General features: G+C 37.5%; 6 protein-coding genes and 3 pseudogenes across 10 annotated transcripts; 5 read left to right on the top strand and 4 right to left on the bottom strand.

Moving 5' to 3' along the window:
• Positions 1-435: 435 nt before the first annotated feature.
• LOC114719061 (uncharacterized) lies at positions 436-2,811 on the top strand (annotated as a pseudogene).
• Positions 2,812-4,397: 1,586 nt separating this feature from the next.
• LOC114719060 (uncharacterized) lies at positions 4,398-8,858 on the top strand. Its single transcript, XM_028904515.1, has 5 exons — positions 4,398-5,917; positions 6,026-6,188; positions 7,362-7,525; positions 8,399-8,654; positions 8,754-8,858. The coding sequence occupies exons 1-5, from the start codon at positions 4,398-4,400 to the stop codon at positions 8,856-8,858; spliced, it is 2,208 nt and encodes a 735-aa protein (XP_028760348.1).
• Positions 8,859-10,952: 2,094 nt separating this feature from the next.
• On the bottom strand, positions 10,953-14,537 carry LOC114719058 (serine/arginine-rich splicing factor SC35). Of its 4 annotated transcripts, none has more exons than XR_003737881.1 (9): positions 14,378-14,537; positions 14,213-14,291; positions 14,045-14,124; positions 13,891-13,957; positions 13,595-13,666; positions 12,335-12,556; positions 12,072-12,252; positions 11,799-11,946; positions 10,953-11,562 (listed from the first exon to the last, which is right to left on the bottom strand). XR_003737881.1 is itself a non-coding variant. In XM_028904513.1 (8 exons), exons 1-8 carry the CDS (start codon positions 14,451-14,453, stop codon positions 11,941-11,943), a joined length of 783 nt encoding a protein of 260 aa, XP_028760346.1. In that variant the 5' UTR covers positions 14,454-14,537; the 3' UTR covers positions 11,663-11,940. The 4 variants fall into 4 exon arrangements, 2 of the variants coding, with proteins under 2 accessions (XP_028760346.1, XP_028760347.1); XR_003737882.1 differs by having other exon boundaries at positions 10,953-11,526; XM_028904513.1 differs by lacking the exon at positions 10,953-11,562 and having other exon boundaries at positions 11,663-11,946.
• A 6,975-nt stretch (positions 14,538-21,512) lies between these two features.
• LOC114719056 (sugar transport protein 5-like) lies at positions 21,513-24,275 on the top strand. Its single transcript, XM_028904511.1, has 4 exons — positions 21,513-21,690; positions 22,495-22,814; positions 22,924-23,553; positions 23,645-24,275. The coding sequence occupies exons 1-4, from the start codon at positions 21,558-21,560 to the stop codon at positions 24,080-24,082; spliced, it is 1,521 nt and encodes a 506-aa protein (XP_028760344.1). The 5' UTR covers positions 21,513-21,557; the 3' UTR covers positions 24,083-24,275.
• A 6,151-nt stretch (positions 24,276-30,426) lies between these two features.
• Positions 30,427-36,557, bottom strand: LOC114719057 (carbon catabolite repressor protein 4 homolog 1-like). Its single transcript, XM_028904512.1, has 12 exons — positions 36,135-36,557; positions 35,950-36,036; positions 35,097-35,180; positions 34,939-35,022; positions 34,142-34,222; positions 34,001-34,054; positions 33,817-33,905; positions 33,540-33,642; positions 33,317-33,458; positions 31,681-31,866; positions 30,885-30,974; positions 30,427-30,511 (listed from the first exon to the last, which is right to left on the bottom strand). The coding sequence occupies exons 1-11, from the start codon at positions 36,546-36,548 to the stop codon at positions 30,922-30,924; spliced, it is 1,377 nt and encodes a 458-aa protein (XP_028760345.1). The 5' UTR covers positions 36,549-36,557; the 3' UTR covers positions 30,427-30,511; positions 30,885-30,921.
• A 3,177-nt stretch (positions 36,558-39,734) lies between these two features.
• On the bottom strand, positions 39,735-45,678 carry LOC114719059 (synaptonemal complex protein 1-like; annotated as a pseudogene).
• Positions 45,679-46,961: 1,283 nt separating this feature from the next.
• LOC114719055 (transmembrane protein 135 homolog) lies at positions 46,962-51,237 on the top strand. 2 transcript variants are annotated; one of them, XM_028904508.1, is made up of 8 exons: positions 46,962-47,356; positions 47,487-47,627; positions 47,746-47,973; positions 48,195-48,402; positions 49,070-49,206; positions 49,762-49,842; positions 50,357-50,423; positions 50,532-51,237. In XM_028904508.1, exons 1-8 carry the CDS (start codon positions 47,034-47,036, stop codon positions 50,892-50,894), a joined length of 1,548 nt encoding a protein of 515 aa, XP_028760341.1. In that variant the 5' UTR covers positions 46,962-47,033; the 3' UTR covers positions 50,895-51,237. The 2 variants fall into 2 exon arrangements, with proteins under 2 accessions (XP_028760341.1, XP_028760342.1); XM_028904509.1 differs by lacking the exon at positions 46,962-47,356 and having other exon boundaries at positions 47,550-47,627; positions 47,741-47,973.
• Positions 51,238-51,629: 392 nt separating this feature from the next.
• Positions 51,630-52,513, bottom strand: LOC114719054 (signal peptidase complex-like protein DTM1; annotated as a pseudogene).
• Positions 52,514-59,136: 6,623 nt separating this feature from the next.
• On the top strand, positions 59,137-60,695 carry LOC114719063 (transcription factor MYB93-like). The gene is made up of 3 exons (XM_028904516.1): positions 59,137-59,285; positions 59,412-59,541; positions 59,733-60,695. The coding sequence occupies exons 1-3, from the start codon at positions 59,153-59,155 to the stop codon at positions 60,454-60,456; spliced, it is 987 nt and encodes a 328-aa protein (XP_028760349.1). The 5' UTR covers positions 59,137-59,152; the 3' UTR covers positions 60,457-60,695.
• The last annotated feature ends 2,213 nt before the right edge of the window (positions 60,696-62,908 follow it).

Below are 62,908 nucleotides of genomic sequence, written 5' to 3'. Positions count from 1 at the left end.
AGCCTTTACTCATTCAAGACTTTTAGAGATAATGACGTCTCTGCGCAAAATATTTTCAGAATTTGGGGAAAGGCGGCAGTAAAGGAGACAGGTAGCTCGAAATATAATTATTAATAATTGCATAAAATGATTTATAGTTTCAAAATTGAGCTGGCCGGAGCATCAGAGTTGAAAGGGGTAAAAGAGTAATTGAGTAGCTCTTCTAAAACCGGCATGTGGCGGTCCAGCCGGTGCACATGCTTGCCATTAACAAAGAGGGGAAAAAAGGGGCATACAGCGGGGGCGGTGTGAGATTCAAAATTGAGAGAGAGAGAGAGAGAGAGAGAGAGAGAGAGAGCATAAATGATCAACGAATTTTTAGGGGGAAAAATTAAAGGAGAGACAGGGGAGGTCTACAATATATATATATATATATATGTATGTATATATATTGTGGAGGGTGGCCTTGGCTTAAAGTTCAGACCAGGAGAGTAGCTTCTACTGCTGCTTCTATATCCTCCTTGGTCCTCTTGTACTCCACCTTCATTCATTCTGCGTCCTTCAAAGCCAAGAACTAAAAGCAACCAATCCAATCCAGAAATAAATAAACAAACTGCTGCAATTTTTGAGATCCGCAGTTCATCGTCGTCACCTCCGCCCATTCCATTTTCATCTTTCCGTCTGCAAGCCGAGATATACGCGTCCGCCCCCAGAAATAGGGACGGTTCGCCTCCTTTTGTCATCAGTATATATTTTTTAAAATTTTAAATTTAAATGCGGGTTTGTCTTTAGGTGATTACTGAGGAGTAATCACTGTTTGGGCTTATTCGTTTCCTCTGTCGTCATCTCTCATATTGGAACTCTAATCTTTGGTGAATTACTGTTGACCACCAATGGAGAGAACCACCCCGGTTAGGAAGCCTCACACTTCCACCGCAGATCTGCTTACTTGGTCCGAAACTCCACCTCCTGATTCTCCTGCTCCTGGCTCTGCCACTGTTCGTTCTCACCAGGTACTCCATATTCTATTCACTGCTCTCAATCCTGTTCCTCCTTAATTTGGTTTCTGCAACTTTGCTTCTTTCTTTTCTATTTACTATCGGTGGGAAATTTTATCAACAATCGTCTTTTCTGTTGGATGTTAGCCGTCGGATGGGATCAGTAAGGTGGTGTTTGGGGGGTCAGGTGACGGACGAAGAAGTCGAGAACTTAAACAAACGGTGAGATCTATGTGCGCTGCTTCTTATCTACTTTGAGATTAAGTTCGAATGATCAGTTAAATTGTTCGTGGACCTGATTCTACCATGTTTTCTGTCTGATCTGCAAACTAAATCTTGATTGAAAGAGCTAATATGCCTAGGATACCGGAAACAGCTTCATTTGTTCCTTTATTTTATTATTATTTATATTTGTTACAACTTCCATTTAAGGTATGGTGATGTGGGTTGCGAGTACTAAAACAAGTAGGAAATGAATGCAAAATCGATTATTGAATCACATTAACTAATAGTTTCCCCTTCTTATCAATCATGAACCAATGCGTTTTTTGCTTTGTGTGTATTTATTTTATGGCATCTGAAATTGGTTTGCCATGCAATTTTCAGAAAGCCTTGTTCAGAGTATAAAATGAAGGAGATCACTGGCAGTGGGATCTTTGCAGCCAAAGGAGATGACGACACACTAGAACCCGGCAGTGCCAACCCCACTCCGAACAAAACTGGACTGCGCATGTATCAGGTACCAATTGTTATGTAAGAACAATCAGATTTCAATATTTTGTATTGGATTTTTGCTGACTCATATTCCCATTGTTGATTTCTGGAAATTGGCAGCAAGCAATTGCTGGAATCAGTCATATCTCCTTTGGTGAGGAAGAGAGCATTTCTCCCAAAAAGCCCACTACTTTGCCTGAGGTGGCCAAGCAGCGTGAGCTGAGTGGAACCTTGGAAAGTGAATCAGACTCTAAGAAGAAGCAGCTTTCTGATGCAAAGTGCAAGGAGCTGAGTGGCCATAACATATTTGCTTCTCCACCTGAAATTAAACCCCGGCCTGTGACTCCTCGCATTATGGAATTGAAAGGAAGCATAAGCATTGGAGAACCTGCTACACTTCCTGTATGGATTACTTTATGTTGCTAATCTGAATTATATAATCGCACTTTTAAGACTAGATGACATAATTCTTCTCTGTCTGCACGATATGACACATATCAGTTGAGCATACTTGTGAACTGCAGAGTAGCGATACTGTTTTGTGCTTCAAGCGTGTGGGAATGTTGTTATGTTGTATCTGTGTGCTTAATGTTTCTTTCAGTCAAATAACAAATTGCTCGTAACCTGAATCTACAGGCTGATGGAGACGAAGACAATGAATCAATTAACAAGACGGCAAAGAAGATTTATAACCAGAAATTTAATGATCTTTCCGGAAATGACATCTTCAAGGGTGATGCGCCCCCATCATCTGCCGAGAAGCCACTCAGCGTAGCTAAACTGCGAGAAATGAGTGGCAGTAACATCTTTGCTGATGGAAAGGTAGAGTCCAGAGACTACCTAGGCGGCATTAGGAAGCCACCTGGGGGGGAGAGCAGCATTGCCTTGGTATAGCCTGTTAGGTCTAACTGTGTTATGGCTACTGTCTTTTTTGGTTATTGTTACTGGGGATGCGTTATGATATTATTTGACCTTACTTTTGGGATCTGGGACTCGACTGTTTTAGGCTTCTTGATGTCTTGGCCAAAAGGAACTATTTACTTAATGAAGTGATTTGGGCTGTGTATCTTTTTTTAACCTAATGTCCATCTGCTGCATTCATAGTTTTGAATGTGCGGTTCCTCGGATGAGCATACTCTAGCTGCTTGTGTTAATGCACCAACAATTGATTTGGTTCTGGGGGATGAAGTCCCATCACGGTTTAAAAAATACAGCAAATTCCTTTCCCAAACTGAAAAAGCTTGGGGTAAAAGGAAAAAGGGAGATAAGCTTCTTGCTACATGTAAACAGATAGAACAAAACATAGTCGGCATTATGGATGAGCACATACTGCGGGGGCTGTGATTGGAGAAATAGGTATCTGCGTAATGGCTACTTGTAAGAACAACGGCCAAGATAGGCCTCAATGTTGAAAGATTCATATGCATCTATAACTATGGTTATATCAATACCTATATGGTTAAAAATTTATAATGAGTTATGTTATTTATAAGTTGAGTAATAAATTTGTTATTCATGCCCCCCTGAGAACGCATGAGGGTCCACCTGAATTGGTATGTGCTATTAGATTGATGGCTAATACGCTTGAATCATGAAATACCTGTGGCGCAACCTGCAGAAGTGAAAGAAGAGGGGGAAGTACGGATTATGTGGAGATGCAGGGGCAGAAGTGGAATATGGGTAACGACTGGCCGCTAAGAATATTGAAACAGTGAAGATTATTTATCCAAGAGAAAAACAGGGTGAAGATTCAGAAAAAGCTTGAAAGTGGCAACATGAATAGAATAACAACGCATCCAGTGGGCAGTGGCCAGAGGAAGGGACGACCCCGCTTCTCCGCCCTGATTTATTTCATCTCCCTCCCACTGAGCAAAGCTTTGGTCGGCCAATTCTCGCTTACTCCTTTTCTCTCTCCCCCATCCTTTTGTGGCTGTGTGTGTTTGTATATATAGTACTACTTAAAATGTATTACACACATGCGTATATTTCTTCATAAAAAATAAGTTCAAACAAAAACATATTTTTCTCGATCCTAACGCATTGAATCATTCCGAGTGTCCCACGCCCAACATGCTTATGGCAGCTTCACACTCTAACCGTGGCAGCTATTTACGTAGAATTGGTCTAATCAGACATTCTCTCTCCGAACAAATTTTTTAAAAACATAAACATTTTTAAATTCATTTTTTAATATTTTCATACACAGAAATGGAATGCGTAACCAACAGAAAGATATTAAATTTCGAGTTTCTGATTATAATAATCATAACTGCACAATCCAAGCTGATTTAACAACCAATTTTTGCAAAAAACGGTTTTTGTTTACGAATTAAACTTTGAAAAAAAAAAAAAAGCTGCTCTTTTTTTCTGCTCCAAAGTGGGATCGCGCACCATAAAGCGGCTGGATCTTTCTTTGGGAGAGTGAGCGTGAACCGGACGGGCCGTACACGTACACCAGCACACCCGTCACCGTCAGCATCAAAAACCCCTTTCTGATAATTCCTCGTTCTCTCGCATTCCAAACAAAATGAGATTCAGATGCTATAAAGCTCATCAGTCATTCTTCATGCTTGCATACTCGACGAAATAGTTGCCGTGCCTCGTTGCGACGTCTCTTCTGCCTCTGAATTTTCTTTATAACGTGGGTTTTCGGACTGAATCTTGCACCCTTCTGTTTCTGAATTTTGAATCGCTTTTCTTCTAACAATGTTCAAGACATCTGAGAAAAATATGAGCAACGCAGAGAACAGCATGAAGAGAGATGGAGTGTTGGGAACGTGGTGGAATGGATTTCCAAACGCATCATATCCCAATCTTCATCATTGCCATCGGTACAATGAGCATTTGGCCATTAACTCCCCTGTATGGAGGGTCTCTCACACATCACATTCTCCTTCGTTAACTTCTTTCGCTGATGGGCTTCATATTTCTCCCCACAGTTCCTCATACTCAGCTCCATTTCAGGACAGGAAGCATCTAACACCCCACGATCATCACTCAACTAAATTGTTGTGGGACCCCGAGTCATCGGATTTCCATATTGGGAAGAGCAGCATTGATAATCAAGTGGTTGATCTGGACCTATCTCATGATTTCTATAGAATGAACATTGTGGACGGGCAGGGAAATGGTAACAAAACAAAGGCAACCGAAGCGGACTCCTACGGATTTGGATTTGACGGTTTTTCTTTCGATATAAATATTCCCCGCGTTAATGAAACAAGGAACTCCCATGAAGATTTTTGCAATCAAGTTCCCGCACCTAATTATGAGTGTATCTCATCGTCTACTTGGGGAGTTTCACCGAGTATGGTTGCTGACATGAAGTGGGCTAACCAGGCCTCGGAGAAAGGATGCACTCCTTCCCTCGCGCATGGTCAATCAAGCGCTTTGAGTTTGTGCTCTGGTTGGAACATGAACCAAACATATCAATTGGAGCAAAGCAAGAAACAGGGGAGCAGCAGCTACGAAGGAGAAGTTCAACTGCAGAAGCCATCTATCATCAACCCCTTCCTTTATGATGGTTTAACTAGCTCACAACTTTGTGGAATGGATTATGATGGAAGCAGAAGTGTCGAAAACCCCTTAAGATTCTCTCAAATTATGCACCCCAAGCTAGCTTCACTTCAGGATACAAACGAAAAAATAAGGGGAATTGCTAACTTTGAGCTGCCTGAATTTCTTTCGTCCAAAAGAGCTGGTGGCGATCCAGTGGCGTTTCGATGTGACAATAGTTTTATCATACAAGGAAAAGATATAAATTATTGCATAGACAAGGGATTCAATTCTATGAGGGGTAACAAAAAGAATTCCCTTAATGAGATTGCATTTGCAACTGCGGGGGAGAAAGCTTCTAAACGCAATTCTTATACTCCTGGAAGTCAAATTTATGGGAATAATGGCAGTCTTGTTGGTGATTTCCCACTGCCCGCACTACTGAATTTCTGTTCTTTGGCTGAACACCAAGATTACATTTACTTTCTGGCAAAGGATCAGAACGGATGTCGCTTCCTACAAAGGATGGTTGATAAGGGAAACTCTGAGGACATGCATATAGTATTTGAGGGAATCATAGATAATGTTGTTGAACTCATGATGGACCCTTTTGGTAATTATCTTGTGCAGAAGTTACTGGATGTGTGTAAAGAAGAACAAAAATTGCAGATTGTTTCCATGGTGACTAAAGAACCAGGGCAGCTCGTCAGAATATCTTTAAACACGCATGGGTATGTCTTTCCATTTTAACAATAAATTTCCTTTTTAATCCTCTTCTGTAGATAGGATATAGCACATATTATATACTTTTGACCACTAAACAAATACCATTGCGTCAGCACAAGGGTCATACAGAAGTTGATTGAGACACTCAACTCTAGGAAACAAATTTCATTAGTGAAGTCAGCCCTTCAAGCAGGTTTTCTTGATCTTATTAAGGATCTGAATGGAAATCATGTGATACAACGTTGTTTGCAATGCCTTAGCTGTCAAGATAATGAGGTAAAACGCCTCTCTTATAATATTTTCCCTTAATTTTTAATGCCAATCTTACACTTAGATATGATATCTGTTTTTTCACCTGCTTTGCTTCCACAATCGAAAGTGGATGACTATTTGGTCATTTGTACTGCGTGAACAGTATGATGCAACAAAATGGAAACGTAGGATCCAAGGAGAAAATGTGGAAAAATGAATTATCTTGTTAGCTGCATTCCTTATGGAAATCGTTTCGAATGAACTCTCAACCCAACGTTTCCCAAAAATATTGCTACTTTACTATAGTCATACCATATGATCTTGGTATTGTTAAGCTCAACCTGACACTGCCTAGCTTAGGATGTTATAATCGGAAAAAGGTTCGTTGTTTAAAACCTTTTGTAACATCTTAAATTACGTAGAGCTCCTGTATATCATGTTCCAACTGGTTCAATATGCTAGCTCAATAAAATTAGATCGTTAGGTGCGTTCTTAAGCCGTTAACTCTGTTGAGTTCTATAACCATCATCTTAGTGGTATGTTCTGTTTCAAAAAGTCAGGATTAGAGCTTTTAGGTGACTGTGGAACATGCTCAGCAACCTCCGAAATCTTCAATGCTTGCATACAGGGAGAAAATATGCAGAATTCTTAATTTAGTTTGAAATGAATATGGTTGCAGCCTCGCAGGCGCTGAATATTTCTCCGAAATTACCTTGTTAAGTGCCTCTCAAAGTAACGTTTAAATATCCATTTCCACTTCACTTTGAATGCAATCTTTGTTTCTGAAAGTTTACATGAAAGAGACAGGTCTTTCAAACAGGCTCAGTTATGATGGTATGCATGAAGGTAGGTAGGCACAGAATCTGAAGGAAATGTGTAAATGGAAAATTCAATTGAAAGGAAGTAGTTTGTTGCCAAAATTTTCTGTATGAGGAGTCATTCTTTTTTATTGAAGTTACTGACAAAGTAACATTAGTAATTCAAGCCTTCAGAGAGGCTCTGCTGTTTTTATATCAGCGTCATATTGTCCTTGCTATGCATAAATTTTCTAGAACTATACCTCTATTATTGAGTTTGTATTTTCTTGCCCGCGCACATTGTTCCACGATCTTTGTCCCCCCCCCCCCCAATCTCTTTTTTAGTTCAATTATACGATTAAGTTAATTCATTCTCGTTTACCTTCATTATGTTTCACAGTTTATTTTTTATGCTGCCGCAAAGTTTTGTGTTGACATAGCTACTCATCGACATGGATGTTGCGTATTGCAACGTTGCATTGATCATTCGATCGGCAAATATCGAGATAAGCTGGTCGCAGAAATATGCAAACATGGGCTTCTTCTTGCTCAAGATCCTTTTGGGTAATTTGCCTTGATCTTTCATCTGTTAAGAATTGCTTATTTTGTTTGGGACTTCCAGATTTGAGATAATATTGATGGGCTAAATTGACATACTTGAAATTTGCTCCTATTATAATGACTTCACAGGATTTACATTCAATAAATATTAATGACTAATTTTATGATTGCTTAGCGAATAAATATAGTCATTTTGTCTGCTACAACTGTTGTCCATGTTTTTTTTTTTTTGGTTACATGAGGGGCGGGATTGAACCCGCACATTACCAACACACGCACACACTAGGTGCCACTCCGCCTAGAGGCGGTTGGCAACTGTTGTCCATGTTTTGAATAGCCGCTATGCGTGATAAGAGGTAAGAATGGGAAGTAGATAGTTTTTTTTTTTTTGGTTATTTATTATTCATAAGTTACTTTTAATTATAGTCCTCTTGAATTGACATCATAGGACACTATACTTTATAAGGAGCAATCATTAGTCCTAACTCATAATAACGAATCAAACATCATCTTAGTTTAAATCAAAATCATTTTGTAAAATTCAATAAGATTCGAATAAAATGCTATTCAAGTGGATTAATATACATACATCTATATAATTAAAAACTAACAAGTTACGGTGTCTAAAAGCCATAAATAATGCTACTTATTTTCCAAATCCCTTACAACACACAGGACGCATGCTAGTTTTTCAAAAGAAAAAACACATAAGGAGTTTCCTTAAACTCAAAAATAGTACAAAAAATAATAGGAAAAAATGTCTTTTAAAAAGGTGTGTATAATGCCTTTATCTGGCACCAATAATGACAAAATCACTACACGTGCTCGGTCTAGTCTTAATCACTAAAACTAACACTTCCATTTGTCATTTGTCAGAAATTATGTTGTTCAGTATATAATAGAGATGGAGATCCCAACTGCCTCAGCTAAGCTGATTTGTCAGTTCAAAGGGAACTACGTAAATCTGTCAACGCAAAAATTTAGCAGTCACGTGGTTGAAAAATGCCTTAAGCATGTTGGAGAGAGCAGATCAAGGATCGTCCGAGAATTGCTGTCTTCACCTCACTTCGAGCAGTTGTTGCAAGATCCATACGCCAACTATGTCATTCAGTCTGCTCTTGCAGTGACAAAGGTTTAAAATGTGACATAGATGAAGCTCAGTTTGCATATAATTTTAGAATTGTCAAGCATGATTTCATCTCCCCTTCTTGTTGTTTGATTTCTGATGCAGGGTTCCCTTCATACGTCTTTGGTTGAAGCAGTTCGTCCTTACAAAATCTTGCGCACCAGCCCGTATTGCAAGAGGATTTTCTCGGGAAATTTACTGAAGAAGTAGTGTCTGACAGCCGGACAAAAAATGTTGTTGTTTTAAAGAAGATCGCTCCTAATTAAAACTTCTTCTGTTGTCTAACTTAGCCACCACCTACTATGTGTATGTATGCTTATTAGAATCAAGGTCTAATCGACTTGGGAAGAATTTTGCAATTAAAGCCCCTCGTATGATCAACTGTCCGAGAGTTGGAGAGTCAAGTGTAGTTACCAGATATGCTTCTGTATGGCGCTGATGCATCTTGTATTGTCTTTTGTTGTGGTGTCCAATGGTTATGGGATGTTGTGTTGAAGTTTCTTGATCTTTGTTATGTACATGATCCTGGATATCTGTTTTCGAAACTTCATTTATATAATTATAGCTAGACATTGCCTACATGTGCCTATTAAATTGCAACTTTTCAGATACATGATGCGACTGAATATGACATTTTGGATGAGATTGACAGGTTGATATCCACTTGATGATTAGATTTTGAATAAGATAATTATTTGTGTTTCTTGAGTTTGGGGCACTAGGCAGGCCGAAATCAATCATCAGGGTATATGATAACCCTTCCGTTGACCATTGCTTTCACAATGTCTTCCGTCAACAAGAGATTGACCCTATTCAACATCACCATTGCAATTGGTTTTTAATGTTCCGAATCTTTGTGCGTGAAATATAGTTAATTAGCAAGCGGTACATCAGAACTACATCCCAAAAGGACCCTGAAGTCCCATTCGATAATGTAATTGTATTGGCTTCAACGTACATGCTGCTTGATGATGTATAATAAGTATAGATTAGATCTTAACACAAATGCTTCAATTCAAATATTTAAAAACACTTAAGGGGTGGAGAAAAGAAAACACTGGCGCAACAAGGCTCGATTATCCAAACCCAACCATAAGGTACTTCATTACTCAAGCATTCGTTTCGTAAGTGTTGCAGAAATAGCACAACCTAGCAGTAAAACATCAATCCCATCTGAGACACAAACTTAAAGAACAAAGCAACGGAGAAACCATGAAACCAGCATATTGGGGGCTCAAGCATCCTTGGGTCCTATAACGATAAGAGCTTGCCATTTTTCTTGCAGTGGTTGGTGGTACCTAACTATCTATCATGACGGCCCGTTCCAGAGGGACACTTTTCCTTCTCGAACACAGTCAGTGGTGGTAACCCTGTCTGCAACAAATTTCAAATCAACCTCAACCTACGTGGCAACTACTCGTGACGGCTTTATCTATTCCTCACCTCCAAATACCATTCTGTGCGGATCAACCAATTCACAGTGGATCTTTGTAATGCTTCAGTTTTCAGATCCTGCAAAATTAGAATAGCACGCCGAGCAATTTCATCCATAAATAAAATATAGGGTACTGTTAAACTGTTTTCGAAGTTCAAAAACCAAACCATAGTTTTAAAAGTGCTTTTACAGTATATGAAGTAAATATGTAGAAGAGTTTGTCTTGTTTTGCAGGAAAGTGCTTTTTAAAAACACTTTTGAGGGTTGCTAAATACTCCCTAATTTGGATGAACAGTCATAAGCACTTATTTTACGTAAGTCAAGAAACTTTTTTACATAAACCAACTTATAAATTTACCTCGTACTTCGTATTGCTGTGTTAGGGAGTGTTTGGATAAAAACAAAACCATGGTTTCAGAAGTGCTTTTACGGATTACGAAGTAAATATGTGGAAGAGATTACCTCGTTTTGCGAAAAAGTGCTTCTGAAACCACGGTTTTGGAGCACCCAAACAGAGCCTTAATATTACTGCACTTGCAGCCAAACCTTTGGTTTAGTTTTTGTACTTCGCAACATCGCGTGAAGTGTTGAATAGCGAAAAGGTAGGTCCCTAGCGCTAAGTTCAACTTTTTGATCGTTTAAGCGAGGTTAACTTCTCCCCCCTCCCCCCTCCCTTTGTTGGTCTAGAGCCATACTTTTTGAGAAGGTAAAGTGATGTTGTTTGATAAAAAGAAAAATCGAACCTTACAGCAAGGCAAAATTCTATTACTTTTTATTCAATATTTTTATTTTAAATAAAACAATAGAACATGACATCGAGGTCCTCACAGTTTAGTTACCCTAGAAACTTGAAGAGCAACGAGACAAACTGAGTCCAAAAATTTATCTCAACTAATTAAGAAATTAGAGTAACAGTCGATACCCCGATAGGCTCTGCTGCCGCATGAAATAGGCCTACCTCTAAAATTTTGAATAAATTTGGTTATCATAGCCTATTCAACTATGCTCATTAGAATTTCTCAATTTACCAAAACCAAGAGTAAAAACAAGCAAATCCTAAAAATAAAAATAGAAAAAGGGTCAAGGAATGCATGCTGCAACGCGTCAGACTAGAAACGCAATTATAGAGTATCCGGTGTACTCTAGCCGGACCAGACTTCCACAAGGCCATCTTTAGGCAAGCATCACGCAATCAGCAAAAGAAAATGTGGGCCGAGCAGGTCCCAGTCGCGTAAGACTGACTTCAACGCTGTCGGACAGTCCAGCACAAAAGCAAGCAGCCGCGCCTGCTGAATGATCTTGAAAGAACCAATTCCAATACCAAGGATTGGTACAACACCGAAGAATGCAACCCAGATTTCACAACAACATGGCATAATGCCTCAAATGGTACGTACACCATCTCTAAGCAGCATTCAACCTTCGCGACCAAAGGCTACACAGCTATAATAAGAATTTGTTTTAAGTTTGTAACCGGAACTGCATGATTGAAAACTAAACTAATCAATATAAGGAGATTAATGGAGAACGGAAATAGAAGTGATGGAAAATTTTTTTGGAAAAAAAAAACTGACAAATATTGTAGGAACACTCCAGCCAAAAAGGGGAGAGATTAGGAATTGAACACTTTTTAAGAGCATCAGATAGAAAGAATTTCGGAATACAGTAAGGGCCACGGAATGGAAGAATGTATTAAACCCAACAAGGATATGAACCTTCCAAAAAAGTCCATGCAACAAAGTCATTAATCCAAGATGTAGACCAGAACATTCATGATTTAGCGACTTCATCCAGACGACTGATGACAGAAGTCAAAATAAGGCCACCTGTAGATCCCTGCGATAAGTGGCTACCCCATCATTCCTACAAACATAGTGTACCCAATTCAGATGGCTCGCCCAGAAATTTGTATTTTTTTAAATTGAAAAAAAGTTCTCTAGCCCAAAATAAGGGAGTATAATAAAGTTGTCAAATTGACAGGATCTTACATCAGCGTCAGATTTGTGAGATGGGCTTCGAGAATCAATAGGACGATCTCGTGGTGAAACATCTTTCTGTGCAGGTGATTGCTCATGACTATTCTGTTCATCATGCCGCTCATCTCGAGAAGACCTCCTGTGCGGAGATGGACTTCTACGAGGACTGGAGCCATGCCGAGCAGGTGATGCACTGAGGCAAATGCATATGTATATCAGGAAAAAATATGATGATGAGAAAATGTAGAGGGCAATAAAAAGCACAAGATTCAAACCTATCAACTGATCTGCTTCGAGTTCTTCTCTCATCATCATCTCTTCCTCTCCTGCGATCTTTATGCCGATCAGGACTTGCACTACGGCTCCTACTCCGGCGACGATAATCCCTATCCCTTTCACGGCTATCCCTTTCACGGTACTTGTCACGATCATATCTTTCCCTACTTCTGCTGCGACTTCTTCTCCTGTAGTCCCTGTCTCTATATTCATCCCTATGCCTGAACATTTTCCATCAGCTATAGTATAGACTGAAAGTGAACATGAAACAATGACCTCTAAACCATTATGCATGCAAACATGCACACATATGAAACACTGGCTATAATCATACTAACACCATACTAGATAGGTAGGTTATTGGAAGCAGAAAGCACCTTAAATGTATAAACTGTACTTGAGTCCAGCTCAAAAGCATAGGAAGAAAAATGAAAATTGGTACTGCTCATTAAGCAGAACCATTCACTCACACATAGCTTTATGAATATAAATTAACAAAACACAAGGCAGACAACTTCCAAGTCATAACACGTCCATTCCCTAAATTTGTTACTCTGCATGCACAATCAAAACGAACATCGACATCAAATAATATATTGCCTCAGATCTGCAGCATAATGCAATATTTGTTCCTTTCCTCACTTATTGCAATATCTGATGGGAAATATACAACTCATCCAGTTAGTTTAACAACCTAAATTACACCAGATAAGACTGGTTTTTACCAGTTCAAATGCAAACACAATCTGATTGGAGATCCAACCTAGTTTAATAGCCAATCTATCAGTCCAGAAGGCTCAGCTGGTTCAGTTAACTGAGTCAAGACTGAGTGTTGGAGGTCAACTCCAGCCCTATCTTCGCCAATAATTGATCGAACCGGTCAGGTGCCTTAAGGCGTCTCTATAGATACAAAGGATGATTGGTAATGGAACCACTACTGAGTTGGCAATTTTTATGTCGACTAAAATTTAAGTTGCATGACCTCCACTGTGTACCGAGACGCAACAAATGCAAACAACGCTCCGGTAAATAGTCTTCAGCCCAATTTTAACATGGTTTTTATGCATGCCCAATACACAAGTATATTTAATTCTCTGTCTCTTGATTTACTATGTTGTGAAACACAACCCTCTTCCATGATTAATACGAATAAGTAATAACTATAGGAACAAAGATACATAACACGAGAAACACACAACTCCTACGGAACAGAGGGAATCAAATATATAGTTTGAAGCATCTTGAAGAAGGCTCCTTACCTAGGACGAGGGCTGCGGCTTCTTGACCTCCCTCTTGGCTTGGAGGATGTTTCCACTATCCTGCCCTTTTGACTAATATATATGAAAATTTACGTCAGTTGAGCATACCAGTAGCCAACCAAAAAAAATATTTGCTAGCTATAGAGGAAACAAGTCTTCCGCAGAACTTAGACCAAGCAGAGTTTTAACTATCAAAAAGGGAACTGGCAGTCTTTTAAAGAATCGCCCATTTTAAATTGATGCTTTAGTAGCCAACCTGATGTTTTGACATTCACATTCACCGTCGAACCACTTACATTTTCTCAGCATTAGGTCCGTATTTTGCGAATTGAACCATAATTTCTCTTCCATCGACCACTCTTCCTGACAAGTAATGAAAATCAGCACAAAACAAAAAGCCCCATACTTGCTAAAGTCCTATTTATTATCGAGTTCAAGAGTGGAATTAACCATCAAGCTTATCAACTGCCTTCTGAGCCTCGTCAGCATACTTATAGCGAACAAAAGCGAAGCCTCGTGATTCACCAGTCCTACAAAATATGAGAAAACCCGAATTTATGTTCAAAGCAAGCCCACAGTCCCCAGTTAAGAACAACACAGAAAAGGAAGAGCGAACACCTTCGGTCTCTGGGGATGAAGACATCGACGACCTTGCCGTACTTGTCAAAAAGGGGGTAGAGATCGTCAGCGGTTGTACCTGGCAAAAGCAAAACGAGGCTGGAGAATTAGAATTGAGATGGGAGGAAATTTTAGAAAATTGGGGGGAATGGTGAAGGTAAATACGGAAAGTAATATTGAGGACGAGAAGGGAATAGGTGTCTCTGATGTCTGGAGGACCAGATCTTCCAAAGTGCGACATATTTGGTGTTGAAACGGCGAGACTGGAGTCGGGGAGGGGCCGCGATTTTGCCCGACTTCGCTAGGGTTTTAGAAACTGCGACTGCGCGAGGGAGCCAGCGCTGATAACATCGGGCCCACAACAAAAATGGATGCGCACAATCATTCCTTAATTCATTAATAGACCCATACATATTTCCTGGTCAACAAAAATTACCGCCCTTGTTCATTTTACCCCTTGCTTGATAATATCAAGCTCCGCTTGTAAATTTAAGAAATTAATTTGTAAATTGTCAAAGATAATTTCATACTTATTGGTAAATAAGCTTTTACTTTTTCTGTTTGAAAAAAAAAGCTTTTGCTTTTTACCTATTTGTAACTGTTCAAAATATTAATATGCGAGAATTTCGATTTGCATGGGAAAAATAATTCTGTACGGGGACTTAGCTTTCCCATCAAGAAATTTTATCATCCATCCATAACTCATTATGCAAAAAAAACAAGTTAATTATGTTACCTGGCAAAGCCTCAAAGCTTACCATATATGCACAGGGGAAGACCATGGAAGCCTGTCAAGAAAGCACACTCTTTTTTCCTCACTGAATTCTTCGAGGATGATATTGCCCCTTGAAGCATCAAAATTTTTACTTTTGGCCTTTAAGCTGGGTAAAAATTGTCAATTAAGAAGTATCTTATATTTTATCCTGATTGATTCAAATTAAAGAAAAATTAAAATATTGAGAATAAACTCAAATAAGATGCAAATCGTATGATTCTAATTTAGACCGTTAAAATAAAAATCAATACAGATATCTTTCAATCCTTGTCCTCGGTCTTCTCTCTCTGTTTTTTTTTTTTTTCCCGGGTAGTTAGTGCTCTCCAATTTTGGACTGTGGTTTTGGTCATGCTAAACACACCGTGCTAGATCTCCCGGAAAACTTCAAAATCTGAAACCATGCTCCTACCACTGAAGATTTTCAACAGCATGAATAATTGAAGAGGCCCAAACAATTTAAGGGAATCCTCCCCCAAGCCCACTGAATTACTTTTCTGCTCAAACAGTATCAGCCTCAAGCTAAAAGCCCAGTCTGAACCGTGAATGATCCAAGGTGCAAGTCTGCTCTATCATCAATTTATGCTCTTGTTTGACGAGGGTGCCTCTTTTGTTTCTTAAATAATTATTATTCATTGAAAATGAGAAGACGAGGGTATGAAAATCTGCCAGCTCAAATTCAATTTAGCAGGTAATATGGGATATCAACCACTTGCCATTAGAATACGAGGGTAGATTTGTAAATGTAACCGTATGCCTGGCGCAGGTTAAAACTACTGTTTGTTTATGGATGGTAAGAAGAAAGGGCAAGTGGATTTCGTGTTTGAGGGAATTTTTCCACTTTCAGGGGTCATTCCATTCAGGGTCCAGTCATCTATTCAAACACCATCCAACAACCTGTAACGGGCACGTATTTTTGACGAGAAGAACAAAACTTGCTCTTTCACCGATAAACAAACGTAACAGAGAAGAAAACACAATTCACCTAACATCTAACAAATAAGGAGAAATATAGGGCCGAGCTACAGCGTAGAGCGAGGTGAGTTCTGAGGAGGGAGGAGGATGAATCTTCTTAATCGCAAAATGACACTGGAGTGCTTGTTATTTTTGGATGGGCTGTCTTGAAAATTAATGACTCTGTCGTCAAGTCTTTCCACATCCTCATCATCACACTGCAACCACCCACTACATACAATACTAATCCTGCAAGCTAAGACCCCACTTTCCACACAGACGCATTATTATTTTCTTCGATTCAGGCTATATTATTCAACGATATAATTTGTTTATTGGAATGTAGTAAATTTCGGTTAGTGATGGGTCATTTTCACAATGTAATTTGACCGGGGATCGATGGTGAATCAGCGAGCAGAGGGTCCAATCATTATTTGACGTAAATACCTTTTTAATTTTTATTCTAACAGTGTCAGTTGACATGGTGTTCACTCAGGATTCTAGAACGATGAGGACATTATTGTTATCGGGATCACAGGTACGTTCTAATTTAGTAAACATTCGGCAGAAGTTTGTCTTCACTGGTACAAGAAAATAAAAAAGATGCATGAAAATGATTAGATAAGGTATATCTCCAAACACACACACCCAGTGTTTTCACACCACTGTTTTTTATGCTAAAGGCCTGCCATGGTCGAAGTTGTAATATTTTATCAATATTGCTTCGTTATGTGGCTTGAAAAACAGAACCAGTTTCAGTGCTCATCAACTTGACAAGTATTCTAAACTCATTAGATTTGGACTGTCTATATCTAATTTGAACGATCCAGATTTAAAATCTCTAATTATTTATTTTAAAATAGAAAAAACTTTTTTTTGAAAGGATAATAGTTAAGAAACTATCTCTATTTTGGATTCTACACATATTATAATAATTATTTCAAATAAATAAAAATAAAAAAGAAATTAAATCTAAATTATCCAAATGAAATATGGACAATTCAGATCTAATAAGCTTAAAGTGCTTATTAAAGTGATGAGCACCAATTCTTAAGTAACCATTGTCATCAGGTGGAGAAATTCTAGAACTTGAATACTAGGCTTCTTTAAGCTGGAGAGGCATGGTTGATGGTTAAGAAGCCCCCTATCCTTTAAGTTCACCGGTACTCTTGGAAATCCTGAGTCTTGGCTGAAAATTCAGATCTAGTACTCGTGTAAATAACCGCCAGCGTGGCTTCGACATTTTCTCCTGGGAATTAGGGTTCTCTGACATTAAAAATAAAAAGTAAAAAATCGACAGTGATTTTACTGGCCATTCGATGGATTCATAACTGAATTTGACATATGTAGAAAACAAATTTTCCACAGATTTACTGGCCATTGAATACGAATGCGCAATACATTGGCAAGTCGTATAATTCAGCGTTCTCAAACGCTTCGCGATAGCAACGTGGACTGTTTTTCAAACCAAAAACAAAATGTAGCCTCTTTAATTTGTTTTCAACATCAAGTCGCTGATTTTATGTCTGCTGGCTCATCGCATCAATCTTAATTGTCTTCGACAGAATTGACTTGCCCTCCCCTGCAAAGAATTTTAAAACTCGTTTTTTCTGACCGCATTGTTTGTCAATATTGTTCAACTCGTTTTTTTTCCGCTTTCACTAACTAAATGTCCTGTTCTACGCATTAATTAATATTCTAAAGTCTAAACCCACAGTCTCAAGGTTAGGTTGCTGATCACGTCAGGGCTAAGCACAAAGTAAACGGGCAGCTTTCGTCTGCGCCCAAGCTTGGCAAAAATTATGAATAACATACCGCCTTTAATCAGAAGTACGGATTGGATATATATCATATATGCGCACGTGATCTCATAAACCAGACGTCCGTTGAAGGGAAGGTAAAGCTTAGGCGGGTGATTAGATTCAACTACCATGCACACCTCCCCTAGCTAGGCTAGCTGCCCCAAATTAACATGCATGCCCCCTTAATTCTAATCGAAAACTGCATTCATCTCATTCCTTATAACTTCCTCGATCCTTCGTTTAGATCATTGCACGTTGTGGCTTACTTAATGACTCGCTCACAATTTCTCACAGTATTCATTGTTTTATCTGCAAGGTGCAAGACTTGGTAATTGAGCCCGAGATTTATATACATATATATATATATATATATATATTGATATGAACATTTATCATGATAAAAATGACACCCTCGCTCTGCTATTAAGCAACTTTTTTTTTTTGGTGACAAAGCAACTTAATTATATTGTTCTGGTTTTGGTAAAACCAAACACGTTGAACTTGATCTACAAAATAATAATAATAATAATAAAAGGCACTTTGAACATAAGAAGCCTCCTAATACTTATGTCTGGGAAAATTTCCCTTTAAAGTCGCGAATACACGTTATTATGGTTAGTTACTGACGGACCATATACTTAAGGGTCGCTACAATGTATAATAATGTATCATGGTCAGCAATATGGACAACAAATTCAATACATGCTCCTCATATGTGTGTACGTATATTTACTTATAACCATAAGTCGCATGGAGCGACTATATGCAGAATCTTTTGCTGAAATCACCATTTTGAAAGGGGAATATATTTGTTGCTACAGGGTTTTATTGCTTTTGACTGTAACAAATATATAATATCATAAATTCAACAAACAACAGCAAACATTTTCTCATATATGCATGCAAATTAAACGAGACTTTGTAATTATTTCATGGGATCAATTCAGTTATATTGATTTAGAAATATAAATGGTGATCGGGTTATATGCACTAGTAATGGGAAAATATAATTATGCCATCGATTCTGCGATGGAAAGGAGATAACCAACATTAATCGGATCTGCAACGTAAAGACGTATAATAACTGATTAGAGCCATGTGTGAAAGAACAATATTTGGTTAATTAGAGCATACAAACTTTTGAACTTACATTTAGTCTTGTGCTATATCTTCACTGTAACGCCCCTGTGCTTTATCATGTCATCTTATACGTATATCTGAAGGTTGAATATTTTACATCTCCCCATGCCTGAAGCCACATTTCCTAGCTATTTAAGTTAGCCCAGATGACAAGTGTTATACTCCTCCGGTCCTTAATATAGGACCCATTTAACTAATTTGATTAAATTAAGAAAGTTAGGTAAGTTAGTTAATTATAAAAATTGTGACATGTTTTTCCTAAAATACTATAATCATCTTTCTTAATACCCCTCTCTATCTTCTACTTGATTATGGTTGATGGAGTATCTATAGGGGTAATTTAGAGAAAATTGATAAATATGAGAAATGGGTCTTATATTTAGGACCAAAACCAATTCAGTGATTGGGTTTTATATTAAGGACCGGAGGAGTATGTTTTCTTTTCCTTATAAATTTATCGGAGAACTCCGAATTGAAGTTGTTGCAATTGCAAACCTATATACTATAATTACATGTCGTTTTATGTTATTAGCTAATTGTGATTAAACTGTCAGTAACTTTGAGAAAACCATTATTCTTCGGGAACGACTTTGTTTATATAGTGAGAAAAACCTCTTAAATATCTTAAGAAGACTGGACGTTATAGCATTATATATATACTGCCTTAATATAAAAGTTAATTGACTAATTTGAGTAAATTAAGAAAGTTTGTTAAATTAATCATTTATAATAAATAGATATCGTCTTCCTAAAACATCTCTGCTAATTAAGTGTATTAGCTTTAACATTTAATAAAACTTTTAATATGTGTATATACTACAAGAATTATATTGAAAAAATAATAATAAATATAAGAGACAAAATGAATTTGGGTTTCTTATTTAAAACCAAATTAAAATTCAAACTAGCTAGCTCTAATGTTAAGAAGTGGAGATAGTATATATATGGGCATGTGTGTGTATATATGATCAAACCCCCCTTTTTTTTGTATAAGTGCTTATCTCTTTTCATTTTCGGTCCTTTTTTTTATCAGCACTAATTAGATAGCTTGGCCTGATAAAGTTTTATTTTTTTTTTAATTTTTTTTTTGCCAGCGCAAAGTTTTATTCTTTATACTGACTTGGTTTCACGCCCCTGAAAATATTACTCTTCTTATATTCTTCGATCGGGACAAAATTATTTTTAATATCCATCTCATACGATATAAAATTACTTATCTTCTTCATCACAATTAATCCAAACAAACCCATAGTTGAATTTCGTGTAATCACTGATTCGCCACCTCGCCCCTTCCTTCTTAATGATAGTTTCAACTTTCAGATTTATTGATAATTTCCACTGATATAGGCAACTTTGAAACCGGCTTCTGTTTTGTCATTTATATTTACGGGAAAATGACATTCATTATGAAAGGAAAAGAGAAGTGCTTATAAGTAAGTGAATGCATGGTTATAAATGGGCGCGCACACCCACGCGCACACACATTAAAATTAAAAACAACGAGATAGCAGATATATGCATATAGTAGCTAATAATTTTGTAATTTAGAGGTATGAGAACTTCTCTACAGAGGAACAGTCGCGGGTTTAATTCTTTTGTAATATTAAGCCGTGGTACCAGTTCTTTTAATTAAAAAGATAAACATGTATAGAACAATTAATGAAAATTGAAAAAGGAACTAGTGCCGCATAATATTTTACTCTTTCTTCAGTGGTTTTTTTTTTTGACGTTATATTTGCTAGTTTGTTTATTTATAACCTTATAAATATCATTGATATTTAATTATAAATTCAAACCTTGCGTCATTTGTACGTAAGTCCCTAGGACAACAACAATCTGCAAATACCTTTCATGATGTCGCCTCGTGCTTGAATATTTTCTGTAAGCGGCCAATTGAAATGATTATAATTGGCATATAATTTCAACCAAGCAGATGTGGTGGAACGGACCTCTTTTTCATTATTTAATATTTATGTATACTAGAAAGTGACACACAATACACATACACATGTTATTACAAGGAAAAGAGAGGTAGCATGTATATAGTAATTAAATGAACTCAGGGCTAAATATCTATATATGAAAAATTTTAAAATTCAAATAAAGAGAGAAATATATATATATATATATATATATAGTAATGGAGGTTGAAAGAGATATTATATTGATCAGTAAATAGTAATTATTCTGAAGAATAATTTTTCACGTTATATTGAGTAGCTTATTTATTAAACCTTATAAATTCACTTTATTATTTTGCCCGATATAGTCATGACAAACTTTTGCAAAATAACATTTTCAGTTATCCACGTTACAAAAATATATTTTAATGGCTAAGATCAAACCCATACCTTTTCGATTAATGAATGGTATTTATCCACATTAAACCGCTGCTTTGCAAGGTAAATTGAAGAGGTGATGGATGACGAAATAATGCAAATCGTAGGGAACTGAGAATTAAAAAGAAAGTTTTATTTCGGAGAGAATAGTCAAAGGTGTAGGTGTAATATCGTAGACAGATAGACCTTAGACCATATGCAAAAAGACAAGCTCCGAGACTACGCTCGAGAGCCTATAAATAATGAGTAGTTCCCACATGGGGACGCAGAACCACAAGACGAAGGTGTCCAGCTCCAGAAGGCAGAAACAAGAAATCCACTGACTCCATACTCACAAAATGGCCGTCGGAGGTTTCGCCGTTGATGCACCTTCCAACTCTTTCGGCGGCGAGATCACTCTCTCCGTCGTCATCACTTGCATCGTTGCTGCATCCAGTGGCCTCATATTTGGATATGACATTGGAATTTCAGGTTTCTTCTCCCCCCGCCACCGCCCCTTTTCATTTCTCTTTCTAATTCATTCATTATAGACTGATTTATAGGTACTGCCTTATGTGTGCCATCCTATTTGATCGCCCTGTTTACAAATCTATATATGTGTGTGTGTGTGTGTGTGTGTATGTTAAACAAACATGATCTCCCCCCTGCAGGGAGAAGAGGTTCTGAAAAACCAAGAACGACAACTGCTTTGCTTTTCGCTAATTAACTATTAATTTATTATTTTTAAGCCAACAACTACGTTTTGACAAGTAATTATTATTAGTTCAGTTTTACAATAGCTGCTTCTTTATTTCTTTTCTGTCCCATAAACTGAAGTGAAAGTTATCTACCAAGCTTGACCACAAAGGAAGTTTGTTGTGGCAATGGGGAATTAGTGACACTCTGAGTCAAAAGTAATTATTTACGATGGATGCATGTGGCACCCGTGCCCTCTTAAGATTTGTTTATTAGTAACCGACAAAAATTATTTTATACGAAACTTTACAGGCATGTTCAATAGTTAATACTATTAATACCGGAAGATATAACTAAAATATAAAAGTTATCTGATTTTCCAATGTCATTACACCAAGTTTTGAAAATGTGCCTTATTCTAGAAAGACCTGCTATTCTTCTATCGTCACGGGACTTCACATGCACATACAAGCTAATAAGAGCTCTCGGAAGGAAGACCGGAATAGATATATTCTCGTCCCGCTCATTACAAATCTGTTAAATTTAGCTAACTTTTTGTTTCTTTGTTTTGTTTGGAATATTTGTAAAAATGAATCCCAGGTGGAGTGACTACGATGGCACCGTTTCTTGAAAAGTTCTTCCCGGCAATACAGAAGAAATCTGCTAGCACAGAAACAAGCGTGTACTGTGTGTATGACAGTCAAGTTTTAACGTTATTCACGTCGTCATTGTACTTAGCAGGATTGGTGTCCTCTTTAGCAGCTAGTCGAGTGACGGCCAAAGTAGGTCGAAGAAACACCATGATCTTAGGTGGCTGCTCCTTTCTTGCCGGTGGTGCCATTAACGGAGGTGCTGAAAATATTGCTATGCTCATCTTGGGTCGTATTCTGCTTGGTCTCGGAGTCGGTTTCACTAACCAGGCAAGTTAAAATAAAACTGGGATAAAGCACAAGTTTTCATTAACTATATAATAAATCCACGAACTAATTGTTCTGATGCCTTTGGGACGTGGTGTGTGAATAAATAAAGGCGGCGCCGGTATACCTATCAGAGATAGCTCCACCGAAATGGCGAGGTGCGTTCAACACAGGATTTCAATTCTTCATAGGTGTTGGAGTGGTTGCTGCCAACTGCATCAACTACGCCACCTCCAAACATCCATGGGGGTGGCGTCTCTCTCTTGGCCTCGCCGTGGCACCGGCGGTCATCATGACCGTTGGTGCTTTCTTAATTACTGACACTCCCAGTAGCTTAGTCCAGCGTGGCAAGACAGATCAAGCCAGAAATGCCCTGCGCAAAGTCAGAGGGCCCACTGCTGACGTGGAAGGAGAGCTGGATGAGCTGGTCAAGTGGACTGAAAAGTCAAAGGCCCTCCAGCAGGAACCCTTCACCACCATATTCGAGAGGCAATATCGACCTCACTTGGTGATGGCAATCGCTATCCCATTTTTCCAGCAAGTCACCGGCATTAATATTGTTGCCTTCTATTCACCTAACCTCTTTCAGTCTGTGGGTTTCGGAAACGGTGCTGCTCTGCTTTCAACCATTATACTGGGAGTGGTTAATATTGCATCTTTATTTGTGTCCACTTTTGTGGTCGATCGGTTTGGACGAAGATTCTTGTTCATCATCGGGGGCATTCAAATGGTTGTTTGCCAGGTATATATGCATTCCCCCCCCTCCTCTTCAAAGAGTTTAATTTGATTTCTGGAGTTGTAATCATCTGTGCCATTAATTAACTGTTGTGAAGGTTGCGGTGACTGTGGTGCTGGCACTTGCAAGAAGCACACAGCATATATCAAAGAGCAATGCGACGTTAGTACTGGTGCTATTGTGCTTGTATGCTGCTGGATTTGGGTGGTCGTGGGGGCCTCTGAGCTGGCTCATTCCCAGTGAGATCTTCCCACTGAAGATCAGAACCACCGGACAGAGCATAAGCATTGCCGTCAACTTCTTGACCACGTTCGTCTTGTCACAGACATTCTTGAGCATGTTGTGTCGATTTAAATATGGTGCTTTCTTGTTCTTTGCGGCTTGGATTGCTCTGATGACCGTCTTTATTGTGCTTTGTTTGCCGGAGACCAAAGGAATTCCTCTCGAATCCATGCATGCAATCTGGAGGAAACACTGGCTCTGGCATCGCTTTGTTGCTAAACGTGATGACCAGAATAATCTTTCACAGACCTGAACTTTTAATTACTATACTTTGAGACTAATAATATCGAAGATTTTACTCTTCCGATGCTATAGCAGTTACGAGTTGTGTATACATTATATAAATTTTATCTTTGTTCACTGTTTGTAAGTGTCTTTTTATTAAAAGCAATCTTATTTAAGGTATTTGAGGCCGGTTGTGTGAAAACCGCAACACATCCTTTTTTTCATAGACTCTTTCAAAAATTTTAGGCCGTTTGATCTTGATATTATTTTGAAGATGGTGATAATGATGTAGTGACACAAATGATTTCATCTTTACATCCCATTAAAGTATCGTATGGATGCACATTGAAAGATTTCATTTCCTTTAGTTGTTAGCAAATTATTTGTTCAAGATTCGACATAAATTATAACTATTTAAAAAAAACTCAGCGTCCTAATGGTCCCTTTTTTGAACTTTAAACATGATTGGTTGCAAATATAAAAAAACTGAATTTATGACGATGCAGTACTTCAAAGTCGGTAAGCATAAATGATATAAATCATACTAAATCATAATTAATATAGAAAATAATTATTCATAACTTTTAGTTCCTTGATTTGATATTGAATTGCATAAGAAACTCGAATCTTCTATGTGTTTATTTTTATAAAGACCAGTGATTTTTGGTTTGCACCACGTCGCCTTTGTTGCAAAGTCTCCAAGAGCAATATATGAGCACGGACCTTTGTCTTTCTTAGCAGGCTCCTTGGCCCAGTTTTAATGCTTTTCGTCCCTAGAAGTAACGTCAGGCCAGATTGACCGGCCTTACGGCTATTGTGGTGATCCATCTAATTAGCGTGTATATGTGTGTGTGTTAGGAACGGATAAAATTTCTATGCTAGTCGCATGTATTCTCCTACCAAAGGCATTGGTTAATTTTGAAGAACTCAAAAATTTGAAAATTCATATCTATCACCAACAAAAGAAGACGTGGGTTGAATTGCCTTTGGTAAGAGAATACTTGTATTTATTGGAAGAAAAAAAAAATTCTTCAAAATTTTAAAAATAATCGCACAAAGACTGGGCCACAGGCGTGGGTTGGACCAGATGTGCTGAAAAAGCAGGCCTAATTACTAATCTCGGACAACGGTCCAAGTTGACACAACATAATCAGATATATGATATGACCTCAAAAGCCGGAGAATGGTAGGGTTGTAACCACACCCCCCCAAAAAAAAAAAAGAAGCAAAGGCCATAGGACTGGAGGAAACGGAGAAGTCCTCCCACTCTGGAACAGCATCCTTCAGGGGTATAATGGTCATTTTGTTGTGATGGAAAGGGCAGTGTAATGAACATAGTGGAAATACCCTTGATGGAAAGGGCAGTGTGATGAACATAAGGGGTGTTCGCATAGAATTAAAATCATGATTTTAAATGTATTTTTACGGTATACGAAATAAATATGTGGAGGAATTTATCTCGATTTGTGAAAAAAATACTTCTAAAAAGCACTTTTTATGATGCCCAAACACCCCCTTAGACTTAGTGCTGAAAATCCCAAGCCGATAGTCGGAGGCTTGGTGTAGCAACAAAAGAAGTGATCAGGGCTTGAACCCAAGTATATATATACCTCTTCCTCCGTTCCTAATTATAAGAACTAGTTGACTAATTTGAGTAGATTAAAAGAATAAGTTAAGCTAGTTGTTTGTAATAAATAGGTGTTGTCTTTCCTAAAATATCATTATTAATTAAATGTATTGGCTAGAACTACTATTATTAGAAGGACTATCTTGAAAAAAAATACATAAATATAAGAGATAAAGTAAATCGGAGTCTCATATTTAGAATCAAAATAAAAATCAAATGAGATTTTATATTAAAAACCAGAGGTAGTGTATTGGTTATTGTAAGGCATATTTGAGCTGTGCGATGCCCATTTAATTTTTGTGACCAAAGACACCTACGACAAGTAAGCAGTACAATACTAAAACAAGGCACAAGTTTTAGCCACACTCTCTAGTCCCGATACAAAGCATTAAAAATGAAAGGTAATAATTATGATTGGACTTGAAAAAAACTATTAAAGAGTGTTATGTATAAGTAATTTTTTATTATATGGGATTAGAAAATTTTCCATAGGTGGGATTAGAGAATAACATCTCTCCCTATAGTATTTTCAAATTTCACATATACAGATTTGTTAATTCTAAATAATAAGTAATCACTCGTACTAAATAGTTTTTTAACATATTTTTTTAATCACTTTCTAATCTTTATCCCTCATGGACACTTAAGTTTCCAACTACCCACTTCTAATATGCAGCCTTTATGATGACACTGACGGAGTTCAGCCCCTTGGACAAATACGCACTGATATGGTCTCGTTAAATACTGAAACTTATGTCTTGGGCCTTATTATTATATTATTATTAATCAGAATCATTCCCAGTTTGCATTTAGTCAAACCGACCAAAGTGTTGTCCCAAAAAAAACCAACCAAAGTGACCACGAATTGAGGAAGCGTCCAAGGCACGCAAGTATTTACTCAGCAACAAAAAAGGTGGGACACTAATTGATGCTTCTCATTCCTCATGATAGTCATGCACCAGATAGAATTTGCGCATGTTGAACACCAAACTGATTAGTTTCATTCATTCTTTTGATATTCCAACCCTATCCGTCTCACGCCCTTCTCTGCTACTGCTTCATTTTTGCATGCCATAATTTAATACGCGCCTTTTCATTTAGCTCCCTAGCTAACCAACTCCTCCCTAACTCTGCTATTTATTAGTAATAATGAAATGGATCTTTGTTTCAGAGAGAATAGTACATCTTACTGTCTAAAAATGAAGTTACGAAGGATTCTGCAACTTCTTATCTTCGAGCTTTTCGTCAACTCACGCATAACACTGTTCATACATGAACAAGTATTTTTTGGGCCGCCCGATATCCAACACTTAATTTGGATCATATCACTAGGTATTTGAGTAACTGATTGATCCGGATCAAGTTTTGTACGACTACTAGTAGGAAGCAGATTCTCCCAACAAGTTTCAACGTAATTGCATCTTTAAGGCTTGAACACGAGACTACTAGTTGAGCTAGACAAACTTTTTACTAGTTTGATCAGGGGCTTGTTGGTTGTATATGAACAAGTATTAGTAATAATACGCTGAATCACATCGGAGCTGTTATATTTTAGTTTAACGGTCGTCCTAAACCCCCAACATATGCTCTTTATCAAGTTTAGCCTCGCAAAGCACTTTAAAAACCATAAAAACGACAGGGATCCGCTTCGTGTTCCCAATTTTTAATTACACTAGTTTCTTCGAAGACACTACGCTCCGCTGCTATTACATACATGTGCGTTATGGAATAACATATTAATGCCAGGACATACAGACAAGCATACTGATATATAGATACACATCTTCATCATCAAAACAAATACTAAATCGGACAGAGACCCTGGCACGATAAATTCATGAAAGGTCAATTATATTTAAGCCCTTCTGACACGCAAGATTAAGAGATAATTGTGAAGGGGTGGTGAACTGCGGTGCAGGAGAAATAAGCATGAAATCTGACAGACTGTGATAATGTGTTGAGGAGTGTGTGGAAGTGGAAGAAAGGGATCAGAGGAACATAAATGAGTGGGTTGGGGGCATTTGAAGGTGTGGAGAGGCTAAGTGGGGAAGAAAGGCAAAGCAATGGAAGGGAGATCAGAGAGTGAGGGAAGGGGTGGTTTAAAGTTTGGTCACTTATTCAAGTCTGCATTCAAAGTGATTTAATGAAGGCAGGTGGCATTCCTTCAAATCCAACCCTCCCCCCATCTCTCTTCCTATCACTTTAATGGTCTCGTGGAAGTTGGCCTCCTTCCTTAAATTTGAATCATCTCAGGTATTTCTCATAAATTACCTGATTTTAAACACTATTAGTTTTCTACGTTTATCTTTAATTGATATTAAATGCAAAGTATAACTCCATCCGCTTTGATTTATAGGACATTTTTTGGAGTAAACTGCGAATAAATTGAATCTCATTAATAAATCGTTATCTCTTTCAAAACATCTCGTATTATGAAAGATGAAGTATATTCAGAAAATGTTCGAAACAGAAGGAGAAGAACTTTATATCGAAGATTTAATAAAACCTTGATAGTTGGTGACTATTTATTTTTCAGCTTCTCTTTATTCATTTCCTTCTTCGAAGTATGTGTAATACTGATCTCCATGTATCCACCAATTATTACTATTGGTGACAGATAAATTATTTTTCTCCAAATCTAAATTCCAAAGCAACTAGTACATTTTTATATTAAATCACATGGTTTTAACAGGAAAAAACTAACTGATGAGAAAGAAAGTCTTTGAATACATCTATATATATATATATATAAGTGCGACATTTTTCAAGCCAGATTCTATTCTTTTATCTCTTTCTTTCTCCGTCAATTATAAGTAAAGAAAGCAGGTTTAGGAACGAACACATGAATAAAGATTAATTGAATGCGAAATTCCACTTGCGGTAAAGAACAGTCTGTTGTTGATGACCAGCAAAATTCATTTGGTTATGAAGTCCATTTCGGTCGCTCATCAAATTAATTTTATGATTGGTGACATTTGGCTAAAAGTAAACCTGGAGGCCTGACCGACCATGCAGCAATATATAGTAGGTGTCCTTTTCCAAGTTAAGAAGCTGGTCATAGATAGAAACTCCCCGCAACCCTTTTATATTTTGCAGGCTATTTCATCACGTCTTGCAATTCTACAAGGGAAGAAAAGTATGGTACGAATTGATTAATTGTGAGAGAAGGGGTAATTTTCATAATTAATTTTGCAGGTGATGACATGATGGCTTATTATTACACGGCGTTTTAATTCGTAACATTCAACCACATTCGCAGACATACGCACACACTTGCACGTCTCATTATGTGTTTCTGGTTTCAGGGTCGTAAATTGTTTGGCTGTTTGAAGGAGACTCATAAAAGCTAAGTTGTGATGTTTTTAGGAGGAAGTGGGGATCGTTGGGCATGAAGTGCAGCTGAAGAAATTAAGGCGAGCTAGCGAGTGGTTGTTTCAAATATTTATTTAGGAGAGAGAATAAGGAACAATAAATTATCCGGTCTTTTTTTTTGGTAACTCTTAGGACTTGGTTGATTTTAATGGCTCAAGAGGGTGTTGAGAGCTTTTAAGAGTCTAGTTGTTTAAGTGACCCAAATGGTGACGATGGAGTTATTATATCTAACATTAAAGAGCCATTGTCTTTCGCTACCTTCCCGCAGCTGTACACAGACCCCTTATATTAATGAATCTTTGCCATACCTCCCAGCCTCACACCCTCTTTCATAAAGTACCAATACTTACTCTTCACCTTTCGCCTTTCGGCTTGGATTTATAGTACGTCATGGATTCACATTAATTCATACCAAAACTAGGTGGTTATTTCTGCTAGATACTCCGGTGGGGTTATGGATTCTATAGGTTTGAAAGGACAAGTATTAGGATTTGACCCAAGTTAGTTCTTTGGTTAGGATTTCACGTCTAGGACTTTAAGTTCAGGCCTCGGTGCTGTGTATTTACTACAAGGGTGCCAGCATGGAAAACCACGTCATGCTTAGGCAGGCAAAGTCCTTTAATTTTCGTGGAACCTCCATCCTTATCCTATATAACCACTTCAAACTTTGGTGAACATTTGGTCATTGAGACGCACCTTGAGTGGAAGTGATGGTTTCTTTTCACAAAGCCTTGGCCGAGAGTCCGAGAAGTGCAGTCCCTGCAGAACTTGAAGCTTCATCAAAGAGGAGAAAGAGGGAAGAATCATCTCCTGTAGAGTTCTTCAACGCTCAAACTGAGGCAGAGAAAAGGAAATCCACATCAGATAATCAGCAGCCATACCCCAGTGTACGTGTGTATTTATATATTGTGAAACTTTTTAGAATCCATAGCTAAATAATGCATATTATTAATTTACCTCTTTGATCTTCTTAATGCAGCCAAGGATAAATATGAACACGCCAGAGGACCCAAAGAATAGCCTTGCACCCCCATCCTCTACTCAAATAAGCTTAGACCTTGAGCTGAACTTGACATTTGATCAATCACAGAGTAACAAGGCAGACAATTACAGCATAAATAAGAAGCAGAATGCAGGTCCACCTAGAAGTTTCAGAGTTCATGATATTTACGGTACTGAATCAAGTGATCATAAGAAGGATTCAGGGGATATAAGTCATTCTTCTTCGTCGAGGATGTCATCGGAGGGAGACCACAGGGAGATGGTTGCCACTGTTTGCATGCGGTGCCACATGTTAGTAATGCTACGTATGTCATCTCCGGCCTGCCCTAACTGCAAATTCATGCACCCTCCAGACCAAAATCCTCCAAAATTCTTGAAGAGAAAGTGCAGCCTCTTGTGCTAGACTCGGCCAGTTCTCAGCTTTAGCTCGACCAACATGTCCGTGGCATTAGTTATCTTCAATTTCTCTAAGTACAAGAAGTTCCACATCAGTGAAGTGATGCTTATTCCATTTCTACAGTAAATCTGACTGTTCGAGTGAGGGTGAATGGATGACTGATAAGAAACTAACGTAGTGTATCTTATGTATATATAGCGTTTCTCAATCATCCAAAAAATTACCCAGTCAAGTTATATGCCGACAGATAATAGCAGAAATTTAGTTGACTCTTTCGGATGATGGATGATAATTGATTCCCCTTCACTCATAACAGCGTATTTCATAAGGTGACAGAAATTTTGTGTTGTGGTTTTCTTTACTAGTAACCATGAATGAACAACCAGTTTCCTTAAAAATGGCCACTTTGCAGTTTGAGGTTTGAACCATTACAGTGTAACAGATCCTTTCGATGAAGTGAGTTTAATTCTTAATTCCACCCCAGCAAATCACCTACTATGGTATTTCTGTAGTTCGAAGCTCCTGCAACAATAATAATCAGTGAAATCTCGAAAGAAGATTCTATAAACTCAACCGTTTTTTACAGAAGCATAAATAAACACCATATATTGCAAACCAAAGTTCCCTAGGATTCTCATAACTGAAGAATAATTCAAAGTGAGGCTATGAATTTCACCTATTGACTAAGATGGTCACTGAGCCTCAAAGGTGAATACAGAATATAATGAGAGCAGATGAAAATCTGTGACATGGGTCACGTATTTTGTACATTTCCATCGCCCTTTAAGGCAAATTGAATGCTAGTGAAGCCTCAAGGCCCGAGCTCATTTACATTCTCTGCTTTCTAACCATCTAACTCGTTTTGGATGCTAGAAATACCAAGTCATCAATATTTGGAACGCTTCATCTAAAATTTCAACACAAGAAATTGCACTTAATCACTCTAACAATGATAATTCCATTATATTGATATTTATGTCATCAGTAATTATTTTATATTTTCATTACACTTAACTTCACAGTGAATTCTTGCCAGAAAATGCACAGCAATGAATTGGATTTAGTTTTATTAGGTAACCAGAAGATATCAACCCCATTTCACGGGGCTATAAATCAGACGATTGAAAAAATAGCGAAGGATATATATATATTGATAAGAACAAAAGATGTCGAACTATAATGATCCATATTATTTTGACAACACGACGCTAATAACTTTTCTATCTACTTTCAACCGCTTCAAGGCAATAGCTCTGCAGAGCCTTCTTGCTCGCTTCTAGTTGCAGGACTGTTTTTGGGTAGGATTCTGAAACTCGACATGAGAGCGATATGATCTGATGACCAAAGGGGTGAGGGAAGGCCGTTAGCGACATCTTCGTGATCCAGAAGATCCAGCACAGCTTCAACCTCCAAACTGTTCACTATCAAGAAGCATTTTATGCAGTTAATGATGGATTTTTTTTAATAGGTCAGCAATGATAAAATGGTTTCAGCATGGAACATAATCCAGAACTCAGCTCCATTAAAGTGAACATGCACAACCAAGTGTGAGAATATCCATGGTGCAAATTTTAATGTATAAGAGTCATGGTAATCCGTAGATTCATTTCTTAATACACCTTATTAAAGTGCTTTAGAGGTGCCAAATACAATTAAGCACATATTTACGTAGTGACCAAACGATGCTTTGAATTAATTTGCAGGTCCCACTTAGGGAACTCAATGAAAAGTGGTCCGAGAAAATCGAAAGCTGACATTTATTAGTGGAAAGTATATTACATACCAATACATGACTTGAGATCTCTTGGAAAAAAGATGAAAAATAAGAATCGCATGCCAAACAATTCACCATAATATGAGAGACTTGTGGAACAGAGTCCACCCCAAATGAAAGAAATCGATTCTATCCGCTGACAACACTCATTTTCTACTGGACCAAAGACGTCCTGCCCAAAGTAGGGCATGATCTTTTTTATATCTATCCAAATAATATCTAATATAACAGCATACACAGTTACTCCTTGCCCATTCCTCCTCATAGATCAAACACCAACACACATTTTCAAGTATGGGGGGGGGGGGAAGGATTCAAAAGCTACCACTATCTACATAGCCATATAATCGTTCACTGACAGAGCATTATCTATTCTTCCTATTCACTTCATCGAGGGTAACTCATTCCCTTTAAACAAGATCATCCCCCATAAAAAAGATCACTACTAATTTTCCACCTCCGTGTTCCTTTAAACCTCTTGTTCCTTGAACAGCTCTCAATGTGATATCTAAAAGTCAATCCCAGCCATACATGCAGCTCATGAGTAGCATCACATTACGCTAGAAGAATTTCATCCGTACAGCTTCCTATAAATTTAGACGGAGAAATTGGTTAGTTAATCCTTCTGGTTTCTCTCTCTTTCGCCTAATAGGACCTGTTTACTTGACAGGTTGATTTGGAAGTCCATGGTGATGCTTAAAGAAAGAAAAACAGAAAAATCAGGGTTGTCGAGTGTTCAAATTGTCATGTTATTCCAAAAATGTGCTTATAGATTTAGAGATGGCCAAAACAAAAGGAAGACACACCGCACTTGTGAAATAAAGGAAATAAAAGAGGTAACTAGAAGTAAATAAATGCATTTAATAGCCTAAACAAAGTTGCATAACTAGGGGGAACGAAAAAAGTAAAATTAACTGTTGATGTTACCAAACGGGTCCTAAAGTTGTTAGCAGTTTACAACTTGCTTCTTCCATAGTGGCTTATTGTATCTGAAGAATATTAAAGGGGTAAAATTGGAAAAATAGGCCGGTTAACACTGATAATTTCAACAGAGCGTTTAGCATACCCGTATAAAAAATATATAGCATACCTGTATAAAAAATATAATCTAAGGTTTTTGAGAATCGTTTTGAGCGGAAGGTTAATACAGGCTCCCTGGTTTTTTGGTTAAACTTCCCTAACTGTCTTTCGTCCATTGCAGCCGCCAAACCAAAACTTGCATATGCACTTGCCTGTAAAGGATTAAACTCAACTTCGGAAAGAAGAGTCCAGAGATACATTGGAACCATGGGGAGTGAAAACACGAGACTTACGAGTAAAAATCGATGAACAAGCTTAAGATGCTGATATACACCATACGGATCGACACTTTCACTGCTTTCTACTTTGCCATTAACCATGAAAGTGTAGGGATCACTGTAACGCCAATTGTAATGACAACTATTAATACCATTAAGAAAAAGCCAGCAAGATAGGCTTTTGGGAAAAAATGCTTAGGTTCTTCTGGATTCTAGTGTTACTTCCATTCACATAATTTAAACAGGAAAAAAAAAAGTTGTTTAGTCGCAAGTTGTTTCGCTGGACACTAACCTTTGGGGAACAGAGTTGAAATCTCCACATATTAATAGAGGTATTTCTGATTGCAGCATTTTCTCTAGCTCATTGACTAGGGTTACAACCTTTGCCCGAAGAAATAAAAGATGATACAGTAGTTATGATAATTCATAAAATTATTCAATAAAGGTTTTTGAGGATGAATCTCCATGATGAGCACCTGAAATAACTTCACATCAGGGAGTTTTGGATCTGAACATATATGTGCATTTACCTAGGGATGCATAACAAAATGAAGTGTCAGCAGTCAGACCATTAATATTAGTGAAATGAAAAACAGGTAATATAATATATCCAGTACCACACAAATTCTAGATTGGGCTGCATATTTAGTGCAGCTATTTTCCAAGGTTCCCAAAATCACAACAAGTGCTACATTGTCCTGCAATACCAAAATTTCTACAATGTTACAGCGTATCATGAGAAACAAGGGACTGGATATAGCACAAACAGATTATTTGGAACAGAAAAAATAATTTGAAAGAGAATTACATTTCTTCTTTCTTTGGTTGAATTATGTTGATGAAAAAGGAGAGAGAGAATACGGAAACCACAAAGATATAGGTTCGGGTTGTACTATATCTATAACGAACAAACGGCTATGCAATAGGGGGGAAAAAAGCAATGTGAGGCTAAAGATTTTACAGTTTAGTCCCATTACACTTAACTAACAACCCCCTGAAAGCTAACATTTTATCACGTAAAAAACTAGACTCTTAGTAAGTGTCCTCAAATTCCATCGGCCCCTTCTCTCACTGAAAGACATATCTATTTGTGGATAGCTTTCTAACAACAAATCTTCTTCTGGAAGCTATATGAAATTGACTAAGGTCTCCATTATTTTCGGTTAAAAAAAAAATCGGACTGGAAATATAAAATACTGATAAAAAAGTCCATAGGAAAAAAGGAAATCATAGAGTTTTATGAGTTTTTCTTGAGTACTTCTAGAATGAACTTGAAAATTAATAGCATTATTCTGCCAAATCCAAAACCAAGGGACCCTTTCGGATGATAAGTCAGATTCAATACCAAGAATAATAAGGAAAAGCCAAAGAGATAAAATAGAGAGCAAAAAGGGAGCCCGTGAGGAACTTCTACCTTCATGAGGTGTTTACTAGCTTCACTCCTTAGATCAGGTTCCAGTGCTTCAACTACAGGTGATGTTTTCTTAATAAATTCAACCTGAAGAAAGAAGAAGAAGAAGAAAAAATAATCAAATTAAGTTTTAAAGAAATGAACAATCCAGCGCTTCTTACCTCATGTTTCTCAACTTCTTTAAAGAGATGCCTCCGGTAAAAAGTTGCGCACCCATCAGTCACAAGTTGATTCCCAGTGTAAACCTGCAATGCATTTAATACAACATTGATAACTTTAAATGCAGTTGGAAGCGGCACTAAGTCTTCTAAGTTTGCGATCTTCACAATGACAAAAGTATGCATTTCCACTTTAAAAATCATCCATTAGACATCCTTATCCCTGTTGTTCTCCCTCTCCAACGAGTTGAATATGCAAATCCAATCCATTCATTCTGAAATAAAAATATTCGCAGTACAATACAATACATCATGTAACATGACAGGGCTAAAAACAAACCCAGAAAGAGGTAGTTTTCCACTACAAAAATCAGAAAGCAAACTTCTCTGTTTTATTAGATATCCTTAGATTAAGCCAAAAAACGAATAAAAAATGATCTCAACAAACCTACAGTCACTCCTGACATGTAAGCTCATCTTCATGTCAGTTGGTTCACAAGAAGTACAAATAATGACCATACACACAACCATTTATTTTTACCAAGCCTTTCTTCCTTATTCCAACTCTTGATAAATCTGTACGCCATGAACCAAATCTCATAATTCATTTGTAAGAATTATAATAGCTATTGTACATTACACGTACTTTTAACAGTTTTTGAGACATCAGTAGAAATTGATGCATGTAGCGACAACTTAGATTGTTGAAAAAGATTTGTTTCTTTGATAGATTAAAATTCCAAATGACATGAATGCACCAGATTCTATGATCTGTTAAAATTTCAGCATCATTTCCACCCTATCTGATCATTTAACAATTGTGTGTGCAAAACACACACAAGTGAGGGTGACCTACCTCGTTGTTTTTTTTCTTGTATATAGCCATGTATCCTTCTTCTGTCAACTTAGATTTAAAGAAATTTTCAAAATGATCACTCTGTACCTGCATAACGGACAGGACTGGATTACAGCAAAATTTACATTGAAGCCAAAATACAGGTTAAAGCAACAAAGCACAGGTAGCAAGACAAAAGTGCCAACCTCTTGAAGACAAATGATATCTGCATTATATTTAATGATTTCACGGAGCAAATTGTGACGGCGGTATTCCCATACAAGAGCCCATGTGGGGCAGTTGTGATACTTTTGGTAAGTGTAAATGTCAGACAGTATGTTATAGGAAAGAATGCTAAAAGTAAAATCGTTTAAGGATGTGGAACACAAACTTGAAGATTCATCCAGAAGTGGAATTGGAACCATAGAGCGAGGCTGAGCCACAGGAAATTCGATTACAGGGTTAGTCATTGTTTCATTTAGTTCGGACAAAGCAGTATTTGTCAAAAGGTCAACAGCTACACAATCCAGCTTCAAAATGGATCCAACATCATCCACTTCAGGCACATAACTTTTTGAACAACTAACCAAAAACCAATCTTTTCCTCCTCCATCCACCATTGCTGCCTCATCAGTCAAACATTCACTACCAAACTCTAGCCAAGAGCCACAACTTCTAAGCTTTCTCATCGTTTGTGCTTCACCAGTTAAGGTCCTCCTTTCAGTTTCAAAATGATGGCGCTGCTGATGTGCTTGCCATGAATTCAGCAAGCATTTTGTGGAGCAATGGTAACTCTCTTTCCTCGGGATGTTCAATTTAACACAAGACACGCATTGAATGGTAGCCAACATATCATCATGTATGGAGCAAATCTTTGCTTCTTTATACCTAGAAATACGGAGGTTTAATATTTTCAGGTTAAGCAAGATCAAGAGCATGATAGATAATCAGGTTAGGCTGGTAAATATAATTCAGGAGTCCATGTTAATAAAATTATTTGATGCCTTGGTAAATTATCATTGTATATGAAATATTAACTTCAAGCTTTAACACAACCACAACAGAGTCTCGAGGGCATGTGCATAAGCACGTTGCCTTTACAGGGCCTATTGACAGGAGACTGCAATGAAATAGACAAATTACCAACAAACCCTAATAGAAGAGAAAATTGAATTGACATTGACGAGATTATATCCTTCAAACATAATTCGTGAGACCTTTTCTCTACCTAATTAATTTGCAGGACTCACTCCTTAAAAATAAAGCCGATATCTTAGAAACATATCACACAAGTTCAAAGAATCGACTAATCAACATGAGATTATAATTTGTTCGGTGTTGTTTTCTTGTTTTCAGCGGCTGGAGGTCTTCCGAACTGTCGATATATTTTTTTTTTGTAGCCTGATTCCGAACTGTCGATACTAAACAATACAATTCAATGCTCTTATTTATAAACAGGATCTTTCACTTTTGTGTGATTTGTAACCGATAGTTGAAATACTTGCATTCGATGGAACCATACCTTATGCAACTTTGGAACATACTAAATCCAATGTACATGCCAAATTCCAGTTTGGTAACCATGCGTGTTTTTCGCCCGGGGGGTGTTTGGAATTAGGCAGTGACGCACTGGTCTAAATTCTACCGAGTTTATTCGTTTCAGTATCAACTAAAACTTCAAAGAAATAAAAGAAAGAAAAACTACCATTTAAAATTGACAGAACAGGAGTGAAATGGAACTGGAAGTGGCCCTTCCAATATGACCGACACGGACGGATTAATTTCGCAGCCCACAACTGGCATAGTTGAACGAAGAGTAACGTTGACTTTGCAACCGTAGCTCTTGGTTTCTGTAAAATCCATTTGAACTCCAGGACTGCAGGTACACCACAACTTGGAGAAAGAGAATTGACCAAATTTCGAAGTAGGAAAAATTGGAATCGAGCGAACAAAGAGAGGAATCTCCCTCGAAAATGAAATTTTTGGGGGTTGTTGGCGATCAGCCGAATATTATTCCCTCACTTCGCCCCAGTTTCCGTAGCCTGTCTGAGCCGACCGGCGTCCAACAGGCGAATATTTTTAAAACGAATGACCGTTGACGCCAAAACGCCATCGTTAAACACAAAAGTGATGATATTGATGCGCACGTTCTCAGCCAGCGCGGGAATGCAAGCGGGTTCTCAGAGAAAGGTTGCCACGTGGCAGCTCGTGGCGGCTGCAGATTATTGGGTCGAAAGCAAAGAGAGTGGGAAGGGGCAGACTGTAGAAATAGTCAACTGAGTCAAGGAACGCTTTGAGGATCGTTTTAAGAAGTTAATAGTACCTCCGTACTTAAAATAAAATCTCATTTAGCTTTTATTTTATTATAAATATAAGATTTTAATTTATTTTTTTTAAAAATAATCCTTCTAACAATAATAGTTCTAACTAATACACTTAATTAACAAAGATAATTTAAGAAAGACAATATCTATTTATCACAAATAATTAATTTAATTTATTTCATTAATCTTTTTAAATTAGTTAACCAGCTTTTATAACGGTAGTATGAAAAGATTACAATCATGCATCCCGACTTAAAATCACAAATCATAACTTCTATGAATCAACCACATCCCAAACTCATTTTGGATGCTAGAGCCCCCACGTCAGCTGGAACTTCTTTTTCTAGGGAACAGCTACAACTATTGAATGCGTCGGTTGATGAATGCAACTTTCCATGTCAGTAGAGTTAGATGCACTGAAGTTACACAATCTTTTATGCGACTTCAACGACACTATCAATTCAATGGTCAACCCTGTCATCAGTGTCACTCCTCACAAACAAAAATAGGCTTGAAGGATAAAAGGGTACGGGGTGAATTAAGCATGTGGATGAAGATCTGTTTGAATCTTAAAATAAAACTAAATTTGAATAGTACATACATCTAAATCCAGATGAGAAAGGAGATCGACTTCTTGAAACACACTTCATGTGACTAGGGGTCACTGTACATTCAGCTATATCCAGAGGAGGCAAAGCTCAGAGATTGATATAGTATACGAGCCATGTCAAATCCAGGGACATTCGTTTCATGACCTTAAGAAACAAATTACGTAATAATACTTCCCCAGTTCCCACGCAATAGGCCAATCAAAATATGGATTAAATGCACCTGACAACCGAAGAACCAAACCCATCGTAGTTGGCAATCAGCAAAATTACAATAGTGTCATGCAAACCAATCGTGCTTGGTTGGGATGATCTGCTCTGTACTGCAGAGAATGAGGGCTAATATTTGGTTGGGTGCTACTGCCGAAAGCCTGGAACAATAGCGTCGAGATAAAAGAACAAAAATATATTAACATGGAAAATGTGAAATCATTAAATGATTGATCAGGTAATTAGCTCTGACTATCCAATGAACCTTTGAATTATATATAATGTGACACTAACAAACAAATGCTCATATAAAATTGACATTTAAGAACTTTGTAGTGTTTTTCTCGTGGTTCTGAGTGAGAGCTGCAGACTAGTCAGCTCACTATACATCTAATAGTTTTAATTTATAAGTTCAAGATCATCGTGGGCATTGCGTTTTTATTATATAAGATTTCAAGTTTGAAAGTATTTTATCCTTAGATTCAATTGACCTTGTCGTTATCAAGCATTGGGATTTGACTTGAGAAGTTTGTTGTTTCTTTCTTATAGTAAGATTTTGTTTATATTCATCCAATAAAGTTTCTTTGTGCCAACCACTCAATAGAGTAAATTCAGAGAATTATTAAAACCAGAATTTACATCGTGTTATTGAATATAAATACCTCTAATCAAATGCATATGGGTCGTCCGCATAGGGATTTAGAGAACCTTCTGAAAACAAATCACCAATATTTGAAGGAGGAGTATGTCCTCCTCCCTTTGTGGTCTGCTCAGAGAATGAAAATAAAATATTATGTAATAGCTCAGATATTCTCAACCAAATAGCACAAAATAATTGGACATACATGTTAAAATTATTGTTCTTCTCAGAAAATGATAAAAAAAATTATCCCACAAAAAATAATTTACAAGGAAATAAATCCAAAGTAGAGTAGTACTTAAAATAGTCACAAAACTGATGACCATCAATGCTCCTAACCAGCGCCATTTCTGGTGGCCAGTAAAGTGAATATGAAGATGAAAATGTTGGTGCAAGGCAGAGAAAGAATTAATTTGATGCTGAATTTACAACCCAAAGTCATGAGAGCTTTGCAACTAGATGTTTTGAAATAATCATGATATGCATAAACAATGTCCAAATAAAAGGAAATTCAAGTTGACGATTTGATTACCTTCACAAAACTCCCAGGCATATTTGCTTTTGGTGTTTGTATCTTGTGCTTTCTCGGATCCTATTAAAGAGAAGAACAAAACATCGTTAAGCTTGTAAAAAGTCTGTACTCTACTCCAAAACCTAGCCATTTCATATAACATTATAGTTCATGTACATCGTCGTAGGTTTGATAGCAATTTTAGAGAATTAGATACATGCCTCAAACATGACAGTACTTCTTGTTTTTCTTCGCTTTGTAACGGTTCTTCCATTGGAAGTCTCAACTTCATATTCATGGTGAGTTACCTGTACATCAAGTGTATATTATAAGCCACTAACCTCCGACCATCATAAATTGATTAATAGCACCGCAATACTTCTCATGCCCTAGCTCATTGCAGCAAGGGCATCTGTAGATTGTGATGATGAAAACCAGAGACTTTTGCGGCAGTCACTGGTTCATTATTTAGTGTGAAATCAGTACAATAGATAGGATAATTCATGTCTACAGATATGAGAATCTCTTCCTAACTCTACGTCATCTAGCATCTAGAAAATAGATATCAAAACAAAATATTCTCAATGACAATTAACTAATATACTTTAGAAACCCTAATAGCCACATAATGGGGTATGACCCTCTCCCTTCAACAGTATCCGTTTTTATTTGAAGTTTATAGGGAAGTAATCCACCTTTCTATGATGCTTAGGAATGCTCATCGTACTTCCTGCCTTTGCATTCTCCACTTTCTGCAACAATTTTGACACCGGTGTTTGTGTTACTTCAAGGAAAGGAGGGTCCTGTCAAAAGTACAGAAATACAAAACAAAGTAGGTGATGAGTCAACATAATATTTACATGTCATAAGTTAAGAAATAAGTAAACTCCTTTTTTCTTCTGACTCCATTCTTACTAATGCTTGCTGACTATGTTGGCCACCACGAGAGCTCCTCCTCTTAATTGAGGAAGCAGGGTAAACCTATCACAATATAACTAAGTGTTATCCTACTTACACAAATGACGAGGATTTCAAGTTAGCTTTATGTACATATCGTAGTCCAATTTAATCAATTAATATAAATTCTATAAGCACAAAAGCAGTAAACATTGCATGATTAAGTTGCATTGCAAGCTGGTTTTGATAATCTGAGCTACAAGATCATATTTTGTTATCCTTCCACATCATGTTAGATTGATATAATATAATAGCTTGGGACTAAAACGGAAGCAATATTAAGTCTTACAAGATACATAAGCAATCTGAAAGACAAAATATTTTTTATCTCGTGAAAAATCTACACAACATAGACGAGATAGGAAGACAGATGCACATAAGTTCTGGTAAGACAAGCCAACCTGTTTTGAATTCACTTCTTGGTCCTCTTTTGGTTTGTCACTCATCACTTTCCACTGCAATTGCAATAAAGCCCTTTGCCTATCTTCCTGCCATATATTTTGGACAAATTTAGACATAGTGCAAAAAAGAAAAAGAATTATTTTAATTGCTCAGGTAATGCATACTTTTGATTTTTGGATATGCAACTCTTCTTGCAGCTTCTGACACTCATCTTCAAGTTCACACCTCAACGATTTCATCTGAGCTTCATGCTCATTCCTCAGGAACAATGTTTTCTATAGAAAAGAAACTTCATGTCAGGTGAAATAAATGTCATCCAGAAGTCATAGCGTAGTCCTGTACATATAGTAATATATTAACGAACCTCTCTCAGTTCATTTTCAGCTTGCAGTTGGACATGCTTAAGTTTCTCATTGTGTTCAGCTAGAAGATCTAGTTGTTTCTTGTTGTGCTCCTGCTGTATTTGACTAACCTGCATGTGGAGCAGGAAACTATTTCATCAGGATGCTCCATTTTTCAACTTAATTTTGAATACACTTGCCAAGGAAGATTACTGATGCGATGATAATCTTACAAGAGGTGAATAGCCGCCAAAGAATTAGTGTGATGCCAAAATAATGCGAGCATAAATAAGTAAACTACCATGTTCTGAATGAATCATCGCAGGAGATTAATGGCTTGCACAGATTTAGAATATAAGTGGCTGATTAATTACTTATCCCAAAGAAAATGAATTTGTAAAAGCAGCACGGATTATGAAATTGTAACGGTGCCTGAAACAGTTGAAGAAAAATCAGACCATATACAATCCCATTGAATGCAAGGCCCGATGCCATACTACCACTTTGATGATAATAATGGTCGACAGCTAAAATTACTCTCCATTCTTTTTACATTATTTTATGCATACCAGTGCAGCATGTTCCTCCTGAATGCGCACCAACTGTTGCCTTGATTCTTCTTTGCAATCCGCAAGTTTTTTGTCGCATCTTCCCTCTATTTCTGCAATCGCCTTATCAGCCTGAAGATTCAAATGATGAAGAACGTTTCGAGTGGATAAATGTGGCATCATCATAAATATGTTGCATCTAACCTTTTCTTTTTCCATGTTGACAATTTCCATCTTCTCCAACTCATACCTCCTCTTAATGTCATTAATAGCCTGCTAAGTGCTGTGATTGTTAGAAAACAGCTGAAGCGCAATTCATAATATATAAAGGATTTATGGAAGGTAACTGATTATCAATCACACCTGATCATTTCTCTGAGAAATTTCTTTCAAATGCCTTGATAATTCTGACTGCTTGCTCTCTACCATTAGATCATATTGCTTCTTAGCTTCTATAAGTTTACTTTCAATAGCAGCCAATGATGACTGATTCTGCAGTGACCAACAGAAAGTCAGAAACTAAAGTCCAGAAAAACCTGTAGGAACAAAAGAAATGGGTACTAGATGTTTGTTCCAAGACCTCAGAGATCTGATCTTCCAGCTTCTTTTCTTGCTCCTTGTACTGCAAAATGAGCTGTTCTTTGTCCTCTAAGACATTATTAACTTGGCCTACTTGTTTCTCCAGAAAATCTGCATGCTGCTCAAGTTTTACAACTTCCTTTTTCAAACTGTCTATTTCCTCTGATTTCCTCAATATTTCTTCCTGCAAACTCTCTGAATTTTCTTTGCTTTCATTTTCCAATGCTGAAAGCTTCAGCAATAAACCTTGCTGCATGGTATTAGATTCTTGGATAAGGAACGTGACATGGTATGATAAAAGACAATAATTAAGGAAGATTTTTTTCTTGCCACTAATTAAGGAAGATTAAGCAGACATGCCATCTGGGTCTCTAATGATCTAGACTATCTGAGAAAAATTCAACTCTCTCCTCTAATTTGGAAATCGATAGCTCAGCTTCTTCCTTCTTTAAGATTAAAGTTTGAGCTTCTGACTCCAGACACTGGATTCTTTCAGCATCTAATCGGCAGATATCTGCATGCCGGGTTGCCGTTGCTTCCAGAACTTCCCGAAGTTCAGTCACTTTATTGTTTAATTCATGATTTATCAACTGAATTGCATCTTTTTCTGATCTCAAGCTCAAGAATTTATTATGAAGCTCATCATATTGAGCTTGAGCATGCTTAGATAAGGCATCTCGTTCCTGCAGGACCAAATGGAAGCAAGAATCATAGAGACAACTTAGTTCATTAAACTTGCTCAAAACGTTCAAGCTTTCTTTGTCTAATCCAACCACATTTCCAGCCAGGGCTTGAACCAGTTCATCTAGGTTTTTGAATTCCTGAAGTGACAAGTCGAGTTTTTCAGTAATCTCAGCATTACACAATTGAAGATCGCCCGTTTCTTTTTTCAGTTTTTCCTCAGCGGTTATGTGATGAGTAATTTCATCTTCTTTGACTTCTAACTGAAGTTGCACCTCTCCCAACTTTGAATTCAAACTCTCTGAAGCCATTTTGCTAGCTGCTAAAGTTTCATCTAAATTCTTGATCATATTATCTGCATGCAAATTCATGTTTCACACAAAAATCATAATGAGTTGCAAGTTACTCCATCCATTTACCACATCAGAGGGTAGATGTCAAAACTGATACATGACATATAATATTAAAAATATATGAACCTTCCAATCTTAATACACGACATGAACAAACAAAATAACGTTACTTGATAACTACATTGCAGAAACCTTGGTAGTGTTCTTCAGAACTAAAGATGTGAAGATAAAGGCAAAAAATGCACTCTATAACCTACATAATCTCAAACTACTGAATCATATCATTCTCTCGAACATGCCTTGGAATAGGCCACTCAAGACAAGTCAGCAGAATTATTACCAATTGTCATTTGCCAACTTAATTTGTCAAGTTTACAATATCGAAAAGCTAAATCACCTTTCTCCTTTAAGAGATTTGCAGACCTAGTCTGATCATCTCTATGAACCTTGTCCTTTTCTACTGACTCGAATTTGAGCTCTTCTATCTCCTTGTTACCTATAATAAAGATCCAAAACAAATACATATAATATTGATGTTCAGTTCAATACTCAGAGCTCTCCAGTAAACTTAATGCGGTAATAACAACCCTACACTTACGTAGATATAACAAATTAATCATCTTTATTTCAAAGTAACTGATTAAAAATTAAAAAATAAAACAAAATGTCAACAACGAGGAACTTACGAGTTCTAATTGTTTCCTCCGCAGAATCTAGCTTCAGAGATAGATCATCCATATGCTTATTTAAACTATCAAGAGCTTCTGAACTTGCAGAAAGTTTAACTTCCAATATCTCCTTATCTTTCTCAGCTATAACAGCATTACAGAAAGAATAGACTGGTCACTGATTCAAAGTCCATGATTGATAACTATGGCTTTAAAATAAAGCCATCAAATGCAAGTAAAATGGAAAAAGCGAGAAAAAGTCTTACCAGCCTGAACTAGACCTGAGAGCTGCTGCATTGTCTCGGTAAGTTGATCACACAGTGTCTTCGTTGACGAGAACTTAGACTCCAATCCTTTCCACAGTTTTTCATCTTCTTTCTGCTTGACCTTGAGTTTGGCATTTTCGTTAAAAGCATGCCGAAGTTTTTCTTCTAAAGCATGAACATGCTCCAATGACTTCTTTAGTTTAGTATTCTGCACAGCAGCAGTGAGAAGGAACATTTCTCTGAGTAGTGAAAGGAAGCCACAAAAACCAGAAATCGTGACGTGCGTGCGTTTTGCGCAATGGATTACGCACAAAGAATATTATATTATACCGCAATTTCCAGATCAGTCTTCACTGAAGCTTGCTCTTTCACCAGTTTCTCTGCTCAAGAGGAAATAGTTGAAACAAGACCAAATTGAAATCGAAACTCGAGATAAAATCTTCATCCACAAGAAAGACCGAGAAAATCAGGATTCAGGATAATATAGCTAAATTTCGATCAAGACCTGCAGTGAGCTTCAGATTCGCAAAACTTCCCAATGAGATGGAATCCGTGGAAGGACGCGAAGAGAACGACGAAGCCTTGGCAGTTCCCGATGCAGGACCATACAGCGATTTGAATTTGTCGAGACTCTTCGAGCTCGTTAGTCCTAGCTTCTGCATTTTTAATATCGGTACCAAACCCGAAACGAAACCTTAGCCTCACTCTTCCCCGACCGTTCCTGTCTCGCTCAGCAAATGCCCGGGTCCGAGAGTTCTTGATTTAGAAATGGACGCCAAAGAATATATGGGGCAGCATTTATAAGCTATGCCTTAGGCTCAAAGTAATGCGTGTCTCTGTAGTTAGCAGTTACAGAAACATGCATGAAGTCAGTCGGACGATTTCTGTCCGCTGCATGACGGTGTATGAAAGTAGCGGGGGTGCAACAGGCTGACGAGTGACTTTTGGCAAGGTTTGAGGATAAATCCGAGCCGTCTACGCTGAGAGAGCCACTTGGATTTTGCCACGTCACCTCTTCCCCCGCCATGAACGTTGTGCCTGTTGCTCAGTAACTGAACCCGCCTTATTCCATTATAAACGCGGCCAACGACGTCAAGCATATCGGGTGGCAGAATATTGCTGCCGTTGTAGCGTCTACGTAACGAATTGTGGTTTGGTGCTTTTTTCAATGAGAAATATGGCGTTAGCGTTTTAGCCTTTTACTTTAAATATAATTATAAATAAATGATTAGAACCGAATTTGGAAAGATGGTTATGAAAAAAATAAGGAATCACACTCCGTACACAATTCAGCGTAACCTCATAATTGACCAGGGTGTTTCGTTTTATACTGAAGCTTCCATTCCAGCTAGCGGAAAAGCTCCACAGTCATCACTCATCGCCCATAACTCTTGTCATGCTTGGACATGACCCCACTTGGAACTTGCAGCCAAATCCTAGCACCCGGTTTCCCTCCTCATCTTCTTGTTGCGCTTATCCACCTATCCTCTCTTTCTTTTAATAGCCATCAGACCGTGTCTCCGCTATTTTTCCACTCTTGCTCTCTTCACCATCTCATCCATGGTGGGTATTCACTTGGACAATCAAGCTCCAATGGAAGTGGCAAAGCAGGAATCAGTTTGCCAGGTGGTTGACTCAATCAACAAGACCATTCCCTAAGACTCTTTTCCTAGACGATGTCTGTCTCTTTGCCCCTCACAGCATCCTTTGCTGCTATTCCTCTGAATCGGTTCTTTCAGGCGGTGGTAGGAAATGGCATGAGACGCTAGGTTGAATTTTGGGTATTTGTCAAACTACACTATGCAGTTCGCACCTTAGGCACACACAGCGTTCTGAGCCACGTGTCAATTGTATGTGTGGGACACTATTATATTTTATATTTCTTTTTGTTTGTGTTTTTTAATTATTTTAAATCTCGTATTCTTTTCGCACTTGCTCTGAGAAAACTTCCCACCACGCCATTTTGCTTCCGGGGGGCAAATTCAACTTTACTCAGTGCTTTGCGTGAACCGCCGATATGCCGCCGTCTGGTGATGGGTTCTCCGAAGCTGACGGCTGCTGCTCATGCTGTTCCAGTGAGAGTAATTGTTTACGCTATAACGACAGTGGCTCCAGCGATGTGTGTTCGCGTTCTAGAAGATCCGATCTTTCTCCGTCGTCATTGAGCTCTTCGTCCTTGTTAAGTTTCGATTCGATTCCCTTGAAGGATTGGGATAAGCTGCGGAGAATTATTCTTGCTTCGGCCAAGGGCTTCACGATAGGAGCTGGTCTTAAGGGTGGTCTTGCTCTGTTCTCCATCTTAGGTCGATTGCGACGAAGAGGGACACTAAACTCCCCGAGGTAAAATGTCATCGCATTCGAGATATACACCTGAATAATAGTTTCTATTATTCGGTTACCTACTATGTTCGCCTTTCTCTCACTTGATGTCCGAAACAACGGGTGTTATGTTTCTCCATTTTTGGTACAGGAAGGAGGCGGCGGTAGCAAACAGAGAAGCAATCGTTCTGGCTTTACAGGAAACACTGAGATACGGCTTTTTTCTTGGAAGCTTTGCAGGAACATTTGCGTCTGTGGATGAGATTATAGTTGCTCTGGGAGGTCACCGTAGGCATGTTCTGTTCATTCTGTGTGATCAATCTTTGTCCAATTATCGATATTTAAACTTAAAAGTTTTGTTTTGAAATTGTGTATTTCTTATTCGTACTTTTCCCATCACTCTAGTTCAGGACAGCAAGATGGAGGGCTCTATTGGCAGGGGCGATTGCTGGCCCATCCATGCTTCTGACTGGCTTAGAGTCGCAACATACAAGCTTGGCTATTTACATACTTATGCGTGCTGCTGTCTTGGCATCACGATGTGGGATTAAGAGCGAACGGTTTGGGGGAGTATGTAAACCTCTCACATGGAAGCACGGTGACATATTTCTTATGTGTCTCTCCTCTTCACAGATATTGTACGTTGTCGTCCTAAACATGGTTATGCGTACTTAATGAATCAACCTTTTCCATTGTGTCCTCCTTTAATAAATGTTCCTGTCTTTTTGAATTTGTGGCAATGCCCTGTAGTTTTTAGGTAGTGTATATATTTCACTTCCCTCCTCCCTCTTTTTTTTTTTTCTATTTATATTGATTAATGTATGTTCGGTTAAGGGCAGTGGTTAACATGTTGTTTTAGGTCTTCTTACATATTAAAGCAAGAGAGTTTGCCTGCTTCATATAAGTCCTTTCTCAATAAGCATGGTGGAAAAGGTCCTGTTATCCTACAAGGTGTGAAAGAGTTAGCAAGTGGCCTGCCTTTTACTAATTTGGAAGCAATAGAGAAACACTACAGGGCAATGGGTGTTGAGATGCAACTTGATCCAGATATGAAAATCCCCTGCTCGGTATGAAAAAGTTTTATGATTTTTGTCCTCCTTCTTTCATTATGTTTCAGTGTGGTAATATTTCCTATTGAAATATATAAAGTAAAAGAAATACAGCTGTCGTTCTATTACAGTTATAAATCTTGGAAGTTGGATATGCATTTTTTTTTAAGACTTTTGATATGTAGATGTCAATCAGTGCAACAATGTCAACGTTTCTCCTTGTCCTGCAAATCTAGTTAATCCTTGATGTCATAACTTTGGCATCAACTCTTATTCTTGATTCGATCCATTTGAAATTTCACTCTTGTGATAATTGCTGATTCATTTGTTTAATCTGAGAATTCATGTATGATGCATTTAGTAATGGTGTCTATAAGTTCGTATACTCGTGGACTCTATTTGGTAAAGTTGTATACATTTTTGTCTTTTGTTTTATTTTCTCTTTTATTTCCTTTTTATGTTCAAAATTAATGGTCTACAATTTGTCGTGCAGTTTTTCTTTTGATACTTTTTAGTACGGCTTTGAGACTCGGGAATGATTTTTGTTGAACAACAATCATATGCTCAACAATTTCTGTTTAAATCAATTAAGTTGGATTTATACATCATGTAACTGCTTACATCATGGTGAAAAACAGGTGATTTATATCAACTTGATAAGTTGTCATTTTCAAACATCTTGCAGATTGTTCATGGGAATCAGTCGTGTGGTGAGCATGTTCTTTCTTTTCTCCTTCAAGCCTACAAAAGAGCATTACCAGTTTATCTGCCAGTTTATCTGATCCCTGCACTATTAGTTCACAGACAAGGACTTTTAAAAAGGTGATATAATTAGTATACATACTTAGTAAGCAATCTAATATTGACGTTTTCTTTTGTGAAGATTTCATGAAACATATTTTCCTTTCTATCTGATAGTACCTTCTGTGAGGGGCAAGTACAATGTTGATGGCACATTGGCTCTGATTATAATGAAGAGGCTCCGATGGAAAACAGATTTTCCCATTTGATATTTGTCCAAGCACTCTCAAAATTACTATTTTCTTATTTTTCCACTCAAAATTTTTCATTCATCTCATGCATTAGCGTGGACTAAAAAGCATGTTCAGGCCTTCCCGTACTTTGTTTGCATTGAAAATAACAAAAGGAGTGGATTAATGATTTATTCCCCGAACAATTACTTTCATCTCAAATTTGCCCTTGAAAAATATAATATCTTCATTATTTTTCCCAATTGAATACTCCTCCTTTCTTTTCCCCAAAGAAAGATCCCTTGGCTTATGCTTCAAGCTGAGCTTAATAATGACATATACGCAATATTTGAGACTATATTCTTTTTGGTTAATTATTGCTTATTGTCAACATATTTATATGCAGCCCTAACACAATATTAGCCAAAGTTCTGTTTGGCACTGCAAGATCAAGTTTGTTCCTGTCTATGTATTGCTCTACTGCCTGGTTAGCATCTAATTATCTATCACCCTCTCTCCTGTTGTGTTATCTCAGATGTATCATACAGTTCTAAAACAGTATGTTTCTGATATGTCAAATGTGAATCAATATGCTAGAACATTTTAACTTCTGCAAGTTCGCATGAAATGTTTAATTAATGGAAGAAATAATCGATGTTGTATTGTACTCTTTCACATCTTTGGTATACACAAGGGTGAAGCAGACTCATACGTAGTTAGAATTTCTTGTACCTCTCACTTTAGATTTGATCCACAAGATGTCGTATTGATTGCTAGACCTCGGTTTCATGTGTAAGACTGTAAGATGCAACGAAAGTAGTACATTAAGGAAATTACATCGGATGATTTCATGTACTTGCTTTTTGATAGCTCTGTCCCCCCAACCCCCCGCCCCGGGGGGGGGGGGGAACTTATTCTCCTTCCTCATTGTTGCTTCTCTCTGGCATGGATTTTGTTGAAATTCTCACATGCATGAGACCGATGCTGCCACTGTATGTCAGGATGTGGACGTGCTTGCTCTTCAGGATATTCAAAAGGTGCAACATTCCAATGGTGGTCATCGGAACGGTATTCAAGTTGAAATCCCTTTTTCTTTCAAAACTCGAAAGAATTCGGAACTATAGGAATTGCAGTTTTTCCCAAATATAAAGAGGTTGCGGTTGCGTTCTTGTGCAGTTCCCAGCTGGGCTTGCATTAGCCATTGAGAAGAAAAGCAGGCGAATAGAGATAGCGTTGTACTGCCTAGCACGGGCCATCGAGAGCTTCTTCTCATGCATGGCTGATGCAGGATACGTGCCGCATTCGAGAAAGATTAAGAGAGCTGACGTAGTGGTGTTCAGCTTGTCAACAGCCATCATAATGCACTGCTACGCACAGGAGAGGGAAGTGTTTAGGTCCAAATATTTAAACGTCCTTGATTGGGTGTTTGGTGTGCCTCCTCCTCCAGGGGAAAGCCCCCGCTGCTCAGACAACGGAAAAGCCAGCGGCAGCCCATTGGGGTATCCTGAATTCGAAAGCACCCTGGAAAGCCAACACTAACACAATTGACGTTACCTTCTCCATTTTTCCCCTTTGGATTCTTTCTTTTTGGGGGCTCGGCGCTGATCGCGATTCATGAATGAATAATAAAAGGATGCTTTTATGTAGCGTTGTGATGTCGCTTAAGGATTTAGTGCTGTGACACAGAGCCTTCGAGAAATTTGTATGATTGATTTCGTGGAGGACCGTGTCAACCAACCTCAACTATTACTCATTACTCCCTTCCCGGGGCTCCTGATGGGGAGCGCATCTGTAATTTAACGTATTTTTCTTGTGATTACATCGGAAATTCAACATTTCTTGTCGCTTCCATTCTATTTGATTTGCGTTGCCTTTGCAAGTATACTAGAATAAACCGGAGTTAATATTATTATTAGTTTTTGTAATTTGATTAAATTTTAGTTTTAATTCTGTAGCTTTGAATTGTTGGCTCTGATCAATATATAGTTTTATAAAATTTTAGTTTGAGTTTAACAAATAGTTTTTATATTTTTAATGAATTTTGATTTCGATCTTTATATTTAAATTCCGATCAAGTCAAAACTAATGATTTAAAATTAGAGGTTAAAATTAAAATTTGATCAAACTGGAAGAATCGGTAATAATATTAACTTAATAAATTATGTGCTTATTGGATGTAGAAATCCAACATGACAATCATATGAACGAAAATAAATTATTTTTTATCCTTTAATTTAATTCAATTAAGCAAAAATAACGGAAGGGCGAGATTTGGGGGAAAAAATGATCCAAACAGGTTAATTACCCATTGCCAGAACATGCAGCTTACACATTTACTATCACTTACCAATAAACATTCAACTTTACTTGGCCCATAAAGAAAGAAAGAAAGAATCATTCCAGTACAGGGCAAACAGACAATGTAATGTTCCGGTCATCAAGATTAAAGATACATATGCCTCGCAACGGGACGCAAGCATCGTATGCACTCTGGCATTGACTTTGGCTGGAGGGATAAATTGGAAGGAAACGCTATTTACTCATTTACTAACCATTACTAATGATAAGATTTAAAGGGAAGAAAAAGGAATGTAACCATGATTTTTCCGCTATATTTTCTACTCTGTAAGAAAATAAATAGAGCATTCTTCCGCAGCTGCAGACAGAATTAATATAATTTCTTTCGAATTGAACTGATCAACACAATGTAAGAAAAAGGGGCAACAAAACTGACTACTCGGATACATACTCCCACCATTTGTGCAAAGCATATCCGTAAATTGCACCGTAACCAATCAGCCGCAGGGGAGAACTGGTAAACCTGCACATATAGAAGGAGCTTGATGGAGCATCCTTTGGAAAGGAATAAAAGCGAGACGCAGAGAGGAGAGAGCGAAATAAAAAGAGAAGGTACCTGACGAAAGCAGATCCGTGAGAAAGAAGAGAAGCCCTCTCGTCGGCAGTAATAGGGTAGGGCCAGCGGGAGAAATCGCGATCGAAGTAATCCCAGTCAGGCAAGAGAAGGGCGGCAATGCCCACGGCTCCAACAACATAAGTAACGATCATCTTCTTTGGAGAGTGAGTGAATATGCCAACCAGCAGTATATAACCGCCGCCAGCCAAAGAAGAGAGGTTCTGAGGGCGGCGTCGTTTGCCATGATGAGAAGATGGATTAGGAGGAGGAGGGGTGGAGAAAGCCTAGGGTGAGGTGAGAGGTGAAGAAGAGGACAGCCATGGGGAGAGTACTGTGAATTGGTTACGAGCATGAGCTATAAATGCAGTTTCAACGGTCCGTCTAATTTCTTTGTTATTGTGATTAATGCCGTTTGCTGCCGCCATCCACACTCTTCTGCATTGTTAGTTATTTATTACACTAACTCACCAATCCCCCACGCCTGAGCTGGTGCTTAACTGCCTCCTGCTTCTGTGGGTCCACCTCTGGTCGGGTCGGACCCTTGACAAAGTCTTGCGACTCAAGGCCTAGTCGTTTCATCCAGATCAACCTGCAGGCTCCAGCTCCGCTCCCCCTCCGCTCCCTCGTCGGCCTTTCTTTGCTGAGTTCAACCGTTTAAATGTTACTACTGGGCTGGGTCTGAGCTTAACAGGAGTTAAACAAAAATTAGATTTCATATTAAACTTAAGGGTATGTTTGGCTCAATGAGAGGGAGGGGAGGGGAGGGATTTTAATGGAAGGAAGGGGAAGGGAGGAGAGTGGAAGGATTTTAATTTATCTTGTTTGGATTTATAAAAAAGAGGGGAGGGTAGGGGAAAATATTTTTAATATGGACAATTTTGTTCTTATTTTATTTAAGATATGGGCATAATGGTCACAACATGATAAAATATGGACATAATGATACAACATGGCAAAATATGGACATAATGGTCACAACATGACAAAGTATTACCCTTTCCCTCCAAATCCTCCCAATTTTGAGGGGAGGTTGAGGAGGGAGGGGAGGGAAAATTTTAAAAAATTTTCCCTCCCCTCTTAAAATTTGTGTGTTGCCAAACAAGGAAAAATGATTAAAATCCCTCCCCTTCCCTCCCCTCCCTCCAAATCCCTCATACCAACACACCCTAAGATTCTAATTTATTTTACCTCTCAAATTTATGATTCATTCTTTAAAGTATCCCATTGATTACGCATATCAAAGGAGTTTCTATCTAATGGTACTTTATGAAACTTGGTTTATATTCATATAAATAACTAAATTAACTAATTTTTTAATGTATTTAAATTAGTTAAATAGTTTTTATATTAAGAATAAGAAGTAGTATGTTTTAAACTCATAGGTAAACCCTCACCACCTGCACGTGCATTGTGTATAGTAGCTGTTGGCCAAAAGATCATCTTGAAATATCACTCGCGTTTTGCTACCCCTCTGTGGTCAATATTTGCTGATGATTTCTGGGCCTGTGGGTTCTGGGCCACCTCAAGGTGGGAGAGTTGAAGTTGGACCATATTTCAAATATGTGGAGTGGAAGGAGAACATTGCCTTGTATATGAACAGGTTCAGGCTATTTTACAGGGATTGCGTGGTCGTTCATGGATATCACCCCATCAATCATAATAGGCCCGTTTGGGTTTTAATAAGAAACCGTATACATGAATATATCAAGATAAAGGTCCAACTAGTTATCTTTACAGGCCCTATTTTGAAAAGCGCGTCATCATCTCGCAAAGATCTGCGTCTGCTTTTGAAATTTGATCGAGTCCTCCCATTCTTTTTTTCCTAACTGGAAAAATGCAGAGAATTGTATAAGGCAACATTTTATGCAATTTTGGGATTATCCAATAAATATAAGAGAGTTGGGTAGAAGTCAATATTGGTAAGACCTATTAGGGTAAAAGAGGATGGAAAAGTAGAGTGGACAGAGTTGGTGTGGTTGGTCAAGATTAGGTTATCAACGAAAGCGTTGAACAAGTAATGAATCGTATGTAAATGAAGGAACTCCTGCAGCAGCAAACGCAAGCTCATCTCGCATTTCATCAACGCTGTGTTTGGCTCGATGGAAGGAAGGGGAGGGGAGGGATTTTAATCAAGGGAAGGGGAGGGGAGGGAAGGGGGGTAGCTACAAAGGGGAGGGGAGGGAGGAGGAAGGGGGGAGGGGGAGGAAGGTAAGGATCTCCTGTTTGGATTGAGGGGATGGGGAGGGGAGGGAGCAATTTTAATAATACCTATATTTTTCTAATAAAAAATTGACTATTTTAACATTATAAAATTTAAATGAATTTTCTCACTTTTTTATTTTGTTAAGATATAACTATATATATAATACAATTCACCAATTTTGATTTACAAGACATAGTCACACACTTATAGAATATCAAGATAAAAAGTCACGAGTGATAGATTTCAATCAGAAAAAGACCTTGAAGGTGAAAGAAAATACCAACAACCTCTTGGAATTAGAAGAAGAGAAAAAAAAGTTTACAAATGCTCACTAATTTTGGAGACAATTATCTTAATACCTCTTGTTAAATGCTAAAAAAAACTCTCTTATGTAGAAATGTTTACGACTAATTAGAGGTTAACAAATCAAAAGGGTATATAAGGAATTAAAATATTATCTCTCATCTCCCCTTCAAAAAACCCCAATTTTGGAGGGGAGGCTAGAAGGGAAGGGGAGGGGAGAAGAATCCCTCCCCTCTTTAAAAAACATCTTAACCAAACGAGGGAAGGGGAGGGGCTCCCCTCCCCTCCTAAAAAATTACACCAGCCAAACAAGGGGAGGGGAGCAACTCCCCTCCCCTCCCCTCCCCTCCAAAAATCCCGTACCAAACATAGCGTAAGGGTCTGTTTGGTATGAGAGAAAATGAGAAGAGAGGGGGGAATTTAATAAACTCGATTTAAAAAATTAAAAAAGTTTTTAATTAATTTTTATTATTCTTTCGTATTACTTCCTCTTTTTATTAAAATTTTAAAACCATCTCCTCTCCTCCCCTCCCCTTTGTTCTATTTCCATTATACCAAACAGTACCTAATAATCACAAGTTTAGAAGGCTGCCTCCGGAAAACTACGATATCGATCGTTGTTTTATTACAGCCACGCATGCACACACATATGTGAACACACACACATATATAACATATATATATATATATATATAATATCAGCTGTGCAGTGTATATATAAGTTCATCACGTTTGTCTGTCTCCCAACAATATGCAACACCTGCTCCCCTCCTTTATCTCTGCAACCTCTATTTTTTAACAGATGATATTTATCTTGCAGGATACGTCTCCTTTAATTAATTTTTTTCTCAAGAAAAATCTAGTTTGAACGCCGCCTAGAATTCTTCTGGTATATCAGGCAAATCAATAATTTATCCATACTTGGATAAAATGTTTTTCTTGTGATGGGATTCGTATATAATGGAAACAAAGATCTCCCCGGCTCATATCTAATGATTTATAATTCCAGATGTTTGTGATAATTGAATCATGAAAAATCTTTAAAGCTCTCTCTGCCATAATTCCAATTTCAATTCCCTTAACTGGAATTGATTCGGAAATTTACAAATTACGTTTCAGTCATGCAGTGAATTATAATGTGAAAGTAAGTATTAGAGAATAATTCGTATGAGTATAGTTGCTGTGACATAATAATAATAATAATAATAATAATAATAATAATAATAATAATAATAATAATAATAATAATAATGTCAGTAGTAGTAATAATTAATAATGGCCATAAGCATCAAACTAAATTATTTTGCCTTTAATTATTCCACCAAAAAAAGACAATACCGTTAATTATGGTTATAAGCTTCAAATAAGAAGAATTTTTTTTGCCTTTCTTCTATATATATTGTATGCTTTTCGTTTTTGTCCCGTATTTTTGTATTTTTCGTGATTTTTTTTTAATGTTTAAGAGTTACTAGTTTCTAGCCTTTTCTCTGAAAAATGGCATTGCATTACTACTGCATCATTCAAAAGACATCTAGCAGTACTTATTATTGCCTCACCGGTTCACTCTGATGAGCTTCGGTTTATTACGTGTATATATCGAGAGATATATATATATATATATCCTTTATTTTCATTAAAAGAAAATGATTTTCATGTATATATAGCTTATATGGGCCGTTTATTTCTCTTTTATTAAAATTTAGGGGATCCAATTCTAGTTCAGGCTACAAATATCCACCATAGCGCATTTGTAAGCCACCCTGAAGTCCTCCGTTCTTTTTTAATGTATTTGTTGGAAACCCATTTGAGCAAGCAAATCAGTTGTTTAGCTTACACTGAAATCAAAGATAAATAATACTCCTCCGGTCTTTAATATAAGACCCATTTAGCTAATTTGATTAGATTAAGGAAGTTAGGTAAATTAGTTTATTATAAGAAATGTAACACGTTTTTTCTAAAATATTATAATTATCTTTCTTAATACCTCCCAGCTCCCTCTTCTACTTGATTATGGTTGAAAGAGTATCCATAGGAGTAATTTAGAAAAAATTGATAAATATAAAAAGTGTATCTTATATTTAGGACCAAAACCAACTCAACAATTGAGTCCTATATTAAGGACCGGAGGAGTATTATATTGAAACTACAAAGTTGTTCTTACATCACTGCCTCCTTTTAGCGGTACACATGGAGTCAAGGACATGGTCCCCGACAAGGCCTTTGCCAAATCAAAGGACCAAATTAAACTACATATTGTGTATATGAACAGTTAACTAACAAATTATATGTAATTCTAAGAATGACGATAGAGGCAACAAAAGATTTACTACATATGAACAAGCAACAAGAAAGATTTGACGCAGTTGCAAAATGATCTCTCTAATTAACTTATTTCCCCTGTTCAACATGTAAGCCTGATCCAAACGATTAAACAATCAAATCAAACTTTAGGTTTGAAAATGCGTAGCTTATCCGTGAAGCAAGATAGGATGGGTTCCAAATGTAAACATAAATATGTTTCCGCTAGCTAGTTTAATTGAAACTTGGCTATTGTCATTAATTGAATAAATTAACTCGGGTCTCACTTGATCTTTTGCTAGCGAGAATATCCAACAATTTATAAAACACTTGGCTTGTAACAAGCAACAACCTTTTTGGTTTAATTTTATATATGCTGCTTTTGAATTTGATTTAAAAAGAAAGAGGATCCATATTCCATACCATGGCAGAGAAGACATGGAAGAGAACAAGGAACTTGAGGACAAGACACCAACAAATGCCATTGAAAAGGTTCAATGTTTTCTCAACCGTGCATGCGAAGAATGTCTTAAAGGTCATAACGAAAAAGAAAATATTGTATGTGAGCGTTTGCTGCACCAAATTCTCCTTCACGTCTCCAACTGCACCACCCTCCGAGTCAAAAACTGTCACATCCCTCTGTGTCTTTTTCAGAGACAATGTGAAATCAACCAATATCGATCTACTATGCAGTAGCTACTACCTCGGCTTTCCTCTGACTTTTTAACCTCCACCCTTCTCTCTCTGCACTTTATTCATCTACAACGACTTCCCTTAGATCTTTTAGTTTACCTGTTTGGATATTCAGTTATATATTTACTCCTCGAGTAACCAGCACATGCGGATACAAACAATACGCACGCATGTATATATATCACATCCCCCTATATATGTATCTTCGTCTGTATATATACATATATAGGTAGGTTGATAGATTAGTGGAGCAATTCAAACAAAAAATATAGCTAGGTATATGACTGGCAAGGAATATTTGTTTGTACATTAATTAAATGCATTGGCATAATCAAATACTTAAAATATATTAATTATAGTATATATTATTGTGAATTGAGTATTTAATTTTAAAATTAAAGTGAATGTCTGAATTACGTGCATTAATTTATTTTTTGTAAGATGCTTCGTGTGAATGCATGTTGACCTACGATACCCTTGTATACGAATAATTTCGTGGTATTCTCCTAAATATGAATAATTGCCAAAATATGTAATAAGGCCGCAGGAAATCCAAGAAGAGAGGACGTAATGAGTCATTCGAGGCCATGCAAATTATGACGAATGGGACAAAACAGCCTCGTTGCGTGCATGGAAGAAGTTCTGCCGACAAGCGCTCATTCGCCACGTGTTACGTAATCTGATGTGAAAGCTTCGTCCTGTTACTGATACTTTATTGCTAGATTAATAAAAAATTCATCTTGCAATTACCAATTTGTTCAGTTTATTTTGCATGGCTAGATCATCACATGATTCGCATCAGAAATCACGAAAATTGAACGATCAGACTGCTGGCGAGTCTATCGTGCTTTATATATGCAAATCATTTTGTACCATTTTTTATGCTAGCATTAGGTGCGTTTTCAACTATTAACTTGGATCTTCTTCTTTTTTTTTATCGTGGTAATCATATATGTGTATTAATGTAGGAAACAAAAAATTGGAATTATAGTGGAAAGAGTCGTTAGTTGAGTCGGGTTTTTCGTTTGTATGTTTAGTGAACGGGGGATTACATATGTGATCTAAATTAAAGTTTGTGTTGTCCAAAAAAAAATAGTGCATATTTCTCAAAATATTTGTGATTTCATTTATTCTATCAAAGAAATTGTATGAATGCTTCCATGGGTATACTTGTCAATTGCTGTGGAGGCGTGAAACTGCGCAGTACTTTATTAATCATATGGAAGTTTCCTAATATCTTTAATAAATAAAATAACTTTGAAAGGCAGGTCATTGACGTACGGCAAGAAGCAAGCAGGAAGGTAATTGGATATAAATAGTTCGCCCCAGCCCCTTGTTTAATTTGGTGGTAAATAGTTAGAGAGAGATAATCTAGCTATATACAGAATGGGAAGATCCCCTTGCTGCGATGAGAATGGCCTCAAGAAAGGACCATGGACTCCGGAGGAAGATGAGAAGCTTGTTCAGTACATTCAGAAACATGGCCATGGAAGTTGGAGAGCTCTTCCCAAGCTAGCAGGTCTGTCTCACTTAGTTATATATGTGTGTGTGTGTGTGTGTACGTATTGATCCAAATTAAACTAAATCTCTCTGCATCTCTCTTTTTAGCGCTCCCTCATTTCCTCCTCTGAACAAAAATTTGCAGGTCTGAATAGATGTGGAAAAAGCTGTAGGCTAAGGTGGACCAATTATTTACGGCCTGACATCAAGAGAGGCAATTTTTCTGAAGAAGAAGAGCAAACCATACTGCATCTCCATTCCATCCTTGGAAACAAGTACTTCCAAGTTTTCCCTTCCTTCTTATTTTACCTTTAATTTGATCTACATTATGACCCAAGACTTTCCTTTTATCTGTTCGTGCATTCCAATGTTGCTTCAGTATCTATCTGTGAATTTTTTTTATGCTCAAATTTGAATTGTTATGACATATATATGCTCTTATATACGTTTGCTTCCTCTGATATAGATGGTCGGCAATTGCATCCCATCTTCCGGGCAGGACTGATAACGAGATCAAGAATTTCTGGAACACACATCTAAAGAAGAAGTTAATTCAGATGGGTTTTGATCCAATGACCCACCAGCCACGAACAGATCTTGTTTCCACCTTGCCGTATCTGCTAGCTCTGGTCAACATGACAGACATTATGGATCACCACCACCTTCCTGCTTGGGATGATCAGGCTGTGAAACTTCAAGCAGAGGCAGTTCAGTTGGCAAAGCTTCAATATTTAAACTCCTTACTCCAACCCACGACTTCCTTGAACACCACCAACTCCTGCGACCAAAATGGCTTCACCACAAGCATGGATACTATCAATTTGTTAAATTCAATGGCTGATTTGAAAGAGAACCCAGGTATGAACTACCCACAGTTGAATAATCCAGGCTCATTAGCTTCTCAACCACTCCACCATCACCCCACCATGTTATCTCACATGCCAGACCCACCACAAGTCCCTTTCCGCTCCCAATCATGTTTGAATAGTGATCAGGGTCAAGGTACAAACTTTACAATGATTAGTCAAGGGGATCATACGACACCTGATTTTGAATCTTCATCAATATTGCCATCTATGCCCCCTCTGGTTGGAGATGCCACCAGCAGCTCTTCTAGCTATGGAGGAATTTCCTCGTCTTATTGGTCTGAACTATTTTTCGAGGACCCTATTACGCATGAGCTATCTTAGTATTTCGTTTCTGGATCTGAGATATGCATTATGCTGTGTGTTAACTAGTACGTACGTACGTATGCCTTCATTGTTTGCTTATCGCAATACTTGCATATATAGACTTTAAAGTCTCTCTCTTTATGTACATACATATATATATTCATCTATATATATGTGAGCATACTAATGCATGTATATGTGAGCATATTAATGCATGTTTTTGTACATACAGCTTTCGGACAATTCATCGAGTTAGTTTAAAAGTCATTATCATTTTAATAGTGCGTCTTCCAGTTGAAATTTGGCTTTCCCTGCTTCTTACTTTTTCTCCCGTCTTTGTTAATTTCATCGCGTAGCCTAGACTCCTGACATTTCATTGCAGATCATTTCTAGGATCGGGATAAAACTGCCTAGGATGAGCAGGGAATATAATTACATGAAGGTTAAAAATATTGCAGAGGGGATCTGTATAATGGTTAACAAACTATCCAGGAATAATAGTTTCACAAACAGAGAATTACAATTTAATAATGTAAAGAGCGAGGCATCCTTCACTTTCATTTAATTTTCTAGTCATTGTGAACTTTCAGCAAGCCGAAGTGGATTGAAGGCTGAATTTTCTCGTAAATGAAACCCCGGGGAGGGGGGAAAGCATATTGAAGAAGTCTATGATTTTAAAAAATAAAGGTCTCAAGCCTGAACTGAATATGCATGTGGTCTGAAAACAACAAAATAATCGAAATACAAAAAATCAGAATACATAGTCATATGCAATCAAAGGACCACGATGGTGTATTATACATAGGCCTTTTTGAGTTGAACCTGATCTTAATAATGTATATATTCCAAATCAAAATCTGTTTCATATGTATATGTGAAATACTTAAAAGTCATGAGAGTCATTGCTCATATAGAAGATAATGGCTACTGGCTAGCTGGAATAAAAATAATTTATCCCAAAGTTAGAATATCTATGCAGTCTATAGATATATATTTTATACTACTGGGATATCTAAGAGTTTGTGATCGCCCTATATATATGCTTAATTAATGTTTGGTTATTCAGAATCAGAATCCTACTACTGGAAGGAATTGTTTCTTGCAAAAAGCTTTCCCTCCTCTCGTTCCATATTTTGAAGGAGAGATTTATCTGCAATGCAACCCCATTAATGATTTAATTGAGCTATACTATTATTCAAGAGCAGAAGAGTGAACCACACAAAGCCAAATATCTATATATCCCGACTTACAGCAGCATTATCCCCATATTCTGCGCGACCCCCCCCCCCCAAAAGAAAAAAAATTAAAATCGCGAGTAACGGGACCTTCGATTGGAGAAAAGAAGGAAGCTTGAAATGATTGTGGACGGATTTATATGACAATATTAGCTGGAAATACCAACAGTTCCAATATTCTTTTGTTGTTGCAAGTTTTGAAATATTTTGAATGAGTTGAAGAAAGAGGATTAGTACTTATTTCTATCATGAGTGGTTGGAGATTTGATTCTTTTTCCATCAAGAAGTTGACTGGTTAATTAGCCTTCAGAAAAACAGGTCGTTAAATTACAAAGTCTTCTCGCTGAAGCTGATACCCTACACGTCTATGCACCACTGGGATTATGCCATTATATATATCTACTACACGTACCTCTCTCTATAATATAAATAAATAAATATATATAAGCCTTTTGTCAAAGGTGCTTTAATAGTTCCATTGGTTGACATCAAAGTAACAGAGAAAATTAAGACGTGGTTAGGTTTCCTCTCCTTATATTACGCCCTCCGCATTTTAAAGGGAGATATCTTAATTTCACCACCTAATCCTTCCTCGCTGTGCCGCACATTACTAAACAATTCTTACGTCGCTGAAATTATAAATTAGATATGGTTTATAACGCCTGAAATAAGCATTCAAACTCTTGGTTAATTAGTGGTGGAGTGATATGATTACATGACAAGCATGTTCACATTAAAGCACATAATTATTAGTGGTGCCCCTGTGCTGTTATGACGACGTATCAATCGAGCGGAGGAATGTGATGAGATTATTAAACACTCAATCTTAATTATATTATAGTAATAGTTTTATTATTTGCTGGGTGTGCAGCTCTGGCCACAAACGTACATGTCCATGAAAATTTTTCCTTACGTTAATGCTTTTTCTTAGAAGGCACGACACATTTCCTAGACCAAAACATTTTGAGAGTGACTGTGACGGAGTAATTAATTTAAATAATTATATATTGATTGGTGTTTTCTGGGAATTGGTCTAATACGCTGACAGTGTGCTTCAGCAATCACTTTGGGTTGGAGCTGTAACTTGCTGGATTTGGATGAAGCTCGTAATTAGCCGTCTAGTTTTAATACAAAAATTGAACTTTCGAAATCGAATCTTTTCATTGGAACAGTTTCTATCATCTAGATATAGGCCACCATGTATGCACAGATCATGGTTATGGCCATGTTCGCTG

The sequence above is a fragment of the Neltuma alba genome, unplaced genomic scaffold, assembly GCF_004799145.2.
Source record: "Neltuma alba isolate B1F8T4 unplaced genomic scaffold, ASM479914v2 tig00011888_pilon, whole genome shotgun sequence".
NCBI classification, from domain to species: Eukaryota; Viridiplantae; Streptophyta; class Magnoliopsida; order Fabales; family Fabaceae; genus Neltuma; species Neltuma alba.
The sequence above is the reverse complement of the archived record's forward strand: the minus strand, read 5'-3'. Positions and strand labels throughout refer to the sequence as shown.

Bases quoted from the DNA above. Each gene is read 5' to 3' on its own strand.
- LOC114719060 (XM_028904515.1), top strand. From the start codon at position 4,398: ATGTTCAAGACATCTGAGAAAAATATGAGCAACGCAGAGAACAGCATG. The intron at 6,189-7,361 runs GTAAAACGCCTC...TATGTTTCACAG, and splicing joins TTAGCTGTCAAGATAATGAG to TTTATTTTTTATGCTGCCGC. The intron at 7,526-8,398 runs GTAATTTGCCTT...GTCATTTGTCAG, and splicing joins CTTGCTCAAGATCCTTTTGG to AAATTATGTTGTTCAGTATA.
- LOC114719058 (XM_028904513.1), bottom strand. From the start codon at position 14,453: ATGTCGCACTTTGGAAGATCTGGTCCTCCAGACATCAGAGACACCTAT. The intron at 12,557-13,594 runs GTAAGGAGCCTT...GAAAATGTTCAG, and splicing joins AGCCGCAGCCCTCGTCCTAG to GCATAGGGATGAATATAGAG. The intron at 12,253-12,334 runs GTTTGAATCTTG...CATTTGCCTCAG, and splicing joins CGAAGCAGATCAGTTGATAG to TGCATCACCTGCTCGGCATG.
- LOC114719056 (XM_028904511.1), top strand. From the start codon at position 21,558: ATGGCCGTCGGAGGTTTCGCCGTTGATGCACCTTCCAACTCTTTCGGC. The intron at 22,815-22,923 runs GCAAGTTAAAAT...GAATAAATAAAG, and splicing joins GAGTCGGTTTCACTAACCAG to GCGGCGCCGGTATACCTATC. The intron at 23,554-23,644 runs GTATATATGCAT...ACTGTTGTGAAG, and splicing joins TTCAAATGGTTGTTTGCCAG to GTTGCGGTGACTGTGGTGCT.
- LOC114719057 (XM_028904512.1), bottom strand. From the start codon at position 36,548: ATGGTGGATGGAGGAGGAAAAGATTGGTTTTTGGTTAGTTGTTCAAAA. The intron at 31,867-33,316 runs GTATGCTATATA...GATAGTGAACAG, and splicing joins AGATTATATTTTTTATACAG to TTTGGAGGTTGAAGCTGTGC. The intron at 30,975-31,680 runs GTAGATAGAAAA...TTATTGTTGCAG, and splicing joins TTGCCTTGAAGCGGTTGAAA to GAGCTTCGAACTACAGAAAT.
- LOC114719055 (XM_028904508.1), top strand. From the start codon at position 47,034: ATGCCGCCGTCTGGTGATGGGTTCTCCGAAGCTGACGGCTGCTGCTCA. The intron at 48,403-49,069 runs GTATGAAAAAGT...AACATCTTGCAG, and splicing joins ATATGAAAATCCCCTGCTCG to ATTGTTCATGGGAATCAGTC. The intron at 50,424-50,531 runs GTATTCAAGTTG...GTTCTTGTGCAG, and splicing joins CAATGGTGGTCATCGGAACG to TTCCCAGCTGGGCTTGCATT.
- LOC114719063 (XM_028904516.1), top strand. From the start codon at position 59,153: ATGGGAAGATCCCCTTGCTGCGATGAGAATGGCCTCAAGAAAGGACCA. The intron at 59,286-59,411 runs GTCTGTCTCACT...AAAAATTTGCAG, and splicing joins AGCTCTTCCCAAGCTAGCAG to GTCTGAATAGATGTGGAAAA. The intron at 59,542-59,732 runs GTACTTCCAAGT...CCTCTGATATAG, and splicing joins CATTCCATCCTTGGAAACAA to ATGGTCGGCAATTGCATCCC.